Consider the following 72089-nt stretch of genomic DNA (forward strand, 5'->3'; position numbering starts at 1 on the left):
TAAAGTATATTTTAGATACTAATGTATATTAGCAAAGATACTAATGTATATTTTAGATACTAATGCTTTATGGGATATGTCATTTGCAAATATCTTCTCCCATTCCACAGGTTATCTTTTAGTTTAATTGGTTGTTTCCTTTGCTGTGCAGAAGCTTTTTATGTTTATGTAATCCCAAAAGTTTATTTTTGCTTTCATTTCCCTTGCCTTTGGAAGCATATATAGAAAAATGTTGCTATGTCTGATCTCAAAGAAATTATGGTCTGTCCTCTCTTCTTGTATTTTTTATGGCTTCAGGTTTCACATTTATATCTTTAATCTACTTTGAATTTATTTTTGTGTATGGTGTGAAAAAGTGATCCAGTTTCATTATTTTGCATGTAGCTATCCAGTTTGTTTAAGAGACTTTTTCCCGTTGGATATTCTGCCCTGCTTTGACAAACATTAATTCGCCATAGAATTGTATGTTAATTTCTGTTTTTTTCTAGTCTGTTCCTTTAATCAATGTATGTATTTTTGTGCCAGTATCATACTGTTTTGATCACTACAGCTTTGTAATATAAGTTGAAATCTGGCATTGTTTTACCTCCAACTTCGCTATTCTTTTTCAACATTGCTTTGGCTATTTCGGATATTTTGTGGTTATATATGTAAATTGTAGGATTGTTTGTTCTAGTTCTGTGAAAAATGCTGTTGGTGTTTTGATAGAGATTGCATTAAATGTGTAGACTTCTTTGGGTAGTATAGACATTTTTACAATATGTGTTTTTCTTTGAATCCATGTGCATGGAATGCCTTTTCATTTATTTGTGTTGTCTTCTATTTCTTTTATCAGTGTTTTATACTTTTAAGAGTACAGTTGTTTCACATCTTTGGTTATGTTTATTCCCAGATATCTTACTATTTTTGATGTCACTGTAAATGTTATTGTTTTCTTAATTTGTCTTTCTGCTGCTTCATTATTAGTGTATAGAAAAACAAGACATTTCTGTACTTTGTGTAACCTGCAATTTTACTAAATTTATTTATCAGTTCTAGCAGTTTTTTGGTGGAATATTTCACCTTTTCTATATAGAGTATCATGTCATTATGCATAAAGATGCCTTACCGATTTGGATGCCTTTTATTTCTTTTTGTTGTCTAATTGCTTTGGCAAGGGCTTCCAATACTATGTTGAATAAAAATGGTGAGAATGGACATCCTTGTCTTGTTACAGAAATTAGAAGGGGGGATCTCAATTTTTTCCTCATTGAGGCTAATGGTAGCTGTGTTTTTTTTATGTTTTAATTATTTTTGAGAGAGAAAGAGAGCGAGTGAGCGAGAGAGGCAGAGAGAGAGACAGAGACAGAGATAAAGAGACAGAGAGAGAGAGACAGAGAGAGAGAGCACAAGCCAGGGATGGGAAAACAGAGGGGGACAGAGAATCCGAAGTGGTCTCTGTGTTGACAGCAGAGCCTGACATGGAGCTTGAACTCACAAACACCTTGACCATGACCTGAGCTGAAGTCAAACACTTAGCTGACTGAGCCACCCAAGTGCCCCAGCTGTGATATTTTCATATATGACTGTTATGTTGATGTATGTTCCCTCTAAACCTACTTTGTTGAGGGTTGTTTTATCATGAATGGATTTTATACTTTGTCAAAAATTTTGTTCTGCATCTATTAAAATGATCATATTGTTTTTATCCTTTCTCTTATTGATTTGATATATCATGTTATTTGATTTGTGAATATTGAACCACACTTGCATCCTGGGAATAAATCCTACATTGTTGTGATGATTGATTTTTTAAATATGTTGTTGGATTTGATTTGGTAGTATTTTGTTGAGAATTTTTGCATGTGTGTTTATTAGATATATTGACCTGTAGTACACATTTTTTTGTGATATCTTTCTCTGGTTTTGGTGTCATGGTGATTTTGCCTTATAGAATGAATTTACAAGTTTTCTTTCTTCTATTTATTGGAATAGTTTGAGAAGAATATGTATTAACTCTTCTTGAAGTGCTTGGCAGAATTCATCTGTGAAGACTTCTGGATCTGGACTTGCATTTGTTGAGTTATTATTATTATTTTTTTTAGAGAGTCAATCTCCTTACTAGTAATTGATCTGTTCAAATGTTTTATTTCTTCCTGATACAGTTTTGGATTGTTATATCTTTATGGATAATTATCCATTTCTTCTAGGTTGTCTAATTTGTTGACATGTAGTTTTTCATAATATTCTCTTAAAATTCTATATCTGTGGTGTTGGTTGTTATTTCTCCTTTTTTGTTGGTGATTTTCTTAGTTTGAGTCCTCCCCTCCCCTCTTTTTTGGTGAGTCTAGCTAGAGGTTATCAATTTTTTTGGTCTTTTCAAAGAAGCAGCTACTGATTATATTTATCTGTTCTGTTGTTTTCTAGTTTCTACATAATTTACTTCTGTTCTAATCTTTAGTATTTCCTTATTTCTACTGGTTTGGGTTATGCTTTTTCTTCCTTTACTAGCTCCTTTAGTTGTAAGGTTATTTATCTAAGATTTCTCTTGTCTCTTGTTGTAGGCCTGTATTGCTATAATCTTCCCTCTTAGAACTGCATTTGTTGTATCCCAGAGTTTTTGGACCTTTGTGTTTACATTTTCATTTGTCTGCATGCATTTTTTTTTGAATTTCTTCTTTGGCTCCCTGGTTGACCCATTCAACGTTTAGTAGCATGTTATTTAAACTCCAGGTATTTGTGTCCTTTCCAACTTTTTTGTGTGTTTGATTTCTAGTTTCCTAATGCTGTGATCAGAAAAGTTGCATCATATGACTTCAGTATTTTTTTTTTCATTTGTTGAGGCTTGTTTTATGGCCTAATATGTGATCTATTCTAAAGAATGTTCCATTTTCACTTAGAACAAATGTGTAATCTAATGTTTTAGGATGGAATGTTCTGAATATATGTGTTAAATCCATCTTGTCCAGTGTGTCATTCAAAACCACTGTTTCCTTGTTAGTTTCCTTTTGGGAATATATCCATCAGTGTAAGTGGGATATGAAAGTCCCCTACTTTTATTGTATCACTATCAATTAGTTCCATTATGTTTGTTTTTAACTGTTTTATGTATTTGGGTTCCTCCATGTTGGGTGCACAAATACTTACAATTACTATATTGTCTAGTTGGATTATCTTCTTTATTATTATATAGTGTCCTTTTTTGTCTCTTTCTACATTCTTTGAATTAAGGTCTATTTTTCTGATATAAATATTGCTACTCCAACTTTCTTATGACATCCATTTGTTTTTTTTCAACATTTATTTATTTTTGGGACAGAGAGAGACAAAGCATGAACGGGTGAGGGGCAGAGAGAGAGGGAGACACAGAGTCAGAAACAGGCTCCAGGCTCTGAGCCATCAGCCCAGAGCCCGACGTGGGGCTCGAACTCACAGACCGCGAGATCTTGACCTGGCTGAAGTCGGACGCTCAACTGACTGCGCCACCCAGGCGCCCCATCTTTTGACATCCATTTGTATGATAACTGTTTCTCCATCCTCTAACTTTCAATTTCCAGGTGTCTAAGTCTGAAATGTGTATCTCCTATGCAGCATACATATGGGCCTCTTTTTTACAATTCTGTCAACCTATGTCTTTTGATACGAGCATTTAATCAATTTACATTCAAAGTAATTATTGATAAATATGTATCCATCATCATTTTGTTACTTGTTTTGTGATTTTCATAATTTTTCTCTGATTCTTCTTTTTCTCTCTTCCTTGGCTTGCTGGTTTTCTTTAGTGATATACTTGGATTGGTTACTCTTTATGTCTTGCATATCTATTACCGTTTTTTGATTTGTGATTACCATTAGGTTTATATATAACATCTTGTGCATTTGGTGTTCTATATTAAGTGATTGTCACTTAATTTAAAACTCATTACTACTGCTCTCCCAACTATGTTTCAGATATCTGGTATTATATTTTACATCCTTTTATTGTGTGCCTCTATTGATTCATTTTTATAGGTATAATTAATTTTTTTCTTGTGTACTTTCTCTTTTTCTTACTCTTACTTATCAATTTTGTTTTCTGGCCACAGAATCTCACTTAACATTTCTTGTAGTGCTGGTTAAGTAGTCATGAATTTCTTTGGCTAGGGCACCCTTTATCTCTCCTATTCTGAATGATAGCCTTGCTGGATAGAGTATTCTTGGCTACAGATTTTTTTCCTTTCAGCACTTTTAAAACATCATGCCACTCCTTTCTTGCCTGATTTTTTTTTAATTTGATGTTTATTTACTTGTAAGAAAGAGAGAGAGAGAGAGAGAGGCAGAGTGTGAGTGGCAGAGGGAAGAGAGAAAGGGAGACATAGAACCTGAAGCCGGCTCCAGGCTCTGAGGTGTCAGTACAGAGCCTCACATGGGGCTAAACTCACAGACTGTGAAATCATGACCTGGGCTGAAGTTAGATCCCAGCTTTCTGAGTCACCTAGGTACCGCTCACCTGTAAATTTTTACTGAAAAATCAGCTAAAAGCATTATGAGTTTTCCTTTTAATGTAACAATCTCTTTTCTTTTGCAACCTATAAAATTATTTATCACTTTTTTTGACATTTTCATTAGTATGTGTGTTGGTATGGACATGCTTGAGTTGAATATTTTGGGTGTCTCTGTATCTCCTGAATCTAGATCTCTGTTTTCCTTCTCAGGTTTGGGAAATTTTCAGCTATTATTTCTTTAAATGCATTTTTCCCCTTTTCTAGCTTTCCTCCTTCTCAGATCCCTATAATATGAATGTTATTATGCTTCATGGAGTCACTAAGTTTTCTAAGTCTTCTAAGTCTAATCTCACTATGCAGTATTTGTTTGACTGTTACTTGCTCAGCTTGATTGCTTTCCATTACTCTATCCTCCAGGTCACTGATATGTTCTTCTTCTTATAGCCTTCTATTTATTCTATATATTGTGTTTTTATTTTCATTTATTTAGTTCTTTATCTCTGATATACTATTCTATATCTCTTTGTTAAGGGTCTCACTGGTGTCCTTCATCCTTTTCTGAAGTCAAGTGAGTATCTTTATGATCATTACTTTAAATTCTATAGCATGCATATTACTTATTTCTGTTTCACTTAAATATCCTGTGATTTTGTCCTGTTCTTTCATTTGGGATGCATTCCCCTGTCTCCTCATTCTATCTACCTCTCTGTGTCTGTTTCTCTGTGTTAGGAAAGTCAGATACATCTTCTGCTCCTGAAAGTAGTCGTTTTATGAAGAAGAGGTCCTATAATGCCCTGCAGTGCAGTATCTTCTGTTCATCAGAACCTGATACTTCAGAGGAGCCTTCTATGTATGTTGTTTGTGTCCTGTCTTTGTGTCTGAGTACCTTTTTCTTTCAGTCCAGATGTCTACACTATCTCACTTTCTGTTGTGCTCTGTGCTTACTCTCTGTGGTATTAATGAGACCCAGACAGGCTGTCTCTGAGGCAGCGTGATCACAGAAGAACTCAGGAGTGGGGTAGTTGTGTTAGCAAAATTTGTGCTGAGCCACTACTCCAAGGCTGGATCCCTGAAGCATAGTAAGCATGGTGACAGCCACAGGTGTGACATGTGGAGGAGGCTAGAGCTGCCAGATGCATGGTGCCTGTGTGTGCAGCATTAGCCCACATTTGCACTGAGCCCAGGACCAAGGCCAGTAGACTTGGCATGGGCACTTCCTCAGGAAAACTCATGGGTAAGACACATAGCTAGCAGGTAAGGTAGCATGTGTCTGTGAAATGCCGCCTCCTACAAGTAGCCCTGTTTTTTATTTTTTTATTTTTTTAACGTTTATTTATTTTTGAGACAGAGAGAGACAGAGCATGAACGGGGGAGGGTCAGAGAGAGGGAGACACAGAACCCGAAACAGGCTCCAGGCTCCGAGCTGTCAGCACAGAGCCCGACACAGGGCTCGAACTCACGGACCGCGAGATAGTGACCTGAGACGAAGTCGGCTGCTCAACCGACTGAGCCACCCAGGCACCCCAAGTAGCCCTGTTTTTATGCATCAGAAGATGAAAATGGTGTCTGCCTGCTCCTTTATTCCCAGAGAAGACACTAATATGCTCCAAAATCAGAATAAACAGTTCTTCCTCCATTTTCCCAGGCATTGTATAAACTGTTGCTTCTATAGTGCCTCTCCAAAGGCTGTTGTGACTTTAAGGGCAAAGACCACTATCACACTCCAGAATCACCCAGTGTTGAGTCACCTGACTTTTACAGCTCTAAGCTCTATGTCCTGCTGGTTATACAGTCAGGAAATTCAGCTTTTCTGATTTTCAAAGCCAGCCATCATAGGGATTCATTTTACCCATGAGGGCCCTCTGATGTTATCTCCCTCTGAGTCCATAGCTCCCTCCTTGTAGACAGTTCCCCAACACTGTTTCTGACCTTCCTAACCTCTCAAAGGCAGCTTCTCTATATTTTAGTTGTGGAGTTTGTTCTTCTAGTCTTAAGATCACTTTCCAGTTTATTTATTCAGATGTGAGTAATATGTATTTGTAAACACTTGGCAAGGTAAGCTTAGAGTCCTCCCACTCTGCCATCTTCCCAAGCTGCTCTCCTAGAAAACCAGTCTTAAAGTTTATATGGAACCACAAAAGACCCTGAATAGTCAGAGAAATCTTGAGAAAAAACAGAGCTGAGGGTATTACATATTTTGATTTCAAACTACATTACAAAGCTGTAGTAATTGAAACACGTGGTACTGACATTAAAAACAGACACATAGATCAGTGGAACAGAAAGAAGAGCTGAGAAATGATCCCACACAATCATGGTCAACTAATTTTTGGCAAGGGAACCAAGAACAGTTATTGGGAAAAGGATAGTCTTTTCAATAAACAGTGTTCAAAAACTGAATAATCACATGCAGAATAATGAAATTGGACTCCTATCTTACTTTACTCATAAAAATTAACTCAAAATAAACTAAATATTTAAATATAAAACCTGAAATTATTAAAATTCTAGAGGAAAACATAGGGAAAAAGATCCTTGACATTGGTCTTGGTGACAGTGTTTTTAATATGATACCAAAATCAGAAGCAACAAAATAAAACAATTACTATTACTACATCAAACTAAAATCCTTTGTTTTTCACAACAAAAGAAACAGTCAATCCAAGTGAAAAGGCAAACTATGGAATTGGAGAAAATATTTTCAAATTACATATCTCATAAGGGATTAATATCCAAAATATATTTTAAATACTCAGAGAAACTCAATATCAAAAAAAAAGGAATCTAATTTAAAAATGGGAAGAGGAGGGCAACTGGGTGGCTTGATTAAGCAGTGGACTCTGTATTTCAGCTCAAGTCATGGTCACACAGTGTGAAATTGAGCCTCTCCTCAGGCTCTGTGCTGGATGTGGAGCCTCATCTTGAGACTCCCTCCTTCTCCCACTGCCCCTCCCTCACTTGCACTCTCTCTCTGTCTTTCTTTCAAAAAAAAATGGGAAGAGGAACTAAATAGACCTTTTTTTTTCCCCAAAGAAAATGTATATGTCTAACAGGTATATATAAAGGTACCCAACCACACTAACCATCAGATAAATGCAAATCAAAACAATACTGAAGTATTGACTAACATTTAAAAAAAAATGTCTATCATCAAAAAGGCAAGAGATAACAAGTGTTTGTTAGGATGTGGGAAAACAGAATCTGTGTATAGTGATGGTGGGTAATATAAAATTGTACATCTACTGTAAATAACAGTATGGGTGTTTCTCACAAATTTAAAAGTAGAACTACTTTACGATTCAGCAAATCCACTTCTGGGTATATATTCAAAGAAAGTGAAAACAGAATCTTGAAGAGATAATTGCATTCCCAATTTTATGGCAACAGTATTTACAATAACCAAGATATAAAAACAATATCAGTTCCTGTCAATGGGTGAATAAAGAAGATTATATATATTCCTCTATATAGCCAATAGAAAGGAGGAATTCCTGTCATTTGTAACAACATGAGGGCATTATGTTAAGTGAAATAAGTCAGGCAAAGAAAGATGAATACTGTATTATGTTTATATGTGGAATTAAGAAATGTGAACTCATAGAAACAGAGAGTAGAAACGTAGTTACTAGGGGCTTGGAATGAAGAAATGAGATTTTGGTCAAAGGGTACAAACTTCCAGTTATATGACAAAAACGTTTTCGGGATCTACTTTATAGCATGGTGGTTACTGTTAATAATACCATAGTATATACATTAAATTTGCTAAGATAGTAAATCTTAAATGTTCTTACCACTAAATTGCAACAGAAATTATGTGATGTGATATAGATGGTAGCTAACTCTATAGTAGTAATCATATTACAATATGTGAGCATAACATATCAACACATTTTATACCTCAAACTTATACAATATTATATGTCAATTATATCTCAATGAAGATAGAAAAATTGTAAAAAAAATAAGCCACACATAGAGTCATTTATAGTCAAACCGCTAAAAATCAAAGATAAAGAGAAAATTTTTTCAGTCAGAAAAAGAATTAACTCGGCAGAATATGTTAAGTATGGTTACTACTTTTTCATAATAATCAATACAAACTAGAAGACAATAGAATTATATCTTAAAAGTGCTAGGATAGAAAAGCAAGCTTAGGAATTCAATATCCAGCAACATCCTTCAAAAATTAAAGCAAAATAATTTTTAGGTGAACAAAAATCAAAAGCTTGTGTTGCCAACAAAACTACATTATAAAATTTACTAAAGGGAATTCCTTATATTAAACGGAAGTGAATTTATTAATCCCCACCAACTATCTAACCTATTCCCCCTCTCCTACGTCCCCCTGGTAACCATCAGTTTGTTCTCTATGATTAAGTCTGTTCTTGTCATGCAGAGAACCAAGTGATGTATGGAATTGTTTAATCACTATATTGTACACCTGAAACAAATATAACACTATATGTCAACTAATTGGAATTAAAATAAAAACTTTTAAAAAATGGTGATGGCTAGGTGGCTCCGTCGGTTAAGGTCCGACTTCAGCTCAGGTCATGATTTCCTGGTTGGTGGGTTTAAGCATTGCATTGGACTCTGTGCTGACAGCTCAGAGCCTGCAGCCTGTTTCAGATTCTGTGTCACCCTCTCTCTCCGCCCCTACCCCCTCATGCTCTGCCTGTCTCTTTCTCAAAAATAAATAAACATTAAAAAAAAAAACCTTTAAAACAATAAAGGGTAGGTAACTGGTTGGCTCAATCAGTAAAGTGTGACACTCTTGATCTCAGGATTATGAGTTTGAGACTCACATTGGCCATAGAGATTTAAAAAAATAATAATAAAGGAAAGTGATACTTGAAAGAAATTTGAATCTACAAGGAAATTCTATAAGAGGATCACCAGAAATGTCAAATATATTAATAAATTTAAAAGTCTACTTTTATTTCTTAGTTTTTAAAAGGAGAATTTACTGTTTGAGACAAACTGCATACCAAAAGTTTGGAAGGGCAAAATAATTACCCAATTTTAATTTCTTATAGAGGTAAATTGTTACAATATTAATTTGAAGTATTCTGTGATAAGGTTGGATATTGTAACCATTAAAAATAACATAAAAGCAGATAGCAAAACAGAAGACAGAGGAAATAAAACAAAATATGACGGGGGAAAGGAAGAAAGTATGAGAGAGAGAGAGAGAGAGAGACACAGAGAAGAGAGAAGACTGGAGCCTGCCCCAGAGTCTGCCTCAGATTCTGTGTCTCCCTCACTCTCTGTCCCTTCCCCATTCACACTCTATCTCTCTCTCTGAAATAAACATCAAAGAAAGTATGCTATTCAAAAAGTTTCAACGGGCACCTGGGTGGCTCAGTCGGTTGGGCATCCGACTTCAGCTCAGGTCATGATATCACAGTTGGTGGGTTCAAGCCCTGCGTCAGGCTCTGTGCTGGCATCACAGAGCCTGGAGCCTGCTTCCAATTCTGTGTCTCCCTCTCTCTCTCTGCCCCTCCCCTGCTCACACTCTGTCCTTCTCTGTCTCTCAAAAATAAATAAAAATGTGTAAAATTTTTTTAAGGTTTTAAATATTTGGAATTTAAAAACACTTTTTGAAATACCCCGCGATGGAAGAAGAAATCACAAAGGATATTTTAAAAATATCATATTGTAGAAATTTAATTAAGGGAAAATTATAATTTGAATGTTCATATTATGTAAGAAGAAAATTTTAAAGCCCGTGATTTAAGCTTCCAAAGCAGAAGATAATAAATAATAAAAAGTAAACATAAAAAGAAAATTGGAAAAATAAAAACAACAAAGCCTAATGTTCATTCTTAAAATGGCCAATAAAATGGATATACACCTAGTAATGCTGATAAAAAAAAAGAGAGAAAGCAAACTATCAGTATGAGGAAGTAGAGAGGGACATCTCTACAGATTTTGCAGATAATGAAAATATAACAAACATGGCTTAGGCCAATGTATTCCACAAAGTAGACATAATATGGAATCCTTGAAAACATAGTTTGTCAACATGGACAAAAGTAAAAATACAAAATGTAAATAGTTTTATATTTGTTATATAATTTTAAATATGTAATTTAATATCTTCTCCACAATAATCTGACCCAGATGGCTTTACTGATGAATTCTATCAAACATTTATGGAAGAATCAATATAAATCTTACACTTTCAGAAAATGAGAGCTATCATTCCAATTCATTTTGTGATGCCATAATAAATCTGATAATAAAACCTGAAAAGAATAGTATTTTTAAAAAAGTGCAAATTACTTAAAAGTACAAGTATCCCACGTGAACATAGAGAGAAAACAACACTAACAAAAATATTAGCCAATAAATTCTAACAACATATGTAAAAGATAACACTTCATGAGCAAATTGCATTTACTCCAGGAAAACATGTTGATTTAACACTTGAAATCAAAACTTACATTAATAAGGAATTTGAGTCCATTTGGGCTTTAAGGAATCTCTTACCTCACAGATACACAAAAGATAAATCAAAGTCATACATATGTTTCCATATCTACTAAAGCCACAAAATAAGTCCTCACCCATATACTTCTTATCCCCTTTGTAATTCTAGACATCATTGATAGTGACCAAGGCACCCATGTCACTTCAGAGAATACAAAATGCTAGGCTGTTGAACAAGGCATTTAATGGAACTTTCACCTCACTAACATTCTTAAGCCTCAGACTTCATAATGTAACATAATGACTTCTTAAACAAGTTATAATTCAATGGGCTGCAACATGGTACATTCAGTGATCAAACAGAAGGAGTAGATTATAATAAAAAGTCTGATTCCAGGGGCTTCTGGGTGGCTCAGTTGGTTAAGCATCCAACTCCTGATTTCAGCTCAGATCATTATCTCACAGTTTATGGGATCAAGCCCTGCACTGTGTTCCACATTGACAATATGGAGCTTCCTTGGGTCTCTGTCTCTCTCTGTCTCTCTGTCTCTGTCTCTCTCTATCTCTCTCAAAATAAATAAAGTTAAATATTTTTTAAAGTCTGATTCCATTTTTCTAATATTCAACTAATCACAGCTTTAAAAGAGTTAACCACTTTGTTTTCCCCATCTGCCCCACATCTGGGAAAGCAAATTAAAATTTCTGGATGCTCACTCTGTTGGTGCTGATAAAAAGTATATACCTACCACACATGGTAACCCTCAAACCAATCATAACACCTAAAGACCATAAAAATCCCAAGCCAGGTTCTTTGCTCTCTTAAGCCATTTTCAGACCTGATTAAGAGCCAGGCTGCTCTTTCCAGAAAACCTCATTATGTGAATAATAAAACTTTTCATGCCCTGTTGATGTAGTGTGGCATGAACATCTAAACTGAATGTTAGGGACACCTGGGTGGTTCAGTCTGTTAAGTGTCCGACTTAGGCTCAGGTCATGATCTCACGATTCGTGAGTTTGAGCCCCGCCTCGGACTCTGTGCTGACAGCTCAGAACCTGGAGCCTGCTTCAGATTCTGTGTCCCCCTCTCTCTCTGCCCCATCCCTGTTTGTGCTCTCTCTCTGTCTTTCCAAAATGAATAAACATAAAAAAAAATAAACTGAATGTTAGATAGGGGACCCTACTATTTCTGAGGAATGACCACAATAATATAATTAGCCACATTCACAGAATAAAGTAGAATAATCATATACTTATCTCAACAGATGGAAACAACATCAAAGAACTACAAACTAATAATAAAATCTCAGCAAACTTTCTTATTCTAAAGCTTCTAGTAAAATGCTCTTCCTAATGTCATACATAATGGTGAAAATTGAATATTTTTCTTTTAAGCTCTGAAAAAGGCAAGGATAACTGCTGTCACCACTTTTATTCAACATTTTATTAGAAATTCTAGCCAATGAAAGGAGAAAAGAAAATTATAAAAGGCTCAAAGATTGCAAATGAAGAGGTCTCTATTTGCAAATGAAATGAATGATTACATAAAAAAGTCTAAGAAATGTACAAAAGACCTACTAGAAGTAATCAATTAGTTTATCAACGTTAGTGGAGACAAGGTTAATATAGAAATTTTGATTGTATTTTGATAGTAATAAAAATTTAAAAACAATATAAAAGATAATATTTGAAAATTGTATGACTATATACAAAAACATCAAAAGACAATATACCTAGGAATACATGAAACGAATATGTATAAGAACCCAAAGTGAAATATGCCAAATGTTTCTGAAAGAAATTAAAGATCTGTATTTGTGAAGATGTTACCTATGTTTACGAATTTCGGGACTCAATATTGTTAATTGTACTCTAGTTTTTCTATATTTAAGTCAGTACCAATCAAAATCCCAGTAGGATTTTTTTGTATAAATTGAAAAAATGAGTCTAAATTTTACCTACAAACAAATATAGAAAAGTTAATACTATTTTGAAAAGAAGAAAATTTCTCAATTTATATCATTTCACAATTTACATTATTTCATTTTTAGATGTACTATTAAACAATAATAATCAAGAAAGTTTAATAATGTCACAAAGAGAAACAAATACATCAATAAAGAAAGAAAGGTCAGGTATATACTTATGTTAATATAGTCACTTTTATTTTAACAGCTTTATAGACCTAACTCACATAGCATAAAATTCACTAGTGTACAGTCCAGGGTTTCAGTATATTCACAGTGTTGTACAACTATCTTCACAATCTAATTTTTGAATATTTTTATTCATCAAAAAGAAAACCCATATTTATCAGAAGTCATTCCTTAATGCCATCAACATACTGACCGCTGACAACCACTCATCTACTTTCTATCTGCATAGATGGCATATTTTGACATTTCATATACATTTCAAAGTTCATCTATGTTGTGCCACTTATCAGTATGCCATCTCTTTTTACTGCTGAATAATATACCATTCTAGGGATATGCAAGTTTTTATTATTCCATTCTTCAATTGATGGACATTGTTTCCACTTTGGGGCTAATATAAATAAATAATGTTACAATGAACATTCATGTACAACTTTCTATGTGACCACATATTTTCACTTCTCTTAGGTACATAGGTAGCAATAGGTTATGAGATCAGAAGGTAAATGTATGCTTAAACTTTTGAGGAAATTTCCAAAAGTTTTCTACAAGTCCTTCGTTTTAGATTTTACCTTCAGCCCAGCATGAAGGATCTAATTTCTCCACATTCTCACCAACACTTATTATGTGTCTTTTTTAAATTTCATCCATCTTTGAGTTTGTGAAGTAGTACAATATTGTGGTTTTGATTTGCACTTTGATAGGTTTTGAAGAAAAACTTTTTATTGCGTATTGAGCATATGCATATCTTTTTGGAGAAAGTCTATTAATATTTTCGACATTGTAATTGTTATTAATATTTTTATTATTGAGTTGGAAGAGCCAAATATATTCTGGATACTAAAAACTTGTTAGATGTTTTTATTTGAAAATATGTCCTCCAAAAAAAAAAAAAGAAAATATGTCCTCCCATTCTGTGTGTTATCTTTTTTTTTTAATTTTTAAACAAAGCAAAGCTTTTTATTTATTTATTTTTAAATGTTCATGGATTTATTTTTGAGAGAGAGAAAGAGAGAGAACATGAGTGGGGGAGGGGAAGAACGAGAGGGAGAAAGAGAATCTCAAGCAGGCTTTCCACCATTAACACAGAGCCTGATGCAGGACTCAAATTCAGAAACTGTGAGATTATGACCTGAGCTGAAATCAAGAGTCAGGCGCTTAACCCACTTAGCCACCCAGGCACCCATTGTGGGTTATCTTTACACATTCTTGACTATGTAATTTGAAGGACAAAAGTTTTTAATTTAAGATTTTCTATATGCTTATAATTTTGTCACTTGTGCTTTTTTACACATAAAAGTTATATAAAATAAAATTAACTTCAAAAAAAGGTTATTTTTCAGAGAGAGAGAAAACACAAACAGAGGAGAGGCAGACAGAGAGAGAGGGAGACAGAATCCGGAGCAGGCTCCAGGCTCCAAGCTGTCAGCACAGAGCCTGATACCGGGCTGTAACCAAGGAGCCATGAGATTATGACCACAGCCAGAGACAGACGCTTAACTGACTGAACTACCCAGGCGACCCTAAAATTAACTATTTTAAAGACTACAATTCAGTGCCATTTAGTACATTCAGAAAGTTGTGCTATCATCTCTGTCTAGTTCCAAAATCTTTTTCACCCCCAAAATAATCTCCATTTCCATTAAGCAGTCTTTCTTCCTTCCTCACTTTACCCTGGTCTCTGGGAAACATTAAATTGCTTTCTGAATTTATGGGCTTATTTATTCTGGATATTCATATAAATATAATCATACTGTATGAGACATTTTGTGTGTGGCTTCTTTCACTTATAGTGTTTTCAAGATTTATTTATGTTGCAACATATATCAGTATTTTATTTGTGTTATGGTTAATAATATTCCATTATATGGTTATATCATGTATTTTAATCAATTCATCAGTGGCTGGACATTTATGATGTTTCCCCTTTGGGCTATTGTGAGTAGTGTTGCCATAAACATCCACGTACAAGCATTTTTTTTGATACCAATTCTTCTTAATGTTTATTTGAGAGAAAGAGAGAATGAGCAGGGGAGGTGCAGAGACAGAGAGAGAGACAGGAGAGAGAAAGAGAGAGAGAGAGAGAGAGAGAGAGAGAGAGAGAGAGAGATTCCCAAGCAGGTTTTGCACTGTCAGTGTAGAGATGGGGGTGGGGCTCAATCTCACGACCATGAGATCCTGACGTGTGTCAAAATCAAGAGTCAGATGCTTAACTGACTGAGCCACCCAGGCGCCCTGCGTTTGATACCTATTTTTAATGCTTCGGGGTATATATCTAGGAGTGAAATTGTTGTTTCATGTAGTAATGCTACATTTAGCTTTTTGAGTAACTGCCAAAATGTTTTCCACAGTGGATATACCATTCTATGTTTTCATCAGCAATGTACAAATTTTTCAATTTATCCACATCTTCACCCACAGTCATTCTTTTCTTTTTTCAAATACCCCTCCTACTGAATGTGAAGTGGTAACTTATTTAGGCTTGTTTGCATTTTCCTGATAACTAATGACATCAAAAATCTTTTTATATGCTTGTTGGCCTTTTGCTTATTTTTTGGAGAAGTGTCTGTTTAAGTCCTTTGTCCATTTTTAAATTGGATTATTTGTCTACTTTTTTTCAGTTGTAAGAGCTCTAAAAAACAGTTATTTATACAGTCTGGTTAGTAAACCATTATTCAGCATAAGCTTTGTAATTTGTTTACCATAATGAAGGTTTTCACTTTCATGATATCATCCCTTGATGCACAAAAGTTTGTAATTTTGATGATGTTCAATTTATTTATTGTTTCTTTCTGAATCTTTTATTGTCATATCCAAAAACCCATTAAACAAATCTAAGATAATTAATATTTATGTATAAATTACCTTCTAAGAGTTTTATACTTTAGGCTGTTAGAGTTAGGTTGCTAGTGACTTTTGATTTAATTTTTAAATTTTTTTTGAGAGAGACAGATAGAGCATGAGTGGAGGAGGGGCAGAAAGAGAGAGAGGGAGAGAGAGAATCCCAAGAAGGCTCTGTATTGTCAATGTGGAGGCCAATGTTGGGCTCAAACTCATGAACCACAAGATCATGATCTGAGCAGAAACCAAGAGTTGGACGTTCAACTGACTGAGTCACCAAGTGCCCTGAGTTAATTTTTGTATATGATGTCAGGTAGGAGTCCAACTCCATTTTTATATGGATATCAAGTTGTTTCAGCATCATTATTTAAATACCTCTTCTTTTTCCATTGAATAATTTTAGCATCCTTGTCAATAACTGACCATAGAAGTAGGGTTTATTTATGGATTCTCAATTCAATTTTATTGGTCTATATGTCTATGCTTATGCTAGTACCACACTTTTTTGATTAATATGTATTTTAGTAAGTTTTAAATATTTAAACAGAGAATGATGAGTTTCCTTTGTTATTCCTTTTCAAGAAAATTTTGGTTATTCTGGATCCTTTGCAATTTTATATGAATTTTAGAATTAATTTTCCCACTTCTATCTAAAAAAAAACCCTTGGGTATCCCTGATGAAATAGATGCAAAAGTCCTCAGCAAAATACTAGCAAACAAAACTCAATAATATAATTTAAAAACTTCACCATGATTGTGTGAGATTTATTCCTGGAGTTCAAGGGTGGCTCAATATTTGCAAATCAATCAATATGATACACCACATCAAAAAAAGAATGTATAAGAACAATATGATCATATCAATAGATGCAGGAAAAAAGCATTTGATAAAGTACAATATACATTCATGAGAAAAACCTTCATAAAGTATGTTTAGATAGGACATTCCTCAACATAACAAATGACATATATGAAAAACCCACAGCTAATATCATCTTCAGTGGGGAAAATCTGAAAGCTTATCCCCTAAGATCAGAAACAAGACAGGTATGTCCACTCTTGTTTTACTCACAAAGTACTGGACATCCTAGCCATACCAATTAGAATACATAGAATACATAAAGAAATAAAAGGCATCCAAATTGGTAAGAAAGAAGTAAAACTTTCACTATTTGCAGATGATGATACTATATAAAGAAAACTTGAAAAATTCCACCAAAATACTGCTAAAACTGATACATGATTTCAGTAAAGTCACAGGATAAAAAATCAATGTTTAGAAATCTGTTTCATTCCTATATACTAATAATGAAGCAAGATAAAGAGAAATTGAGAAGACAATCCTGTTACAATTGTACCACAAACCATAAGATACCTGGGGATAAAATTAACCAAAGGGTGAAAATCAGTACTTTAAAACTATAAAACACTGATAAAAATCAAGATAGCACAAAGAAGTGGGAAGGCATTCTATGCTCATGGATTAGAAGAACAAATATTGTCAAAATGTCTTTGCTACCCAAAGCTATCTATGCATTTAATGTAATCCCCATAAAAATACCAACAGCATTTTATACAGAACTAAAAGAAACAATTCTAAAATTTGTACGGAACCGGGAAAGATCCCAAATAGCCAAAGAAATCATGAGGAAAATAAGCAAAGTTGGAGGCATCACAATTCTGGTTTTCAAATGATATTACAAAGGAGTAGTCATCAAAACAGTATGGCACTGGCACAAAAATAGGCACATAGATAAATGGAATAGAATAGACAAGAAAGTAATGAACCCACAACTATGTGGTCAATTAATCTTTGACAAAGCAGGAAGGAATATCCAATGGAAAACAGACTGTCTCATCAACAACTGGTGTTGGGAAAATTGGAAAACAACATGTAAAAGCAAGAAACTGTAATAAGGTATACCATATTACACCATACAGAAAAATAAATTTAAAATGGATTAAATACCTAAATATGAGACCTGAAACCATAAATATCCAGAAAAGAACACAGGCAGTAACTGCTTTGACATCAGTCATAACAACTTTTTTCTAGATAGGTGTCCTGAGGCAAGGGAAATGAAAGCAAAAATAATCTGTTATAACTACATACAAATAAAATGCTTCCACACAGCACAGGAAACAATTAACAAAGCTAAAAGGCAACCTACAGAATGGGAAAAGATATTGCAAATGAAATATCTGATATAGGGTTAGTACACAAAATTTATAAAGAACTAATAAAAATCAACACCCCCAAAGTGAATAATCCCATTAAAAATGGGCAGCAGACATGAACAGACATTTTTCCAAATAAAACATCCACATTGCCAACAAACACATGAAAAGATGTTCGCCATCACTTCCCATCAGGGAAATGCAACTCAAAACTACAATGAGATATCACCTAACACCTGTCAGAATGACTAAAATCACAACAAGAAACAACAGGTGTTGGCGAGGACATGGAGAAAGGAGAACCCTCTTGCACTGTTGATGGGAATGCCAACTGGTGCAACCATTGTGGAAAACAGTATGGAGGTTCCTCAGAAAGTTAAAATTATAACTACCCTAGATTCATCAATCACATACCCACAATCTTTGGGTATTTACCCAAAGAATACAAAAACACTAATTCAAAGGTAAACAAGCACCCCTATGTTTATAGCAGTATTATTTACAGTACTCAAGATAGTAATACAACCGAAGTGTCCGCTGATGAATGAATAAAAAAGAAGATGTCATATGTGTATACAATGGAATATTATTCAGTCATAAAACAAGAATGAAAACTTGGAGCACTTGGGTGGCTCAGTTGGTTAAGCATCCAACTCCTGATTTTGGTTCAGGTCAGGATCTCATGGTTTGTGAGATCGAGCCCTACATTGAAGCTGTCAGCACAGAGCTTGCTTGGGATTCTCTCTCTCCCTCTCTCTCTCCCTCCCCTGCTCATGCTGGCACTTTCTCTCTCTCTGCCTCTCTGTCTCTGTCTCTACCTCCAAAAACAAATAAACATTAAAAAATGAAATCTTGTCATTTGCAGTGACATGGTTGGAGCTAGAGAGTATAATGCTAAGTGAATTAAATCAGTCAGAGAAAGAAAAATACTGTATGATTTCAGTCATGTGTGGAATTTAAGGAAAAAAAGCAAATGGGCCAAGGGAAAAAAGAGAGAGAGAGAGAAATCAAGAAATAGACTCTTAACTACAGAGTACAAAGTGATGGTTACCAGAGGGGAGGTGATTAGGAGGATGGGTTAAATAGGTGATGGGGATGAAGTGCACTTATCATGATGAACACTGGGTGATGTATGGAATTGTTAATTGTTAAATCACTATACTGTATACCTGAAACTAATATAATAATGTATGTTAGCATACGTGAACTAAAATAGAAACTTATATTAAAAAAAACAAAAAAACCTTTGTGTTCATTACAGAGTTTGTGTTGAATCTATAGATTGTTTGGTTAATATTGCTACCTTAATATTATCTTCTATCAATGAACATAAAATATCTTTCCAATTTTGTAATTATTAAAAAAATTATTTCAACAATGTGTTGTAGTTTTTAGTGTTCAAAATTTGAACATTGTTAAATATATTCCTATGTATTTTACTATTTTGATTCTAGTGTAAATGGAATTGATTTTTGAATTTTATATTCATCCCTTATGTGTTTGGTGTCATATAAGAAGGCTTTTTTAAAATACAAATTCAGAATTATTTACTTCAATATTTTCTTCTGAGAGTGTTATAGTGTTAGTCCTTACATTTAGATACATTATTCATTTGAGTTAATTTCATGTATAGTATAGTGAAGGAGTTAAATTTCATTCTTCTGCTTGGGAATATCCAGTAGTACAAGTACTATTTGTTGAAAACTTTACTCAATAACCATTCAAACATTTTGTTACCCTAGACAAAAATCAATTGACCATAACATTTGAGGGTTTACTTCTAGACTTTTGATTATATTCCATTGATATGTATATCTAATCTTATTACAATACAAAATTATCTTGATTACTTTGGCTTTGTATTAATTTTGAAATCAGAAAATGTTTACCTTCCTTTTTTGTTTTTCATCTCAAAATTGTTATGGTTGTTCACCATACCTCACATTTCTATATTAATTTTATTTTCAGTTGTTAATATTTGCAAAGAAATCAACTGTGAATTTAATAGGGATTTGACTGAATCTGTAGGTCAGCTTGAAAAATATTGCCACATCAATATTGTCTTCCAATACATGAACATGGGATGTATATTCACTTATTTTATTTATGTCTTCTTTATTTAACAATGTTTTGCAATTTTTAGGGTATATGTTTGTACTTCTTTTGATAAATGTGTTACTAAATGTTTTATTTATTTATTTATTTATTTATTTATTTATTTATTTATGAGAGCACTAATGGGGGACAGGCTGTGAGGAGAAAAGAGAGACTCTTAAGCAGGCTCTATGCTCAGTGTGGAGTCTGATGTGGGGCTTGATCCTCCGACCCTGGGATCATGACCTGAACTGAGATCAAGAGTCTGACACTCAACTGACTGAGCCACTCAGATACCTCATAAATGTTTTAACATTTTAATGCTATTTTAATTTGGTAGTTTTCTTAATTTAATTTTTTATTCTTCATTGATAGTGTGTAGAAACACAATTGTTACTGTATACTGATCTTGTATCTTGCAAATTTGCTGAACTCATGTTATCTCTAGTAGTTTGTGTGTATTTGTGTGTGTGTGTGTGTGTGCACGCGTTTGTGTTTGTATTCCTTATGAGTATCTACATACTAGAACATGATGTTTGCAAATAAAGATAGATTAACTTCTTCCTTTCCAATCTGGATAACTTTTATTTGTTTCTTGCGTAAACTTTTTGGCTAGAGCTTACAGTACAATACTCTATAGAAGTGGCAATAACAGACATTCTTGTGTTGTCCCAAATTTAGGGATAAAGTATATATTCCATGATTTTAGCTATAGATGTTTTCATAGTTTTATCAGAGTGAATAAGTCCTTTATTTCTACTGTGTTGAGTATTTTTGTCATGACGGGATGTTCAATTATGTTAAATTCTTTTGTGTGTCTATTCACACCACCATGTGTTTTTGGTCTTTAATGATATTCATATGATGCAGTACATTGATTTTTATATGTTAAATCACCTCTTGGAATAAATCTCACTTGGTCATGGTGGCTTTTTAAAATATGTTGTTGCATTCGGTTTCCTGGTATTTTGCTTAGGAATTTGCATCTATATGATGAAACACTGGTATATAATATTCTTTTTCTCTTTTGCCTTTTTCCTGATATTGGAGTTACATCAGTCTCAAAGAATGATTTGGGAAATGTTCCCTTTTCTTCTATTTTTTGGAAGATTTTGTGACTTACTGGTGTTAATACTTCTTTCAATATCTGGTATAATTCACCAGTGAATTCATCTGGGCTTGGACTCTGTTATTTGCTGTTTTGGTTTTTTTAATGTTTGTTTACTTTTGACAGAGACACAGAGCACTAATAGGGAGGGGCAGAGAAAAAGGGAGACACAGAATCTGGAGCAGGCTCCATGCCCTGACCTGTCAGCACAGAGCCTGCCACAGGACTCGACCCATGAACCGTAAGATCATGACCTAAGCCAGAGTTGGATTCTTAACAGACTGAGCCACCCAGGAGCCCCACTGTTGTTTTCAAGTATAGCTCACACACAATCTTACATTAGTTTTAGGTGTCTAACAGTGCTTCAACTTCTGTATATGTTATGCTATGCTTACCATAAGTGTAGCTACCATTTGCTACCATACAAGACTATTACAATATCATTGATTGTATTTCCTATGTTGTGCATTTTATCCCCATAACTTATTCATTCCATAACTGGAAGCCTGTAACTCCCACTCTTCTTCACGCATTTTGCCAATCCCCCAGGCCCTCTCTCCTCTGGCAACTATCAGTTTGTTCTCTGTATTTATAGGTCTGATTCTGCATTTTTTAAAATTTTTATTATTATTTTTAAAATTTACGTAAAATTTAGTTAGCATATAGTGCAACAATGATTTCAGGACTAGATTCCTTAGTGCCCATTTCCCATTTAGCCCATCCCCTCTCCCACAACCCCTCCAGTAACCCTAAGTTTGTTCTCCATATTTATGAGTCTCTTCTGTTTTGTCCCCCTCCCTGTTTTTATATTATTTTGTTTCCCTTCCCTTATTTTCATCTGTTTTGTCTCTTAAAGTTCTCATATGAGTTAAGTCATGATTTTTGTATTCTCTGACTGACTAATTTCACTTAGCATACTCCCCTCCAGTTCCATCCACGTAGTTGCAAATGGCAAGACTTCATTCTTTTTAATTGCTGAGTAATACTCTAATATATATATATATATATATATATATATATATATATATATATACCACATATTCTTTATCCATTCATCCATCGATGGACATTTGGGCTCTTTCCATACTTTGGCTATTGTTGATAGTGCTGCTATAAACATTGGGATGCATGTGTCCTTTCAAACAGCACACCTGTATCCCGTGGATAATACCTAGTAGTGCAATTGCTGGGTGGTAGGGTAGTTCTATTTTTAGTTTTTTGAGGAACCTCCATACTGTTTTCCAGAGTGGCTGCACCAGATTGAACTCCCACCAACAATGCAAAAGAGATCCTCTTTCTCCGCATCCTCGCCAAAATCTGTTGTTGCCTGAGTTGTTAATGTTAGCCATCTGACAGATGTAAGGAGGTATCTTATTGTGGTTTTGATTTGTATTTCCCTGATGATGAGTGAAGTTGAGCATGTTTTCATGTGTCGGTTGGCCACTAGGATGTCTTCTTTGGAGAGGTGTCTATTCATGTCTTTTGCCCATTTCTTCACTGGATTATTTGTTTTTTGGGTGTTGAGTTTGATAAGTTCCTTTTAGATTTTGGATACTAACCCTTTATCTGATATGTCGTTTGAAAATATCTTCTCCCATTCTGTCAGTTGCCTTTCAGTTTTCCTGATTGTTTCCTTTGCTGTGCAGAAGCTTTTTACTTTGATGAGATCCCCGTAGTTCATTTTTGGGAGGGGACATCACCACCACTTTTGTTCAGAATTCCCTCACAGAAAAACAATCTATCCTCTTGCATCCCAGGCTTCAGTAAGAAACCTTCCCTCAATCTGTCTGTGCCTGGGCCATCCACATGCCTGGCACCACAATTCTCCTGTGTTTTATCTCTGGTGGCTTGCTGGGATTTGAAACTGCAAATCGTAAAGAATCCAACTTGGCATTGAACTGCTCCCCTCCTCCAGAAGAGAGTCCCACAGTGTTGTGTCTCTTGTCATTTTCTCCATGAAAATCAGTTGCGAGACCAATAATGTGTCTGGAATTTATGGTGAAGCACAGAGAAATGTTGGAACTGGGTATCTTCCTCCTGTGTACTCTTCTGTCCCTTGCTGATGAACCACTGGTCAAAGGTTCATGCCAGGTCTTCGATCCTTGGAGAGGCAATGTTCTCTCTTCCAAATGTACTCCAGGAAAGGGAACATTCTTTCCCAGTGTGGCTCAGGGGATCCCTTCACCACACTTTCTGATGTCTGCTCTGGGGCTCTGCCTTCCTTCCCAGGAGATTTGCTGCCCACGCAGGTTGATATCAGTGAATGGCAGATACTTTTAAAACCTCAAAATATGAGCCCAATGTTTGTAAAATTTTGGGATACTCAGTTACCCTTAATTCTCCAGTCAATCATTTTGAGGGAGTGTTTTTCCTGCATGAACCTGATGAGCTCTTCTCTCTCTCCTCTCTTTGCAAAAAGGTCATCCTCCCTTCTAGGGTACCATGGCTTTTCTCTCCCACAATTCATATCTCTGTACCTTGTACATATCATGTTCTCTCTCTATAATTGAGCAGATTGTTTTTTCTTAATTCTCAGATCAATTTTATAGGTGCTTAAAATGATTTGATATTAATCTATCTGTGTTCGAGGGATGAGGCAAGACCAGGGTCACCCTACTACTTAGCATTTTAACTCTCCACCTATGGATGCATAGATATTTTTAATTGTTCTATCCTCTTATTGGATTAATCTTTGTATCATTATAATATCCTAATTTGTCTCATTACACTCTTTAACATTTATTTTGTTTGATATAAATAGTTCTACCCTGTTTTTTTTTTGCTCCCATTTGTATGCTAAAATATTTTCCACTCCTTCATTTTCAGTCTGTATGCATCTCTAAGCCTGAGGTGAATCTGTTGTAAATGGCATATAAATGGGTCTCTTAATAAAACCTCATTAATTTTTTTTTGCTGTTTAGATTGTATGCTTTCCATTACCTTGTCTTCCAGATCAGTGATACATTCTTCTGCATCCTCCAATCTACAGTTGATTCCCTATAATGTACTTTTTATTTCACTTATTGTACTCTTCAGCTCTGGTTGTTTTTTTTAATACTTTCTGTCTCTTTTTATGAATGTCCTACTGAGTTTTTCCATTCTTTTATTCAGCCCAGTGAGTATATTTACAATTATTACTTTAAATTATTTATCAGGTATATTGCCCATCTCTGTTTCATTTAATACTTTTACTGAAGTTATTTTCTTGTTATTTCTTCTGTAGCATATTCTTCTGTCTCCACCATTTTGCTTGAGTTTCTGTGTTTGTTTCGGTGGATTAGGCAAAATAGTTACTTCTAAACTTGAAAGAATGGTATGAAGGAAGGTATGGTGACCCCTATGTAGACTCTGTGTGTTTGGTGACTTTTGCTGGCTCACTGGAGCTGTGACTGTGCATGCTAGTTACTATTTTAAACAATAGTGTGCCTTTGTCTCTTGCTATTCTCTTGTGACTCTCTCTGTCTTTGATGGTTCAGTAGCTGTTCAATGAGTCCACACTTCTTCAGGAGTACATATTTTATTAATAGGTGTAATTTGGTGTGGTCCATGGAGGAGGTGAATTCAGAGTTCTTATGCTGCCATTTTGAATCAGAATGCCTGCTAATTTTGTTTGTTTGTTTGTTTGTTTGTTTATTTTTGTTAATATTTAAGAACATATTGCCTAAACCATGGTCATAATATTTTACAGCTATGTTTCCTTCAAAGAGTTTTGCCGTTTCAGGTCTTCTGTTTAAGTATTTAATTCACTTTTTTGTGTGTATGATGGAAGATAAAGGTCCTCCACATTTAAAAAATTGTATAAGGACATCCAGTTTTATCAACACCATTTTTGAAAAGATTATATTGTACCCATTTTGTATTTTTTGCACCCTTATCAACGATAGTTGACTGCATATGATTTTTTTTTTCTGTGCACTCTCCTCCGTTGTATTTGTCTATATGTCTGTTTTTATGTCAGGACCATTCTCTTGATTACTGGAGCTTTCAGTGTTAAAATCAGTTTGCGTGAATTTTCAAACTTGGTTCTTCTTTTCAAGATTTTTTTGGCCATTCAGTGTCCTTGCATTTCCATTTTATTATTAGAATTATTTTTCTTCTATTTACATAAAAAAACTGTTGGAATTTTATAAGTTTTTTTTAATATGTAGATTAATTTGTTGAGTATTGTTATTTAATAACCTTAAATCTCCTGATCTAAAAACATGAAATATCTTTCTATTTATTTAGATCTTCTTTAATTTCTTTACACAGTGTTTTGTAGTTTCAGTACACAAGATTTGAACTACGTTCCCTAAATTTGTCTTTATGTATTTTATTTCTTTTGATGTTATTGTAAATATGATTATTTTACAGTTTAATTTCAGATTATTCCTAATGCATAGAAATACAACACATTTTTATATTTATCTGCAAATTTAATGAACTCACTTAGTAACTCTGAAAGATCCCCTTCCCCATGGATTTATTACATTTTTCCATACATAGTCACATGATATTTATGAATAGAGGTAGGTTTATGACTTTATTTCTAATATGGATGCCTTTTTTTATGTGTAATTTCACTAGCTAGAACTACCAGTATGATGTTTAATGTAAGTAGCATGAGTGGGCATTGTATTATTTCTGATTTGAGGGAGAAAGTTTTTATTCTTCACCATTAAGTATGATGCTATTTGTGATTTTTCATTGATGCCCTTTAACAGTTGAGGAAATCCCCTTCAGTTTTGTTTGTGTAATTTTTTTTTAAATCATGAGGAGTGTTAGATTTTGTTAAATACTTTTTCTGTATCTATTGAGAAGATCTGAAGTATTTTTCCCTTAATTCAATTAACATGCCACGTTCCTTTTATTGATTTTCATATATCAAAGCAATCTTTAATTCCTGGGACACATTTCACTTGGTTGTTGTGTGTCATCCTTTTAATATGCTGCTAGATTTGACTTGCTAATGTTTTGTGGAAGATTTCCCATCTATATTCACAAGGAATATTGGTCTGCCAGTTTTCTTTCTTTTGTTGTATCTTTTTCTGGCTTTGATATCATTCTATAATAATAGTGGGAGACTTCACTATCCTACTTCCAATAATAGATATAAGACCCAGACAGAAAGTTAGTAGGGAAATAGAGTATTTAAACAACACTTGAAACCTGCTAAACTTATCAGACTTATAGAGAACATCACACTCAGTGACAGCAGAATACATTATTCTCAATTTCACACAGATCATTCTCTAGGGTAGGCCATGTGATAGCCCACAAAACTAGCTACAACAAGTTTTACAATCAGGAAATAATATGAAGTGCCTTCTCTAACCACAATGGAATGGACGTAGATATCAAAAAGTGGAAAATTTAATGATATGTGAAAATGCACATGTACTGTTAACAAAATCAATTGATTAAAGAAGAAATCACAAAGGACATATGAAAATAGTTAAAAATGGAAAAACATATCAAAACTTATAGGATGCAGTGAAGATAATATTTAGAGGGGAATCTATAACTGCACATATTTAATGATAAAGAAGAAAGAACTCATATCAATTACCCAGATTTACACCCAGAGAGAATAGAAAAAGATGAGTAAACTAAAACCAAAGTTATTAGAAGAAAGAACATGATAAAAATTAGAATAGAAATAAATAAAATAGAGAGTAGAAAACAATAGAGAGAATAAGGGAAACCACAGTTATTTCTTTGAAAACATCAGCAAAATTGACAAAACTTTAGCTAGACTAACAAAAAATAGAGATAAGGTACAAGTAACTACATTTGTAAATTTAAGTGCATACATTACTACCAATATTACAGAAGTAAAAAGTGTCATAAGACTATACCATGAGCAATTATATCAAGAATGAGATAACTCATATGAAATGGACAAATTCCTAAAGCCACACAAATTATCTAAAGAGACTCAAGAAAAAACAAATTCTCAACAGTGCTATAACAAGTTGAAGATACTGAGTCAGTAATCAAAAATCTTCCAATTAAGAAAAGTCCAGCACTAAATGGCTCCACTGGTGAATTCTACCAAACAATAAAAACGATTAACATCAATACTTCTTAAACTCTTCCAAGAAACTGAAGATGATAGAACATTGTTCAAACTCATTCTATGAGGCATGCATTACCATGATACCAAATTCAGATAAAGATACCACAAGTAAAGAAAGTATGGACTAATATCACTTATGAATATAGATACAATAATTTTCAACTAAATAATAGAAAACTGAATTCAACAGTATATGAAAAATAACAGAGCAAAGTGGGATTAATCCCAGACATACAATGGTTCAACATAAGGAAGCAAATCAATGTGATAGAACTTATAGGAAATCAAAGGGAAAAACACATGATTATCTCAGTTGATGCAGAAATGCCATTTATTTTACAAATGTCATAACCTTTCATGATTTAAACATTTGGAATGCTAGGAATAAAGTACACTTCTTCAATACAACAAAGAAAATAATGAAAAACCCACAGGTAACATCATACTCACTGGTGATAAAATGAAAAATTCCCTTCTAATATCTGGAACAATACAGGGCGCTCACTTTTACCACTGTGCTATTCAACATTATACTTTAAGTTATAGCCAGAACAATTAGAAAAGTAAAAGAAATAATAGTTGGAAAGGAAAAAGTAAAACTATCTCTGTTCTCAGAAGACATTTTCCTATATGTGGAAAAATCCGAAATATTTCACAAAAAAATCTACTGGAGCTAATAAAAATTTCAGTAAAGTTGCAGTATGCAGCATCAACAGACAAAAATGAATTATATTTCAAACACCAGCAATGAACAAACCCAAACTAAATTTAAAACAGTCTCACTTACAATAACACCAAAAAGATAAAAATATCTAAAAATGCATTTAACCAAGGAGGTGAAAGCCTGTATATCCTTCAGTTTTGCTGAATTCATTTATTAGTTTCAACAATTTGTTTTAGGAGTTTTTTGGTTTTCTACATACAATTTCATGTCATCAGCAGTCAGAGATCAGTTTAATTATCCTTTCTGATTTGGATGTCTTTTATTTGTTTATCTTGTCTAGTTGTTCTAGTTAGGACTTTCAGTACTACATTGAATAAAAGTGACAAAATGGGCACCCTTGTCTTTTTCCTGATCTTGGAGAAGTTTTCAGTTTTTCCCCATTGAGTAGATTAGTTGGCTTTTCTTACGTGGCCTTTATTATATTGAGGTAAATTCCTCTTAAATCAAGTTTATTGAACACTTTATCATGGAATAATTTTTAGTTTTGTCAAATACTTTAATGCATCTATTGAGATGATCATATAATTTTTATCCTTTATTCTGTTAATATGTTGCATCACATTAATTGTGTATGTTGAACCATCCTTGCCATCCAGGGATCAATACCTTTGTCATGGTGTATAATCCTCTTAGTGTAATGTTAAACTCAGTTTGATAACGTATTCTTATAGATTTTTACATATATTTTTATCAGGGATTTTTTTTTCTTTTCTTGTGGTATCTTTGGCTTTGTTATCAGGGTGAGGCTGTCTTCATAAAATGAGTTTGAAAGTGGTTCCTCTTCTACTTTTTTGGAAGAATTTCAGGATGCTTGGTGTTACTTTTTGTTTAAATGTTTGGTAGAATTGACCATAGCCATTTGGCATGGAATTTTCTTTTTTGGGAGGTTATTTATCATTGGCTTAATATTCTTATTTATGATTTATCTGTTCAAGTTTTCTATTTCTTCATGATTCAGTCTTGGTAGGTTTTGTGTTTCTAGGAATTTATTCATCTCTTTTAGGTTATTCGATTTGGGAGTTATATAATTGTTTATAATAATCTGTTATGATATTTTTTTATTTCTGTGCATCAGTTGTGATGTCTCCTACTGGTATTTTATTCTTGTCTATTTCTCTTTTTTGGTCAGTGTTTTCTTTATATATTTAGGTCCTCTGATACTGAGTATATATATATACACACACACACACACAGAGAGAGAGAGAGAGAGAGAGAGAGAGAGAGAGAGAAGTATCTTCCTGATGAATTTATCCTTTCATGATTATATAATGGTCTACACTATTTTTGTGACATTTTTTGACTTGAATTTTATTTTGTCTGATATTTATATAGCCACTGCTGCTCTCTTTTGCTTACCACTTGAATAGAATATCTTTTTACATCAGTTCACTTTCAGTGTATATTTGTCCTTAAATCTAAAGTACGTTTTTTTGCAAGTATATAGTTAGGTCTAATTTTTTATGCATTCAGCCCCCTCATGTTTTTTGAATACGGGGAAGTCAATTTTGCCATTTTGTTTATCATTTTCTGTCTTCATTTTGCTATTTCTCATTTACTTTCATTCTTTCTTCCTTTTCATTTCATTGACTCTTTGGTAGTGATATACTTTGGTATGCTTTAATGATAAGCTGGTATTATTTTGGTAGTAATATACTTTCATTTCATTGATTATTAGGTAGTTATGTAGTTTCTCTTTTTTGTGTGTGTCTTCCATAAGTATTTTCATTGTGGTTACATTGAAAGTTATATAAAATATCTTTTTTTTAAGTTAAGACAGTCTATTTTATTTTTTTTTAATTTTTAAGTTTATTTATTTATTTTGGGAAGGAGAGTGAGAGAGAGAGGCAGAGAGAGAATGGAGATAATCCCAACCAGGTTTCAGGCTTTCAGCACAGAGCCTAATGTGGGGCTCAAACTTGCAAACCATGAGATCATTACCTGAGCCGAAACCAAGAGTTGGATGGCTAACTGACAGAGACCCAGGTGCCTCTACAACAGTGTATTTTAAACTGATAACAATTTAACTTTAATCACACACAAAAACTCAACTGATTTGCTTCTCCCTCCACAGTTTATGTTAGTGATTTCCCATTTTACATCTTTGTGTATGTGTGTACCATCACTAAGTTTTTGTAGTTATACTTATTCCTAATAATTTTTAACTTTTATACTTAAGTTAAAAGTAATTAACACACACTATTATTGTATTATAGAATTTTTATCTGTCTATATGTTTATCTTTACACTTTATAAGTGAGTTTTTTATTTTCATATGCTTTAATGTTGCTGTTTATCATTTTTTCATTTTAAATTGAAGAGTAAATTTTGGAATATTTTTATAAGTCTAGTCTAGTAGAAATCAATTCTATCTGCTTCTGTTTGTCTGAAAAGTTCTTTAACTCTCCTTCAATTTTTAGGATTATTCTGTCATACATAATATTCTTGATTGGCAGTTTTGTTCTTTCAGCACTGAATGTATCACACCATTACCTTTTAGCCTTCAAATTTTCTGCTGAGAAATCCACTGAGTCTTACAGTGTCTCTCTTGTATATAATGAGTTGCTTTCATTTTGCTGATTTGTAAATTATCTTCCTTTATTTGAAATTGACAATTAGATTATCATGAATCTTGGTTCAGACTTCTTTTGATTCATTCTACTGGAGACTTTTGTACTTTACAATTCTGGATGTCCATTTACCTCCTCAGATTTGTAAAGATTTATTTTTATTTGCTCTTAGTTGTCCCTAAATATCCAAACTATGCTATTCCCCTCAGCACTCTGGGAGGCATGAGATAGAAACTGGACATTCAGGCAACATCCTGAAAAAACAGGAGTGTTCTATTTATACTCCTCTCTCCCTCTCTCTCTCTCTCTCTCTCTCCAATAAGGAGATCATTGACCAATGAAGTATCTCTAAATCCTGTGCTGTTAACTTGGGGGAGGCTCTGATATAAGTAAAGTGAAAACATATTAGACATAATAGAAAAATGCTTTTAATGCCAAAGTCAACGAAATTAGTGTCTACGATTTCTTGTAAAGATTTTGAGGTTCGAGGTTTCACATTTTAGTCTTTACTTTTATTTATTTATTTATTTATTTATTTATTTTTGTTTTTTAAAATTTACACACAAATTAGTTAGCATAAAGTGAAACAATGATTTCAGGAGTATATTCCTTAATTCCCCTTACCCATTTAGCCCATCCCACCTCCCACAACCCCTCCAGCAATTCTGTTTGTCCCCATATTTATGAGTTTCATGTTTTGTCCCCTCCCTGGTTTTATATTATTTTTGTTTCCCTTCCCTTATGTTCATCTGTTTTGTCTCTTAAAGTCCTCATATGATTGAAGACATATGATTTTTGTCTTTCTCTGACTAATTTCACTTAGCATAATACCCTCCAGTTCCATCAACATAGTTGCAAATGGCAAGATTTCATTATTTTGATGCTGAGTAATACTCCATTATATATATACACACACACACACACACACACATATATATATATATATATATATATATATATATATATATCACATCTTCTTTATCTTCTTTATCCATTCATCCATCGATGGACATTTGGGCTCTTTCCATACTTTGGCTATTGTTGGTAGTGCTGCTATAAACATGGAGGTGCAGGTGTCCCTTCGAAACAGCACACCTGTATCCTGTGGATAAATGCCTAGTAGTGCAATTGCTGGGTCATAGGGTAGTTCTATTTTTATTTTTTTGAGGAACCTCCATACTGTTTTTCAGAGTGGCTGCACCAGCTTCCATTCCAACAACTCAAAAGAGATCCTCTTTCTCTGCATCCTCGCCAACATCCATTGTTGCCTGAGTTGTCAATGTTAGCCATTCTGACAGGTGTGAGGTGGTATCTCATTGTGGTTTTGATTTGTATTTCCCTGATGATGAGTGATGTGGAGCATTTTTTCATGTGTCGGTTGGCCATCTGGATGTCTTCCTTGGAGAATTGTCTATTCATGTCTTTTGCCTATTTTTCACTGGATTATTTGTTTTTTGCATATTGAGTTTGTTAAGTTCTTTATAGATTTTGGATACTAACACTTTATCTAATATGTAGTTTGCAAGTATCTTCTCCCATTCTGTCGGTTGCCTTTTAGTCTTGCTGATTGTTTCCTTCACTGTGCAGAAGGTTTTTGTTTTGATGAGATCCCAGTAGTTCTTTTTTCCTTTTGTTTCTCTTGCCTCTGGAGACCTGTTGAGAAAGAAGGTGCTGCAGCTAAGATCAAAGAGGTTTTTGCCTGATTTCTCCTCGAGGATTTTTATGGCTTCCTGTCTTACATTGAGGTCTTTCATCCATTTTGAGTTTACTTTTGTGTATGGTGTAAGAAAGTGGGCCAGGTTCATTCTTCTGCATGTCGCTGTCCAGTTTTCCCAGCGCCACTTGCTGAAGAGACTGTCTATGCCACTGGGTATTCTTTCCTGCTTTGTCAAAGATTAGTTGGCCATACGTTTGGGGGTCCATTTCTGGGTTCTCTATTCTGTTCCACTGATCTGAGTGTCTGTTCTTGTTCCAGTACCATACTGTCTTGAGGATTACAGCTTTGTAATATTGCTTGAGGACTGGGATTGTGATGTCTCCTGCTTTGGTTTTCTTTTTCAAGACTGCTTTGGCTATTATGGATCTCTTCTGATTCCATACAAATTTTAGGATTATTTGTTCTAGCTCTGTGAAGAAGGCTGGTGTTATTTTGATAGGGACTGCATTGAATATGTAGATTGCTTTGGAGAGTATCGACATTTTAGCAATATTTGTTCTTCCTATCCAGGAGCATGAAATATTTTTTACATTTTTTTGTGTCTTCTTCAATTTCTTTCATAAGCTTTCTGTAGTTTTCAGTGTATAGATTTTTCACCTCTTTGGTCAGATTTATTCCTAGGTATTTTATGTTTTTTTGTGCAACTGTAAATGGAATAGATTCCTTGATTTCTCTTTGTGTTGCTTCATTGTTGGTGTATAGGAATGCAACTGATTTCTGTGCATTGATTTTATACCCTGAAAGTTTGCTGAATTCATGAATCAATTCTTGCATTTTTTTGGTGGAATCTTTTGGGTTTTCCATGTAGAGTATCATGGCATCTGCGAAGAGTGAAAGTTTGACCTCCTCCTGGCTGATTTGGATGCTTTTTATTTCTTAGCCTGATTGCAAAGGCTAAGGCTTCCAATACTATGTTGAATAACAGTGGCTAGAATGGGCATTCCTGTCTTGTTCCTGAGCTTAGGGGAAAAGCTGTCTGTCTTTCCCCACTGAGGATGGTATTAGCGTCGGGTCATTCATATATGGCTTTTATGATCTCGAGGTATGCTGCTTCTATCCCTACTTTCTTGAAGGTTTTTATCAAGAAAGGATGCTGTGTTTTGTCAAATGCTTCCTCTGCATCTATTGAGAGGATCATATGGTTCTTGTCCTTTCTTTTATTGATGTGATGAATCACGTTAATTGTTTTGCAGATATTGAACCAGCTGCTCTGCATCCCAGGTATAAGTACCGCTTGGTCATGGTGAATAATTTTTTTTTAATGTATTGTTGGTTCAGGTTGGCTAATATCTTATTGAGGATTTTTTTCATCCATGTTCATCAGGGAAATTGGTCTATAGTTCTCCTTTTAGTGGGGTCTCTGTCTGGTTTTGGAATAAAGGTAATTCTGGTCTTTATTTTAAATTCATTTTCATGTATGCTGTAAGAGAGTGGTCAGTTTTGTTCTTTTGCATGGAGATGTTCAGTTTTCCCAGCAGCATCTGTTGAAGTAACTTTTTCCCACTGTATACTTTTGCCTCCTTTGTCATAAAATAATTAACCATGTAATCATGGGTTTATTTCTGGACTGTTTTGATTCATGAGACTATTTAAGTGCCAATGCCATATATTTTTTATATAGTTCTATATTTAACATTTGAAGCATCACCATACTGTTTTCCAGAGGGCTGCACCAGTTTGCATTCCCACCAACAGTGCAGGAAGGTTCCTGTTCCTCCACATCCTTGCCAACACCTGTTGTTTCTTGTTTGTGTCTTTGGTTTATTTTTGTTGTTGTTGTTTTTTGTTTTTTGTTTGTTTGTTTGGTTGGTTGGTTGGTTTAGAGAGCGGGTGCAAGTGAGCGAAGGGCAGAGAGAGAGACAGAGAAAGAGAGAGAGAGAGAGAGAGAGAGAGAGAGAGAGAGAGAGAGAGAAGCGGTACTCACCTGAAATGGAGGTCCTGCTCGAGGTCATGATTGAGCCAAAGTCAGATGTTTAATGACTGAGCCACTCAGGAGCCCTCTTGTATTGTTGATTATAGCCATTCTGATGGGTGTGAGGTGATATCTCATAGTAGTTTTGATTTACATTTCCCTGATAATCAGTTATGTTGAGCATCTTTTTCTCTGTCTTCTGGACATTTGGGTGTCTTCTTTGGAAAAATGTCTATAGGTGTCTTCTGGACATTTTTTGATTTGATTATTTGTTTTTTGGAGTCCAGTTTATAAGCTCTTTATATATTTTGGATATTAGCATTTTATCAGATAGGTAGTTTGCAAATATCTTTTCCCATTCTCAGGGTTGACTTTCAGTTTTTTTGATTGTTGCTTTCACTGTGCAGAAGCTATTTATCTTGATAAAGTCTCAATAGTTTATTTTTTGCTTTTCTTTCCATTTCCTCTGGAGACCTATCTAGTAAGAAGTTGCTATGGTTGATGTCAAAGTGGCTCCTGCCTGTGTTCTCCTATAGGATTTTAATGGTGTCCTGTCTCACATTTAGTTCTTTAATCTCTTTTGAATTTATTTTTGTATATAGTGTAAGAAAGTGGTCCCCTTTCATTTACTTGCATGTTGCTATGCAGTTTTCACAAGAACATTTGTTAAAGAGACTGTCTTTTTACTATTGGAATTTTTTTCTGGTTTATTAACGATTAGTTTGCTATATATTTGTGGGTTCACTTCTGGGTTTTCTATTCTGTTCTGTTGATCTATGCATCTATTTTTGTGCTGGTACAATGCTGTTTTGATTCCTACAGCTTTGTAATATAACTTGAACTCCACAAATGTGATGTCTCTGGCTTTTCTTTTCTTCATCAAGATTGCTTTGGCAGGGCACCTGCGTGGTTCAGTCAGATAAGCATCCAACATCAGCTCAGGTCACTATCTTGCAGTTAGTGAATTTGAGCCCCACATCAGGCTCTGTGCTGACAGCTCAGAGCCTGGAGCCTGCTTCAGATTCTGTTTGTCTGTCTCTCTCTCTGCCCCTCCCCCACTCTCATTCTGTCTCTTTCTCTCTTAGAAATAAATAAACATTAAAATAATTTTTTAATTAAAAAAAGATTGCTTTCACTTTGGCTATTTTTTTTGTGGTCCCATAAGTATTTTAAGATTGTTCTACCTCAGTGAAAAATGTTTGTGTTTTCATAGGGATTGCATGGAAATTGTAGATTGCTTTGGGTAATATAGACATTTTAACAATATTTTTTTTCTGACCCAAGAGGTTGGAATGTCTTTCCATTTTTTTGTGTCCTCTTCAATTACTTTCATCAGTGTCTTATACTTCTCACAGTATAGGTCTTTTGCCCCTTAGGTAAGGTTTATTCATAGGTATCTTGTTGTTTTGGGTGCAATTGTAAATGGTATTGATTCCATAATTTCTGTTTCTGGTGCTTCATGATTGGTGTATAAAATGCAACACATTTCTGTATGTTGATTTTTTTATCCTGCAAATGTACTGAATTAGTGTATCAGTTCTAGAAATGTTTTGGTGGATTCTTTCAGGTTTTCTATATAGGGCATTATGTCATTTGTAAACAGTGAAGCTTGTACTTCTTTCTTGTCAATTTGGATGTCTTTTATTTCCTTTTGTTTTCTAATTGCCAAGGCTAGGACTTCCAGTTCTATGTTAAATAACAGTGGTGAGACTGGAGATCCTATCTTGTTCCTGACAGTTGAGGAGAATCTCTCAGTTTTTCCCCATTGGGGATGATACTAGATGTGGGGTTTTAAAATATGGCCTTTTTTATGCTGAGGTATATTCCCTCCAAACCTAGTTTTTGAGAGTTTTTATCATGAATGGATATTGCGCTTTGTCAAGTGCCTTTTATGCATCTATTGAAAGGACCATATGGTTCTTGTACTTTTAAAAACTATTTTAGTGTATCTCATTGATTAATTTGTCAATATTGAACCACCCTGCAGCCCAGGGATAAATCAGATTTGATTGTGATGAACGATTCTTTTAATGTACTGTTGGATTCAATTTGCTAGTATTTTATTAATAATTTTTGCATCCATGCTCATCAAGGATATTGCCCTTTAATTCTCTTCTTTAGTGGAGTCTTTATCTGGTTTTGATATATTAGTGTAATGCTAACCTCATAGAATTAATTTGGAAGTTTTACTTCCATTTCCAATTTTTGGAATAGTTTGAGAAGAATAGATATCAACTATTCTTTTCTTTTTTAATGTTTAATTATTTTTGAGAGAGAGAGAGACAGAGCATGAGTGGGGGAAGAGCAGAGAGAGAGGGAGACACAGAATCGGAAACAGGCTCCAGGCTCTGAGCTGTCAGCATGGAGCCCCACGCAGGGCTCTAACCCACAAACCGTGAGATCGTGACCTGAGCCAAAGCCGGACGCTCAACCGACTGAGCCACCCAGGCGCCCCGATATCAACTATTCTTAAAATGTTGGTTTGAATTTGCCTGTATAGCCATCTGACAGATGACTTTGTTGGAAGATTTTTTACTACTGATTTAATTTCTTTGCTATTTTTCAGTCTGTTCAAGTTTTCTATTTTTTCCTGTTTAAGATTTTTTAGTTTGGGGCGCCTGGGTGGCGCAGTCGGTTAAGCGTCCGACTTCAGCCAGGTCACGATCTCGCGGTCCGTGAGTTCGAGCCCCGCGTCGGGCTCTGGGCTGATGGCTCGGAGCCTGGAGCCTGTTTCCGATTCTGTGTCTCCCTCTCTCTCTGCCCCTCCCCCGTTCATGCTCTGTCTCTCTCTGTCCCAAAAATAATAAAATAAAAACGTTGAAAAAAAAAAGATTTTTTAGTTTTTATGATTTTAGGAATTTATCCATTTATTCTAGGTTGTCCGTTTGTTGGTATATAGTTTTTCATAATATTATTTTATAATTTTGTATCTCTGTGATATTGATTGTTATTTCTCCTCTTTCTTTTGTGATTTTATTTTGGTATTTTATTTTTCTTTTTGAAAAATAAGGTAGAGGACTTTCAACTCTATTAATTTTTTCCAAGAACTGGCTCTTGTTTCATTGATCTGTTCTACTGTTATTTTACTTCCTATATCACTTAATTCTTTGTTATTTCTTTCCTCTACTGTCTTTAGGCTTCATTTGTTTTCCTTTCTCTAGCTCCTTTAGATGTAAGGTTAGGTTGCTTATTTGAGATTTTTCTTGCATCTTAAGTTAGGCCTGTATTGCTATATATTTCCTTCTTAGGACTGCTTTTGCTATATCTCAATGGTTTTGTACCATTATGCTTTCATTTTCAATTGTTTCCATGTATTTTTTAAATTTCCTTTTTCATTTCCTGGTTGACCCATTCATTATTTGCTAGTATGTTCTTTAACCTCCATGTATTTGTGGGCATGTCACATTATTTCTTCTGATTGACTTCAAGTTTCATATCTTTGTGGACAGAAAAGATGAATAATAAGATGAAAATATATTTTTTATTTGTTGAGGCCTGATTTGTGACATAGTATGTGAGTTATTCTGGATATCACCCCATGTGCACTTGGAAGGAATCTGTATTCTGCTCTTTTAGGGTGGGAAGTTCTGAATATATCTGTCCATCTGGTCCAGTGTGGCATTCAAAGTCATCATTTCCTTTTTATTTTCTGTTTGATGATCTGTGCATTGATGTAAGTGGGGCATTAAAGTCACTAACCAGTATTATATTATGTCCAGTTAGTTCCTTTATTTTTCTTGTTAATTGTTTCATATATTTGGATGCTCCAATTTTGGACACATAAATACAATGTCATATCTTCATCATGGATTGTTCCATTTATTATGATATATTATACTTCCTCTTCTCTTGTTAGAATCTGTTTTAGAGTCCAGTTTGTCAGGTATAAGTATTGCTACTCCAGCTTTCTTTTGATGTCCATTGCATGATAAATGTTTATACACCACCTTACTTTCAATCTTCAGGTGTATCAGGTCTAAAATGACTCTCTTGTAGGCAGCATATTGATATGTCTTATTGTTTTATACATTCTGACAATCTACATCTTCTTATTGGAGTGTTCCATTTACATTCAGAGTAATGATGGATATATCTGTATTTAGTGACATTTTATTACTGTTTTTGTAACTGTTTTTGAAGAATTTCTCTTATTTTGTTGTTGTTTTTGTGAGTTTTGTTCTCTCTTTTGCACTCAGAGTGCCCTTTATTTTTTCTTGCAGGTATATTTCCGTGGTCACAAAATCCTTCAGTTTTTGTTTGCCTTGGAAATATTTATCTCCCCTTCTAGTATGAATGATAGCCTTGCTGGGTAGAGTATTCTTGTCTGCAGATTTTTACCTTACAGAACATTGAATATATCATGTAACTCCTTTCTGATTTGCAAAGTTTCTTTTGAGAAATCGCCAGCTCACCTTATGGGTCTTCCCTTGTACATTAAGGACTTCTTTTGTCTTGCTGCTCTTAAGATTTTTTGTCACTATATATTTCTTTGTTAATATACATTTATAATGTCTTGGTGTTGGCTAGACTTCTTTCTTTCTTCTTCTTCTTCTTCTTCTTCTTCTTCTTCTTCTTCTTCTTCTTTTTGTGAGAGTTCTCTGACTCCTGGATCTGAATGTCTGTTTCCTTCTCCAGATTAGGGATATTTTCAGCTACTATGTCCTCAAAGAAATTTTGTCTCCCCATTTCTCCATCTTCTTCTGGGACGCCTAGAGTAAAAATATTATTACATTTATTGGAGTCACTGGATTTCCTTTGTATATTCTTGTCTTCCACAATTCTTTAATTTGTTCAGGTACATTATGTTCTACTATTTTATCTTCTAGGTCACTAATTTATTTGTCTGCTTCTTCTAGCCTGCTGTTCATTGCATCAAGCCTGTTTTCAATCTCATTTTTTGTATTCTTCACCTTCGACTGATTTTTTAAAACCCTTTTGGCTCTGTGCTAAACATCTCCCTAATGTCTTCCATTCTTTTCTCAAGCTCATTGAGTGTTCTTATGATTGGTGCTTTAAATTTTCCATCAATCATTTTACTTATATCTATTTAACTTAGATCTCTGGCCATAGTGTTATCTTATTCTTTTATTTGGGATAAATTCCTCTGTCTTGGCATTTTATCTAAGTCTCCACCTTCTTCTCTGTGTTAGGAAAGACAGTTACCTGCAAAAGAATAAAACTGAATCACTCTCTTATACCATACACAGAAATACTTTTAAAATGGATGAAAGACCTAAATGTGAGACACGAAACCATTAAAATTCTAGAGAAAAATACAGGCAGGGACTTCTTTGATATCAGCCTTGACATAAGCTTTTAGATATGTATCCTGAGGCAAGGAAAACAAAAGCAAAAATAAACTGTTGGGACTTCATCAAAATAAAAAACCTTTTGCACATCGAAGGAAATAATAAACAAAACTAAAAGACAACCTTTGGAATTGGAGAAGATAGTTAATTATAAAATATCTGATAAACTTAGTATCAAAAATCTATAAAGAAATTAACTCCCCCCCAATAAATAATCCAAATTAAAATGGGCAGAAGATATCAATAGACATTTTTTTTCAAAAAGATATACAGATGGCCAACAGATACATGAAAAGAGTTCAATATCACTCATCACCAGGGAAATACAAATCAAAGCTACACTATAGTATCACCTTTAAGACTAGTTAAAACAAAAAAAACCCACAAGAAACAACAGATTTTGCAAGGATATTGTAAAAGGGGAACCCTCTTACACTGTTGGTGGTAATATAAATTGGTGCTGTCACTCTGCAAACAGTATGGAAGTTCCTCAAAAAAATTAAAATAAAACTACTTAACATCCAGAATTTTCACTACAAATATTTACCCAAAAAATAGGAAATTCTAATTCAAAATGATAATGCACCCTGATGTTTATGGTAGAATTATCTACAATAACCAAATTATGGCAACAGCTCAAATGGTCATTGACTGATAAATGGACAATGAAGAATATATATATATATATATATATATATATATATACATATGTGTGTGTGTGTATAATATTAATCAGCCATAAAAATGTAAATCATGCCATTTCAACAATGTGGATAGAACTAGAGAGTATTATGTTAAGCAAAGTACGCTAAGCAAAGCTCTGAGCTGTCAACAGATTCTACTTTATATTCTGTGTCTCCCTTTTTCTGCCCTTCCCTGGATTGTGCTCTGTCTCTATCTCTCAAAAATAAATAAACATTAAAAATTTTTAAGTTAAAAAAAACTATAGAGAACAAATTAGTGGTTACTGGAGGGGTGGTGGGTGGGGAAATGGGTTAAATAGATGATGAACACCAGGTCTTTTATGCAAGTGTTAAATCACTAAATTGTACACCTGAAACGAATACACTATATATTAACTGGAATTTAAATGAAAACTAAGACAAAAAGTTAAAGAAAAGAAGAGCCGGTGAGGTTTCCTGATCATAACAGTGGCTTTATGAAGAAGAGGTCATGTAGTGTCCAGGGCCTAAGGCTTTAAAAAGTGTCTCTGGTGTGTGCTGCATGCACTTGGCTGTTGTGTTTTGGCTGCTGTATCCTTCAGGCCAGTCATCTACAAAGGCTCTCTTTGCCTGCAGTAGGTAGTGTTTGGTCCTTGGCCAGAATGTAGTGAATTTCAACTAGGTGTGCTCTCGTCTGCTTGTAAAATGAGACCTGATACTACTTCCACTAGTACTGATGCCCTGCAGAGCTCTCTGGTTGGGAGACATTGTGTGGGCAGGGTTTTCTGCTGGGCTTCTGGGGGTGGGGCCCACTGTGTTTGGACTGAATGATGCAAGCTTGACTGAGAAGTACAGTCCTACCAGAGCCCAGGGGTATGGTGCTTTGTGTAAACAAGTAGTAGGCAGGTAGTGTAGGCATGCCACTGCTTTTTGTAGGTGGAGCTGTATTTGTGCTGAGTGGTGTGGGGGGAAAATGGTGCTGGCAATCTCCATTGTCCCTGGAGAGGTATCTCTGTGAATGCTGCTTCTAAGGGATGCACTACAAAAAGAGTGTGTGCCCCAGACATTCTTTAAATCACTGTTTCCACACTGTCTGCCACCAGGTTTTTTGCCTGACTTCCATATAGAAGCATGGCAGTGCCCTCAGGGCTTTATCCCAGCCAAGCCAGGTGATTTTTAAAACTGTCTCTAAGCCCCACTTGTTGCAGGAACTCAGGAAAATCAGCCTCTTTCAGTTTCTCAACAATGGCTTTGGGAAAATGTTCTTCTTGTGTGTTCCCCTGCATGCTCTACTCTGTCTTGCCCTTCTCCATGACTGCAACTCTTTCACCACCACAGTACCTGTGATCTACTTCTCCCCTAAACCACATATCTACACTTCCTACCCTTCCAATGTTCCCTTCTCTCCCTTTAGTTGTGGAGTTTGTTTTGCCAGTTGATTTTTGGTGCATTTAGGATGATGTGATAGTTATCTAGTTGTGTTTCTGTGAGGAGACTAGCCCAAGGTCCTCCTGCTCCACTGCCATCTTCTCTGTTTTCTCTTCTTAATGTGATGTATCACATTGATTGATTTGCAAATATTAAGCCACTCCTTCATTCTTGGAATAAATCCCGCTTGATTGTGATGAATGATTTTTTAATGTCTTATTAGATTTGTGTTTTTAATATTTTGTGAAGGATTTTTGCATCTGTGTTCATCAGAGGTATTGGCCTATAGTTTTCTTTTTTGTAGTTTCTATTAGGTTTTAGTATCAGGGTAGTGCTGGCCTCATAGAATTAATTTGGAACTTTCCCTTCCTCTTCTGTTTTCTTGAAATCTTTAAGGAGGAGAATGATTAACTCTTTTTTATAGGTTTGGTAGAATTAACATGTGATACTCTCTGGTCCTGGACTTAATTTGTTGGTAATTTTTTTGATTGCTCAATCAATTTAATTGGTAGTAATCAGTCTGTTTAAATTTTCTATTTCCCATTGATTCCGTTTTGGTAGGTTATATGATTCTAGAAATTTATCCATTATTTCTAGTTTGTCTAATTCTGGGAGATATAATTTTTCATATTATCTTATAATCCTTTTTATTTCTGTGGTGGTGGTTGTTATTTCTCCCCTTTCACTTCTGATTTTAGTTATTTATGTTCTCTCTCTCCACTCTTTGGATGAGTCTGACTAAAACTTTATCAATTTTGTTAATCTTTTCAAAGAAACATCTCCTGATTTTAATGATCTGTTTCATTATTTTTAGTCTCTATTTAATTGTGTTCCAATCTTTTTTTTCCTTCCTTTTAGTGGATTTTTGCTTTCTTTGTTCTTCTCTTGCTAGTTTTTTTTTTGTTTTTTGTTTTTTGTTTTTTTTTTTTTTTTTGGTTAGGTGATATCATTGGTTGTTTGAGATTTTTCTTTTTCTTTCTTTCTTTCTTTCTTTCTTTCTTTCTTTCTTTCTTTCTTTCTTTCTTTTTTTTTTGTAGTTGTCCTGTATTGTTATAATTATCCCTCTTAGAACAGCTTTGTTACATTCCAAAAATTGTGGATCATTGTGTTTCTATTTTTATTTTTCTCCATGTATTTTCAGATTTTTTTTGATTTCTTGGTTGGTCCATTCACTGTTCAGTAGCATATTTATTAGGCTCTTTGTATTTGCGTTCTTCCATAATTATTCTTGTGGTTAATTTCTGGTTTCATAGCATCGTAGTTAGAAAGGTTGCATGATATCCTTTCAACATTTTTGAATTTATTGGATACTCTCTCTTTGTAGCCAAATATGTGATCTATTTTGGAGAATATTTTCGGTGCCCTTGAAAATAATTTGTATTCTGTTGTTTTTGATTGAATATTCTGTATATATCTGTTATGTCCGATGCGTCATTCAAAGCCATTTTTTCCTGATTGATTTTTCTGTTTAGATGATCTGTCCATTGATTTAACTGGGGTGTTAAACTCCCCTACTATTATCCTATTACTGTTTGTTTCATTTTTTATGTTTATTATTATATTTTTTGTGTATTTGGATGCTTTCATGTTGGGGGCCTAAATATTTACAACTATTATATTTTCTTGTTGGATCATTCCCTTTATGATTATGTAGTGTCCTTTGATTCTTGTTATAGTCATTGTTTTAATGTCTATTTTGTGTGATATAAGTATTGCTACCCCAGCTTTCTTTATGCTTCCATTTGCATGATAGATGTTTTTCTATAACTTCACTTTAAATCTGCGTGTGTCTTTAGGTCTGAAGTAAGTCTTTCTTAGGCAGCATATAGATGGTTCCTTATTTTTCAGCGGGGAGGGTTCTTGCTTTTTTTTATATACATTCTGTCACCCCATATATTTTGATTGGAAATTTAGTCTATTTAATCCATTTATATTCAAAGTTATTATTCATAGGTATGTATTCATTACCATTTTATTCTTGTTTTGTGGTTGTGTGCATAGTTCTTCTCTTTCTCTTTTTTGTTTTGATCTTTATTGTGTTCTGATAGCTTTCTTAGTGATATGTTTGGATTTCTTTCTCTTTATTTTTTGTACATCTATTACCTGTTTTTGATTTGTGGTTACCAAATAGGTTTATGTTTAATATTCCACGCTTATAGCAGTCTGTATTAGGTTGATGGTCACTTGGGTTTGAACTGGTTATAAAAGCACTGAATTTTTACTTCCACCTCCACAGTTTATACATATGATGTGCTGTAAATCATTTTATTATGTGTATCCCTTGAGTAATTTTTATAGATATAATTGATTTTATTGTGTTTGTATTTTAATCTATGTTCTAGTTTCATAAGTGATTAATTTACTACCTCATTATATTTGTATGCAATGGTGATTTTTTTAATTTCTAATTTTCTTAGTTCTAAATATGGCCTTTTCTTTCCACTCAAATTTTTCCCTTTAACTTTTTTTTTGTTGTTGTTAAGATGGTTCAGGTTTGATGAATTCCTTTAACTTTTGTTTATCTGGGAAACTCTATCTCTCTTTCTACTGTGATTGATAGTCTTGCTGGGTAATCTTGTTTGCAGATTTTTTTTTCTTTCATCTCTTTGTGTATATTGTGCCACTTCTTTCTGGTCTGCACCATTTCTGCTGAAAAATCAACTGATAGCCTTATGGGATTTCCCTCGTATGTAACAGTTTTCTTTCTCTTGCTGCTTTTAAAATTCTCTCTTTATCACTACTTTGCCATTTTAATTATGTATCTTGGTGTGGACCTCCTTGGGTTGATTTTGCTGAGGACTTCTGTATCTCCTGGATCTGGATGTTTGCTTCTTACCCCAGATTCAAAGACTTTTCAGCTATTATTTCTTCAATTAAAATTTATGTACCCTTTACTCTTTCTTCTCCTGTTGGGATCCATGCAATGGGAATGTTATTATATTTATGTTGTCATTGAGCTCCTATAAACTCTTCTTTTTTCCCCTTTCTTTCTTTCTGTTTGTTGGTGATGGTGGTGGTCAGCTTGGTTGCTTTCTATTCTTCCCTCTTTCAGCTCACTGATTTGTTTTTCTGCATTCTATAGTTTACTATTTACTCCCTCTATTGTATTTTTTATCTCAGTTATTGATTACTTCATCCCTAATTTGTTGATTTTTTATATTTTATATCTCTTTTTTGAAGATCTCACTGAGATCCTCCACTCTGTTCTTGAAGGTAGTAAGTGTCTTTATGACCATTACTTTGAATTCTCACATATATTGATTACTTTCATTTAATTTAGCTTTGTTGTTGTTATTTTGCTCTGTTTTTAAGGACATATTCCTTTGTATTTTTATTTTGTCTAAGTCTCTGTGTTTGTTTTTGTGTATTAGGAAAGTCAGATGCATCTCCTGCCATGAATGTACTGACCTTATGAAGGAGTCTTTTAGTATTCTGTGGCATGATGTCCTGTCTTTACCAGAACTTGGTGCCTCAGGATTGTCTTCTATGTGTGCTCTGTGCACACTACAATTGTGGTTGATTAATGTTTGCCTTCAGTCCAGTCAGATGCAATGGTACTCTCATTCTGTTGTGGGCAGGATTTGGTTCCTGTGTTGTTATTGGACCAGTCTAGGGCCACCTTGGGCTCATAGTTTTTTCTGACCAGATGTCTGCCCTCAGCTCATTTTCTAGAACTGTGGTTGCACTGAATTTCAGGGTACTGTTCCTATTTTGTCTCCCTGAGGAACTTTTGGTGGTGGGTGGGGACTGCAGTCAGACCAGATGTCTGCTTCCAGTCTCTTTCTGGGTTTTAGTCACCCCCAAACTTGCTGGATCTTGTTAGGCATTTTTTGGTGGGCAAAGCTGAATTTCAGATCAGGTGTCTGTTCTGAGCTCACTGCTGGGACTGCAGTTGAATTGGTGTGTGGTTATCTTTTTATTCCCCAAGGTGACAGTCACTTTGGAGTGTTCCTTGTAATTTTTGGCATTGTTTGCAGAATGAGAAACATCAGGATTCACTTTAGAAGACTCCTGCCATATGAAGCAGTTTGGATGGGGTGAGACCACAGGAGAGCACAGGGGCAGGGAAGAGAAATTCCACTCAGCAGCTTTTTTGTTCTTGGAAAATTTCCTAAAGATCCCTGCCCCTCCAGCAATATTATGAGTATAATAAATAAATCTCCTTGTATACCCCAGTTACTTTTTAAATTATTTCATCTATGCTGTATCTTGTGGGTTGCTTGTTATACTGTCTCTTTAATCAAGTGACTGTTTCCTGTCACCCTCTGGATTTCTGAAAGCAAGGCTGACTGATTTTTAAAGTACCTGGTGTTAATCCCACTGATTGTAAAAACTTGCAATGTGAAGTCTCTCTGGTTTTCAAAGCAAACATTATATGGACTTGCCTACTTTGTGCAGGTCCTCCATCTCTGGGATAACTCATGTGGGTCTGTTCTGCTCCTTTTCCATGCTTCTGGTGCCCCTCCAATTTGTGGTTAGTCTTGCAGGTTAGTCTATTTCCTGACTGCATCTGTACTCTATCATTTTTTATGTGGTCTCTTCTGTAGGATTAACTGTGGAAAACTTGTTCTACCAGTCTTTGGTTCATTTTCTGGGTTAGTTACACTGATGTGGCTATAATCTAGGTATATCCATGAAAGGAAGTGAGCTGATTATTCTCTTACTCAGCCATCTTCCAAGGCTTCTCAAAACTTTGTGTTTTTTTTACTGCCTCTTCTACATTTTATGTATGTAGTGCCATATTTTTTGTGATGTCATATTTTAAACATTTTACTCATAATTTTCTTGAATCTAATTATCACAATTTATTTTACACTTAAAATAGTCTCTTTAACCTTTTTTTTAATGCTGGTTTAGTGGTGATAAACATATTTATTTTTTCCTTGGGAAATTCTATCTCTCATTCAATTTGTAATGATAATTTTGCAGGGAAAGTGTTCTTGATTGCAGGTTGTTTTTCCTTTTAGCACTTTGAGTATATTATGCCAGTCCCTTCTGGATGCAAGGTTTCTGCTAAAAAAATCTGCTAATAACTTTATAAGGTTTCCTTGGTACATAAACTTTTGCTTGTCTCTTTCTGCCATTAAAATTCTCTTTATCTCCTTTTTGTAATTTTATTTTAGAGAGAGAGGGAGAAGAGCAGAGGCAGGGAGAGAGAAAGATAATCTTAAGCCAGCTACATGCTCAGTGTGGAACACGACATGGGCAGCAGACTGGTTAGGGTTCCTGTACTATGCACTTGTCTGTTCTTTCAAAGCAAAGGGGAAGCATAAAGTGTCTGTCAGTCCCTCCCACCCAGAGTTCCAGTACCTCACCTTTGGAATGCTTCCATGGCTAGCTCCTATATATGTTAGGTGTTCTTTGAAAACAAGGCTTTTTTTCTGTGCCCCAGAGCATCTTGGACTGGTGTGAGCTAGGGGACCTGGTACTCACTGTGGCAGCAGGCCAGTCAGAGTGCCCAAGGTGACATTAATAGGTAGAAATTAAGTAATTGAGAAACACCTTTTGAGCATCTACTTCATATTAGGAGGTGAATTAATTCACAACTATCTATTTATAACCTAAACTGATTATGATATATGGTATGAAGTTTGCAAAAGAAAGAAACCTATTCCCTGAGGAAATTTTTATCTTAATGGTGACATAAGAATTAACTAGTGAGCAAGACCTGGTTAAACTGATTATAACACATGTGATAAAAATTTTAAATACTTCTCTTCCACTGGACCATATATTTAATTGTTTAAGCTTCACTTTTCTAGAGCTTAATTCTTTTTGTAAGAGTCATATTTAGTGGGCATAAAAAAAAACAAAGTATTGAGCAAATATAAAATATGCTTATGCTAAAATCTTGCTTCCTTGATTTTGTCTATTTTAGTGATCTGGAATGATCTTACATAATGAAGTAGTTATTTGTCTGCCATGTAACATTTTTCCCAGTTGGCATCAATGGTTAGAATACTAAACTGCTAACAAGATTGCCACTGCTGCTCTGTATGGCAGTATTTGAAGAGAAGCGAGAAAATATAAGGAAAAAGAGAGACAAATGAAGAATGTGGAAGTACAAGGATATGAAGAAAGGTATTACTTAAGGATAAAGATAGAGTGTGTTCTTTGAAGTCATGGTTATAAGGGAAAATGCAGAACCATGCAACGCAAATTCATCTATCAAACCTTATTTTAAATGTGAGGTGGTTTTTCAAACTATGAGAATTAGAAGGAGGATCAGTTGAAGCTTTAAAAGTAGATAATTGGGAGGAGATTCCAGTGCAAGATGGCAATGTAGGAAAACCCTGAACTCGCCTCCTCCACAAAACACACCAAGGCACAGATATTTATAGTACAATTCTTCCTGAAGAACTTAGGGCCAGCTGAACAGCTTCTGCACAACAATAGATGGAGAAAATGGCTAAGCGAGAAAGATGGAGACATGGTAATAAAGGGAATCCCCACTCCTAATGCTATGAACTGCAGTGGGCAGGGATAGTACTGAAGAACCAGGAACCCATTCCTCTGTGCTTGGGCACAGAAAAAAGATGAAAGTAGAGACCAGAGCGGGTACAGACACCATAACCAACTTGCCGCTTCATCAAACCTTTTGTCCCATAGCTCACACCAGCCATGGTCACATTTGGGGCACAGAAATTTAAAACAAAAAGCCTAAGTTTAAAAAAGCAACTAACACATAAAAGAGCTAACCCTAGAACTCCTGAAAATGGTGGGGTGAGCTTCTGGAATGCTCTGCAGATGGAAGAGGTTGTCTGATGCAATTTATGCTCCCCCTTCCACCTTAATAGCATGGATGGGAGAAAACCTTGGGCCCTCTAACTGGCCTGCTGCCACAGTGAGCACATTAACTCCCCACTTACATCAACGGACAGACCATCTAAACAGAAAATAATGAAGGGAATGATGGCTTTGAATGACACACTCAGCAGATGGACTTAACAGATATTTTCAGAGCAATCCATCCTAAAAGATCAGAGTACACATTCTTTTCAAGTCCTCATAATACATTTTCCATAACATATCACATATTGGGTCACAAATGAGGCCTAAACAAACAAACAAAAAGATTGAAGCCATACCATGTACCTTCTATGACTACAAGGTTATGAAACTAGAAGTCAATGACAAGAAAAAAAATTGCAAAGACTTCAAATACATGGAGGTTAAACAACATGCTACTAAGCAATAACCCATTAACAAATATTAAAAAAAGACATTAAAAAATTACATAGAAACAAATGAAAATGAAGACACATGGCCCAAAACTTTTGGTATGCTGCAATATTGGCCTTAGGAGCAATACAAGCCTACCTCACAGGGCAAAAAAAAAATACCAAATAAACAACTTAACCTTACACCTAAAGGAGCTAGAAAAAGAACAACAGATAAAGCCCCAATCCAGAGGAAGAAATGAAATAATAAATATTAAAGCAGAAATATATGATATAGAACTAAGAAATAATAGAACAGATCAGTAAAACCAGGAAGCTAGTTTTTTTTTAACGAAATTGATAGATCTTTGGCCAGACTTATCAAAAAGGAAAGGGAATGGACCCAAATAAATAAAATCACAAAGTAGTGAGGTGAAATAACAATAAACACAGCAGAGATTAAAACAATTATAAGCGGTTAAGCGTCTGACTTCGACTCAGGTCACGATCTCGCAGTCCGTGAGTTCGAGCCCCGCGTTGGGCTCTGTGCTGACAGCTTGGAGCCTGGAGCCTGCTTCAGATTCTGTGTCTCCCTCTCTCTCTGCCCCTCCCCCATTCATGCTCTGTCTCTCTGTCTCAAAAATAAATAAACATTAAAAAAATTTTGAAAAAAAAGAAAAAAAACAATTATAAGATATTATTAAAAATCTATATATCAACAAATTGGACAATCTGGAAGAAATGAATAAACTTCTAGAAGCATATAAACAGCAAATATTGAAACATGAGGAAATAGAAAACTTGAACAGACCAATAACAAGCAAAGAAATTAAATCATTAGTCAAAACCCCTCAGGAATAAAAATTCCAAAGCCAGGTGGCTTCACAGGGGAATTCTACTAAACATTTCAAGAAGAGTTAATACCTAGTCATATCAAACTATTCCAAAAAAATATACATGGAGGAAAACCCCCCAAATTCATTCTATGAGGCTAGCATTACCCTGATTCCAAAACCAGAAACATACTCCACTTAAAAAAGAGAACTACAGCCAATATCCCTGATGAACATGGATGGAAAAATTCTCAAAAATATACTAGCAAATTGAACCCAGCAGCACTTTAAAAGAATAATTCTCCATGATTAATTGGGATGTATGCCTAGGACACAAGTGTGGTTCAATATTCACAAATAAAACAACATGATACACCACATTAATAAAAGAAAAGATAAGAACCATATGATCCTCTCAATAGATGCAGACGAGCATTTCACAAAGTACAATATCCATTCATGATAAAATCCCTACACTAGGTAGTTATAGAGGGAAAATACCTCAACATCACAACAGCAACAACAACAACACAGGTAATATCATCTTCAATGTGGAAAAGCTGAGCTGAGCTTTTCCACTATGGTCAGGAAAAATAAAGGGATATCAACTTACACCAATGTTATCTAACATAGTACTGGAAGTTCTAGCCTTAACAATCAGACAACAAAAAGAAATATAAGGTATCCAATTGGCAAGGAAGAAGTTAAACTTTCACTACTTGCAGATAATATGATACTGTATGTAGAAAACCCAAAAGACTTCACCAAACAATTTCTAGAACTGATACACAAATTAAATAAAGTCATAGGATACAGGATCAATGTACAGAAATCTGTTGTAGTCTATACACCACCAATAATGAAGCAACAGAAAGATAAATCAAGGAATTGCACCAAATTGCACCAAAAAGTGTAAAATATGTAGGAATTAACCTAAGGAAAGAGGTAAAGAGTCTATATTCTGAACTACAAACACTTGTGAAAGAAAATGAAGCTGACACAAATTAATGGGAAAACATTCCATGCTCATTGATTGGAATAAAATTATTGTTAAAATGTTAATACTAACAAAAACAACCTATACATTTAATGCAATCCCTTTCTAAATACCAACAGATTTTTTTTCACAGGACTAGAAAACATTATCCTCAAATTTGTATGGAAGCACAAAAGACCTCCAATATCCAAAGCAATTGTGAAAAAAAGAAAAGCAAATATGGAGGCATCACAATTCCAGACTTCAAGATATATTAAAAGTTGTAGTTATCAAGACAGTGTGATACTGGCACAAAAAACAGACACATAGATCAATGGAACAGAGTAGAAAATTCAGAAGTGGACCCACAAGTACATGATCAGCTAATCTTCAATAAAGCAGAAAGAATATCAAATGGAAAAGTGTCTCTTAAAAATGTCAGTGGGAAAACTAGAAAGCAACGTGGAAAAGAGTAAACCTGGACCACTTTCTTACACCACACACAAAATAAATTAAAAATGGATGAAAGAGCTAAATGAGGGATAGGAAATCATAAAGATGCTAGAGAAGGACACAGGTAGTAACCTCTTTGACAATGGCTGTAGCAACTTCTTACCAGTTATGTTTCCTGTGGCAAAGAAAACAACAGCAAAAGTAAACTATTGGGACTTCATCAAAATAAAAACCTTCAGGACAGTGAAGGAAACAAGAAAACTAAAAGGCAACCTGTGAAATGGGAGAAGATACTTGAAATGACATATCTGATAAAGGGTTAGTATCCAAAATATATAAAGAACTTATAAAATTTAACAACCCAAAACAAATAATCCAGTTAAAAAATGGGATGGGGCAACTGGGTGGCTCAGTTGGTTAAGTGTCTGACTTTGGCTCAGGTCATAATTGCACAGTTCGTGAATTTGAGCCTCACGTCGGCAGCTGAACTCTCAGAGCCTGGAGCCTGTTTCAGATTCTGTGTCTCCCTCTCTCTCTGACCATCCCTTGCTCGCTCTCTGTCTCCCTTTCAAAAATAAATAAACATTTAAAAAAATGGGCAGAAGTAGTGCCTGGGTGGCTCAGTTGGTTATGCATCTGAGTCTTGGTTTGGGCTCAGGTCACAATCTAAAAATTCTTGGGTCTGAGCCCCACATTGGGCTTCACCGTGACAGCTCAGGGTATGCTTAGGGTATTCTCTCTCACACACACACAAATAAATGAACTTTTTAAAAACTGGGAAGAAGACACGAATAGACATTTTTTCCAAAGAAGGCATCAGGTTGACAAACAGATCCATGAAAAAATGCTCAACATCACTCATCAGCAAGGAAATACAAATCAAAATCACGATGAGATATCAACTCACAACTGTCAGTATGTCTAAAGTTAACTATTAAGGAAAGAACAGATGTTGGCAAGGATACAGAGAAAAAGGAACCCTCTTACACTGTTGGTGGGAATAAACTCATACAGAAACTCTGGAAAACATTATGGAGATTTCTGAAAAAGTTAAAAATCAAACTACCTTATGATCAGGTAATTGCACTATGAGGCATATGCCCAAAGGATACAAAAATACTGATTTGAAGGGATACATGTACCCCAATGTTTTTAGCAGCATTATCAACAATAACAAAATTATGGAACAATCACAAATGTCCATGGACAAATGGATAAAGGTGGTGAAGTGTATATACATACAAAGGAATATTACACAAAGGAGATGAAGTGTATATACATACAAGGAAATATTACACAGCCATAAAAAAGAATAAAATCTTGCTATTTTAAAAAATGCATATTAAAGTAGAAAGTGAAAGCAGACAGAGAAAACAAATAGCATATGGTTTCACTCATGTGTAGTTTAGAAACAAAACAGATGAGCATGGGAACAAGGAATGAGGCAAACCATTAAACATACTCTTAACTGTTAAGAAGGAACTAAGGGTCACTGGAGGGGTGGTGGCTGGGGGTATGTGTTAAATGGTGATGGATGTTAAGGTGGACACTTGTAATGAGAACTGGGTGTTGTATGCAAGTGATGAATCATTAAATTTTATACCTGAAAGTAATATTATAATGAATGTTAACTAAGTGGAATTTAAAAACTTGACTAAATAAATAAATAAATAGGAAAATCTGAAATACTACTCCAAAAATCTGCTACATTCAATAAATGAGTTCAGTAAAGTTTCATGATACAAAATTAACATATAGAAATCTGTTGTATTTGTATACACCAAAAATGAAGCAAGAGAAAGAGAAAAATGAAGCAAGAGAAAGAGAAATGGAGGAATCAATCCCCTTTGCAATTGCACCAAAAACAATAAGATACCTGGGAGTAGACCTAACCAAGGAGGTTAAGGGCCCATACTCTGAAACTATGAAACACTGATGAAATAAATTAAAGAAGATCTAGAAAATGTAACAATATTCCATGCTAATGGTTTGGAAGAACAAATATTTTTAAAATGTCTATACTACCCAAATCAATCTACACTTTTAATACAATCCCTATAAATATGCCAACAGCTTTTTTTTTTTTCACAGAGCTGGAACATTTTTAAATTTGAATGGAACCACAAAAGACCCCAAATAGTGAAAGAAAACTTGAAAAAGGAAAATGAAAGTTGGAGACATCACAATTCCAGGCTTCAAGTTGTATTATAAAGCAGTAGTGATCAAAACAGTATTGTACTGGCACAAAAGTAGACACATAGAGTGATAGAACAATATAAAACCTAGAAATAAATAAACTCAGTGCTATATGTCAGTTAATATTCAGCAAAGCAGGAAATAATATACAATGTGGAAAGACAGTCTCATCAGCATATGGTGTTGGGAAACCTGGACACCAACAGGTAAAAGAATGAAAGGGGACCAATGTCTTAACACCTTATACAAAAATAAATGCAAAATGGATAAAAGACCTGAATGTTAGACCTGAACGATAAAAATTCTCGAGGAGAACACATACAGTAACTGCTTTGACATGAGCTGTAGCAACTTCTTTCCTCATAGTTCTTTAGAGGCAAGATTTTAAAAAAGCAAAAATAAAATATTGGGACTTAATCAAAATAAAAAAAATATTCACAGTAAATGAAACAATAAAAAACTAAGGTAGCCTATGCAATGGGAGAAGATATTTACAAATGACATATATGATAAAAGGTCTGTATCCAAAATATTTGAACAACTTATAAAATTCAACGTCCTAGAAACAAATAATCTAATTTAAAATGTATAGAAGATATGAATAGACATTTTTCCAAAAAAGACATCCAGATGGTCAATAGACACATGAAAATATGCTCAACATCACTCATCATCAGGGAAATGTAAATCAAAACTACAGTGAGATATTACCTCATACCTGTCAAAATGTCTAAAATAAAAACATAAGAAACAAGAAGTGCTGGAAAAGATATAAAGAAATAGGTGTCTTTGTGTATTGTTAGTGGAAAAGCAACCTGGTGAATCCACTCTGGAAAACTCTATGGCTGTTCCTCATAAAGTTGAAAATAGTACTACCCTGTTGTCCATTAATCACAGTAATGGGCATTTACCCCCAAAATAGAGAAATACTAATTCAAAGGTATGCATGCACCCCTGTGTGTATTTTAGCATTGTTTACAATAACCACATTATGAAAGCAGCATAAGTGTACATTGATCGATGTACAGATAAAGAGTATGTGATACACACACACACACACACACACACACGGAATGAAATACTTTACAACAACATGGATAGAGCTAGAAATTATAATATTAAGTGAAACCAGTCAGTCAGAGAAAGACAAGTGCCATATGATTTCACTCATACGTGGAATTTAAGAAACAAAACAAAGGAGCAAGGTGTTAAAAAAGAAAGGTAGAGAGAAAACAATGAACAGACTCTTCATTATAGAGGACAAACATATTTACCAGAATGGAGGTAGGTGGGAGGCTGGGTGAAATAGGTGATGGAGCTTAAAGAGTACACTTTAAATACTCATCATGAACACTGAGTAAATCATAGTAATATTGAATCCTTATATTGTACACCTGAAACTAATACAATACTGTATGTTAACTATACTGGATTTTAAATATATTATGTCATTAAAATATTCCTTCAAGGGGCGCTTGGGTGGCTCAGGTCATGATTTCGCGGTCCGTGAGTTCGAGCCCCACGTCAGGCTCTGTGCTAACAGCTCAGAGCCTGGAGCCTGTTTCGGATTCTGTGTCTCCCTCTCTCTAACCCTCCCCCATTCATGCTCTGTCTCTCTCTGTCACAAAAATAAATAAACGTTGAAAAAATAAATAAAATAAAATTTTCCTTCAAAAGCAAGGAATCAATAAACATTTCCAAATGTGGGCTCATTCTCCTTACTTTTGGTCATATGTGTTTTCTTTTCATTTCTGGGCATCAATTGCCCCTGCTCTTTTAGGTGGCAAGGAGAGTGGGATGGCATTTAATCTAGTAAAAAATATTACCTCAGTCCCCATGTTGGTCACTGAAAGTTTCTGTTACATAGAAAAAAATATTTGGATAAATAGACAACATCTAATTTCTATGTGAATAAAAGAATCCTAAATTACCTACAATCATTATTCAAAAAGGAAAAATTAATTGTAAATAACTAGAAGTCAATTGAAGCAGTCCTCTGCCAGGTAGTGCAAATATTTTATAGTTTTGTTTCAGTTAACTGCCTCATTAATGATTTATAGATGTGCATACATCTATGGGAACCATAGAATTACCTAATACACTCAGAGAATAATTGTATATACAAAAACTATGTTGCTCAAGGGAAAATCCCTAAAATTACCTATTGCCTTAACTTCAAGCATTAAAATTCAAAGCATTTAGAAATATACTGTGATGTTTTATCATGTTTTTGACTTATAATGTTGCCAATTAAAAAAAATAAATATGGTTTTCCATCATATTAAAATATTTACATACTTCTCCAGTTCACAGCATGCAAAAATATCAAGGCTTTCAAAGTAAGCAGTTTATTATTTAGAAGAACAATTAATAAAACATTTCTTTTTTGTGCATCTATGTATGAAGGATGAAAATTTTTACAATACAACAATTTATAAACCAAAACCACAATTATTATTATTATTATTATTATTATTAGATGCAGGCAATTTTAAGATAAAAGTCATAGAACAACAATTTCCCACCATATTATTTGTAGTCATTTAAGTTAATATTTTTATTACATCCAAGTATTTTTCTACTTTCAAATTTTGCCAGATCTGTTTTAAAATTGTTTGTTCCAATCCTCATCCATTTTTTTCTTTGGTACATTTCCTGTGTTTTAACTGCCTAAGTGATATTATACTTCAACAGTGACTTTTTTACTTTTTTTGTTTGTTTTTACATTTGATAGGCATGTGTATAATTTTGGAATCAAGATTCTTAGTACTAACTTTTTAAATATAAATAATGTGTGCTCATAATTTTAAAGAGCTGTATCTACCCCAGTGAAAATTTAATGTAAATTGATTTCTGGTTTTCCAGTTATGTACAGATTAGAAATTGATGAAAAACAATGTGGAAGATAAGTTTTAAAGCTATACATTTTTGGTTCCTAACATATTGCCTACAAATACGTATCTTATAGATTAATTAGACAGAAGTACAAGTTGTTATTAACTATACGAGTCATGCCAGATGCAATTAGACCTCACTCTCTTCCTGTCAATAGCTCTACTAAGTCAGGTTTTAGGTGCCGTTGAAATAATTGTAACTCATACACAGTACTTTCCCATTGAAAAAAATGATGATATGTATACATAACTGCTAGGAAAACAAAGTGTAATAATGCATAACTTCAGCTGAGTATCATAAACTTAAAATAGGGTTTTATATTGTCCCATTAGGACTCAATTTTTATTTAGACCTTTGGCATAAAACCAAATCAATATGTTTTCTGTTTCACAGAAAATCCATGACTCTTATTAAAACCAAATATATATTTAGAAAATGAGGAGGCTGGATAAGTTGATCAATACATCTTTTTCATCTCTAATTTATATGATTAAGTGGTAGATATTTTCCATTTGTTAACATTAATGCCATATTAAGTCATATCTAAAGATCAAAATGATATCACATGAAGAAATTTTAATATTTTTTATATTAGTAATATAATGGATAAGACTAAATAAAATAATAATTAAAAATAAACATAAATTATTTCAAGGAAGCATTATGGATTTTGGTTTGTGGCTTTACATAAGAATTCTGACATTATTTGCACACACAAAACATGTTCAATGTGAAAAAAATATCTTTTTCATATAATTTTGTGTGATCTAGATTCCCACTATTTTTATGGGAGCCAAATTTCATGTTTTCACAGTCAATGGGCCTTTATAATTTTCAATAGTTCAGAAGGTATTATTTACAATGAGACATTCTTAAAATCACTCAGCCATGGGACATAAAGTCATTTTTTCATGTTCTAAAAATTCTAGACTTGGACCACATTAAAGCAAATTTTTATATTTTCAGTTTTCAATGGAAAGGAAAAAAACTTCCTGAGAGAATATTCTTCCTCTAATCTTCAGATTTTAGTTAAAAGAACAATTAATAAAAATAGCACATATTAATAAGAATAAACAGCAAAAAATGTAAGAAAAAGATAAGTAATATGAAAAAGCTAGCAAACTCTTAACAAGGAGAGAGGTACAGGCAAATGTAATTAGCTTCAAAAAGTGGCAGGCAAGAAAAAAAAAGATGTAATAATGTGGCAGGGCCCATCTTAGAAAGGGATATAGCAAGACCTACTCCATCCTTACATGTTAGTAACTATAATGGTGATTCCACAAAAACCTGAGTGTTTATATTAATTTTACCAAATGTGTAAAAGCAGACTAGTTGGATATCGTTACTCTGAAACTCTTAAGAGAGAAAAATGCTGGTGATATACTTGTAAAATACAGGAAGTTATGAGACTGAATTTTCTGACAGAAGTGAACATTCTAAAGATAAACGAAGAATTAGTGGAGTAAGTATTAATTTAAAATATACATTGAAAGAACGAAATACACTTCACAATTGAGTAGTACATCTTGGTACAGCAGATATAACAAATATTGGGAAAGGAAAGCCAAGATCAAAATTGTCCTTTCCCTCTCCATAGATGTAGACTACAGAAAAAAATGGATGGAAAAAAATAGCCACCCTTGAATAACTCCTTATTGGAAACTTAACTCTCAAAAGGATTGACAAGGAGTTTCAGTCACCCGTATTATATGAGAGCTTAAAAAAAAAAAAAGGTCTAGACAAAGTCACAGGAATTCCATAGTGTGGAAAAGCTAAAAAAAAAAAAGTTGACATGGAAATTATGGCAACGTGTTACAGTAAAAGAAAAATATATTGATACACCTTTTAATACAAAGGACAGAGAAAGAAACTATACTAGATATACTAGAAGAAAGTATAACCCAAGGAACACAAAGAAAGTCACTACAAATGTTTGGTACCTAAGAACAACTTAGATTAAATAAAATGAAGTGGCTGATGAGAGAAAAAACAATATTATTGACTTAAGATAATAAATCAAGGATCAAAACATATTTATATAATTAATAAATAAACTAGAAAGAGCAAAGAACAGATATGGATAAAAAGCAAATTAATAACATGGAGGGAAGCTTTGAGATAATTTTAGTTAACATAGTTGTGAAAAACCAAAGAATAAGAAAAAATATACATAGAGAAAACAAAGACATAGCTTATTTTTGTTTTTGTTTCCCTTGCCTCAGTAGACAAATCTAGTAAGAAGTTACTACTGTCAATGTCAAAGAGGTTACTGTCTGTGTTCTCCTCTAGGATTTTTACGGTTTCCTGTCTCACGTTTAGGTTTTTCATCCATTTGAATTTTATTTCTGTGTATGGTGTAAGAAAGTGGTCCAGTTTCATTCTTTTGCATGTTGCTGTCCAGTTTTCACAATACCATTGGCTGATGAGATTTGTTTTTTTCCATTGGATATTATTTCCTGTTTTGTCAAAGATTAGTTGACTATAGAGTTGTGGGTTCATTTCTGAGTTTTCTATTCTGTTCTATTATTCTATGTGTCTATTTTTGTGTCAGTACCGTAGTATTTGGATAAGTACTGATTTGTAATTTTGTGTGTGTGTGTGTGTGTGTGTACACAATATAATTTGTAATATAATTTATTTTGGCTATATGGGGTCTTTCGTGGTTCCATACAAATTTTAGTATTGCTTCTTCAAGCCCTGTGAAAAATGCTGTTGGTATTTTGATATGGATTGCATTAAATGTGTAGATTGCTTTGGGTAATACAGATATTTTAAAAATATTTGTTTTTCCAAACCATGAGCATACGATGTTTTTTCCATTTCTTTGTGTCATCTTCAATTTTGTTTTCCATTAGTGTTCTTATTGTTTTAAGAGTACAGATCTTTTACCTCTGTGGGTAAGTTTATTCCTAGGTATCTTATGGTTTTTGGTACAATTGCGAATGGGATCGATTCCTTGATTTCTCTTTCTGCTTATTCATTACTGATGTATAGAAATGCAACCAATTTCTCTACTGTGATTTAATATCCTGTGATTTGTTGAATTTGTGTATCAGTTCTATCAATTTTTAGTGGAGTGTTTGGGGTTTTATACACAGAGTATCATGCCATCTACAAATAGTGAAAGTTTGACTTCTTCTTTGCATACTTGGATGTCTTTTATTTCTTTCTGTTTTCTGATTGCTGAGGCTAGGTCTTCCAGTTCTATGTTAAATAAAAATGGTGAGACTTGACATCCCTGTCTTGTTCCTGACCATAGAGGAAGAGACTTGACATCTGTCTTGTGCCTGACCATAGAGGAAAAGCTCTCAGATTTTCCCCATTGAGGATGATATTATCTGTCAGTCTTTCATATGTTGAGGTATGTTCTCTCTATCCCTACTTAGTTGAGGGTTTTGATCAAGAATGGATGCTGTATTTTGTTAAATGTTTTTTATGAATTATTGAGAGGATCTTATGGTTCTTATCCTTTCTTTTATTAATGTGGAGTATAACATTGGTTGATTTATGAATATTGAACCAGCCCTACAGCCCAGGAATAAAACCCAGTTGATCATGGTGAAAGATTCTTTTAATGTGCTGTTGGATTCGATTTGCTAGTATCTTGTTGAGAATTTTTGCATCTATGTCCATCATGGATATTGGCCTGTACTTCTCCATTTTAGTAAGGAATTTGTCTGGTTTCAAAATTAAGATAATTCTGGTTTTGAAAAATAAGTTTGGAAGTTTTCCTTCTATTTCTATTTTCGGAACAATTTCAGAAGAATAAGTATTATCTCTTATTTACATGTCTGGTAGAATTACCCTGGAAAACCAACTTGCCCTGGAATTTTATTTGTTGGGAGACATTTTTTAAGTTCATATATTTATTTTGAGAGAGAGGGGGTGAGAAGGGGAGGGACAGAGAGAAAGGGAAGAAGTAAAATTGTAGGCAGACTCCACACAGACATGGGCCTCAAACTGACCACCTGATTGATCTAAAATCAAGAGTTGGATGCTCAACCAACTAAGCAACCCAGGCAGTCCTGTTAGGAGATTTTTGATTACTGACCCAATTTCTTTGCTGTTTATGGCTGTGTTCAAAATTTTTAATTCTTCATGGTTCAGTTTTGTTAGATTATATGTTTCTAGGAATTTATCCACTTTTTCCAGGTTGCCTAATTTGTTGACATATAATTTCTCATAATATCCTCTAATAATTATTTATATTTCTGTGGTGTTGGTTGTGATCTCTCCTCTTTCATTTGTGATTTTATTTATTTGGGTTTTTCTTCTTTTTGATACTTTGGCTAGGAGTTTATCAATTTCATAAATTCTTTCAGAGAATAAACTCTTAGTTTTGTTGAGCTTTTCTGCTTGTTTTTGTTTCTATGTCATTTATTTCTACTCTCACCTTCGTTATTTTTCTTCTGCTAATGGCCTTAGGCATTTTTTTTCTTTTTGGTATATCTTTCCTAACTCCTGTAGGTGTAAAGCTAAAGTTAAGTTTTGTATTTCATACTCTTCTTGCTTCATGAGTTAGGTCTGTATTGCTATATATTTGTCTTTTAGGACTGGTTTATCTGCACCCCAAAGGTTATGGACTGTCAAGTTTTTATTTTCATTTGCTTTCATATGATTTTATTTTCTATTTAATTTCTTGGACCACCTATTCATTATTTAGGAGGATGTGTTTAACCATGCATTTTTTTGGTCTTTCCAAATTTTGTCTTATGTTTCACTTCCAGTTTCATAGTGTCATGGTCTGAACATATGTATGCTATGATCTCAATATTTTTGTATTTGTTGTGGCCTGATTTGTGACCCAGTATATGATCTATTTTAGCAATGTTCCATGTGCACTTGAAAAGAATGTATACTGATAGTTTAGGATGAAATATTCTGAATATATGTGTCAGGTCCATCTGGTCCAGTGTGTCATTCAAAGCCACTCTTTCCTTGTTTAATTTCTGCTTATTTGTCCATTGCTGTAAGTAGGGTGTTAATTTCCACTATTATTACTTACTTATTATCAATGTGTTTCCTTATGTTTCTTATAGTTTTATTTATACATTTGGCTGTTCCAAGTAGGGGGCATACATTATTTACAATTGTTATTCTTGTTTGATAGTCCCCTTTTTCATATTATCAATGTTCTTCTTCATCTCTTGTTATAGTCTTTGGTTTAAAATCTAGTTTTTCTGGGGTGCCTGGGTGGCTCAGTCAGTTGAGCGTCCGACTTTGGCTCAGATCTTGATCTCGCTCTTCATGAGTTCAAGCCTCACATCAGGCTCTGTGCTGACAGCTCAGAGCCTGGAGCCTGCTTACGATTCTGTGTCTCCCTCTCTCTCTGCCCCTCCACCACTCACACTTAATCTCTCTCTCTCTCTCAAAAATAAATATTTTTAAAAAATTAAATTTAATTTTTCTGATATAAATATAGATCCTCTGGATATCGTTTTGCATTCATTACATGATAAATGTTTTTCCACGTCTTCACTTTTAATCTGGAGGTGTCAAATAAAAAAATGTGTCTGTTGTAGGTAGCATATAGATGAGTCTTGTCTCTTTTTATCCTTTTTGATACCCTATATCCTTTCATTGGAGCATTTAGTACATTTACATTCAGATTTATTATTGAAAGAAATGACTTTAGTGCCATTTTATTACCTTTAAAGTCAGTGATAATGGAGATGTTCTCTGTTAATTTCTAGTCTTTAAAAATTTTTGTCTTTCTTTTTTTAATAGGAAATTTATTGTCAAATTGGTTTCCATACAACACCCAGTGCTCATCCCAACAGGTGCCCTCCTCAATACCCATCACCCACCTTCCCCTGCCTCCCACTCCCCATCAACTGTCAGTTTGTCCTCAGTTTTTAAGAGTCTGTTATGTCTTGGTTCCCTCCCTAATTTTTTTCCTTCCCCTCCCCCATGGCCTTCTGTTAAGTTTCTCAGGATCCATGTAAGAGTGAAAACATGGTATCTGTCTTTCTCTGTATGACTTTCATATTCAAAGAGTCCCCTTTAATATTTCTGGCAGGGTTAGTTTACTGGTCACAAACTCCTTTAGTTTTTGTCTAGGAAACACTTTATCTCTCCTTCTATTCTGAATGACAGCCTTCGTAGATAAAGGCTTCTTGGCTGCATATGTTTCCCATTCAGCAAGTTGAATATAGCATGTCACTCACTTCTGGTCTACCAAGTTTCTGTGAATAGGTCTGATGCTAACCTTATTTGTCTTCCCTTGTAGGTTAATTTTTTTCCCTTGATGCTTCCAGGATTCTTTCCTTATCTCCGTATTTTGCAAACTTTACTATGATATATTTTGGTGTTGGCTGGCTTTTGTTGATTTTGATTGGAGTTCTCTGTGCCTCCTGAATTTGGATGTCCCATTCCTTCCCCAGTTTAGTGAAGTTTTCAGTTGTAATTTTCTCAAATAATCCTCTGCCCCATTTTCCCTCTTTTATTCTTCTGGGACTCCTATGTCATGAATATTAATATGCTTTATGGAATTGTTGATTTCTGTAAGTCTACATTTGTGATCCAATGTTTTTTGACATCTTCTTTTCCGCTTCATTATTTTTCATATTTTTATCTTCTGTATTACTTATTTGTTCCTCTGCTTCTTCTCATCCTGTGGTCATTACAATAAGTTGGCTTTGCATCTCAATTTTTGCATTTTAAAATTTTGGGCTACCTGGTTTTTAGGTCTTTTGTTTCTGCCATAAGGGTCTTTCTGGTTTCTCATATGCTTTAATCAAACCCAGCTAGTATCCCCTACCTGCATTCCCCAGAGAAAGGAGTTAACATCCACTGCTGTTCAGGAAGTCCTCACAGCAATGTAAACAATCCTGATTTTGTCCCAGGTTTCCATCAGATCCCTGCCTTCACCCTGTCTGTGTCCAAGCCATCTTCCCACAGGGCAGCACAGTACTCCTGTTATTTTATCTCAGGTGTGAGGTTGGATTTAATAATTCCTAATTTTAGGGATCCAGTACAGCATGAACCCATGATGATCCTCAGGGGGAGGGTCTTTCTGTGCTGTGACTGCTACTGGTTTGTTCCAGAAAAGCAGTTGCAGGACCACACAGATGCTGTGATTTTATGATAAAGCATGGCAAAAAGCCGGCATCCAGGTTAGCTGTCCTCATCAGGTATCACTGCTAATAAATGGGAAGCTCAATGATGCCTGTGGGCTATTTTGTCCTGGGAGAGGCAGTACCACTTCTTGCAAATGCACCCCAGGAAGGGGAACTGTCTCTTCCAGCCTGACCTAGGGGATCCTAAGACATGCTGACCTCTCCTGGACTTCTGCCCTTCTCCAGAAGAGCAATGCTACATCCACTAGGCTTGACCCTGGTTATAGTGGGAATTTTAAAACTTCAAACTTTCATCTCCACTGCTTGTAAAAAATTGTAAAAAATAGCCCTTCTTATATTCCCAGTCAGTGGTTTTGAGGAAGTGTTTTCCTGTGCAATCCCCTACATGCTGCTTAATTGATCTGTCTCTCTGTCTCCTCTCTCCATGATCAGAACTCCCTGGCTCTTTTCTCCCCCAAATGAAGTCACATCTCCTACCTTACACAATGTGACCTTTTTTCTCCCTTTAGTTGTGCAGTTTGTTCTTTCAGTTCTCAGATCGATTTCGTGGGTTTACAGAATTATTTGATAATTATGTAGTTGTGTTCAAGAGCTGAGGCAAGCATAAGGTCCTGCTCCTACTCTGCCATCTTAACTCCCTGGGAAAATCTATTAATAAGTAATTTAAAGAGAAAGAATGGCGGGGGCACCTTAATGTCTCAGTAAGTTAAATGTTCAACTCTTTTTGGCTCAGGTCATGAGATTGAGCCTGATATTGGGTTCCATGTTGACCATGGAGCCTACTTAAGATTAAGCCTACCTCCCTCTACCCCTACCCTCCACTTGTGTGCTCTCTCTCTCAAAAACAAATAAAATGAAGAAAAAAGCATGGCAGAAAAAAAATCTTAAAAATGTTCAGTGTTATTAATAATTAAGTAAATGCACATTTTACTTTTCTTATTTTCTAACATTTATTAATTTTTGAGAGAGAGACAGAGTGTGAGAAGGGGAGGGGGCAGAGAGAGAGGAAGACATAGAATCTGAAGCAGGCTTCAGGCTCCGAGTAGTCAGTGCAGGGCCCAACGTGAAGGTTGAGCTCACAAATTATGAGACCATGACTTGAGCCAAGTTAAACACTAAGCCAACTGAGCCACCCAGGCTCCCCGTGAATGTAAGTATTTATTTTTATTTACTATTTTTTTAATTTTTTTAAAATTTACATCCAAATTAACATATAGTGCAACAATGATTTCAGGAGTAGATTCCTTAGTGCCCCTTACCCATTTTGCCCATCCACCTCCCACACCCTTCCCATAATCCTCAGTTTGTTCTCCATATTTATGAGTTTCTTTTGTTTTTTCACCCTCCCTGTTTTATATAAGTTTTGTTTCCCTTCCCTTATGTTCATCTGTTCTATCTCTTAAAGTCTTCATATGATTTTTGTCTTTCTCTGACTGACTAATTTCACTTAGCATAATCCCCTCCAGTTCCATCCACATAGTTGCAAATGGCAAGATTTCATTCTTTTTGATTGCCGAGTAATACTGCATTGTACATGTATATACCACATCTTCTTTATCCGTTCATCCATCGATGGACATTTGGGCTCCTTGCAAACTTTGGCTATTGTTGATAGTGCTGCTATAAACATGGGGGTGCATGTGCCCCTTTGAAACAGCACACCTGTATCCCGTGAATAAGTGCCTAGTATTGTAATTTCTGGGTCCAGGGGTAGTTCTATGTTTAGTTTTTTGAGTAACCTCCATACTGTTTGGCAGAGTGGCAGCACCAGGTTTCATTGCCACCAACAACACAAAAGAGATCCTCTTTCTCTGCATCCTCCCCAAAATCTGTTGTTGCCTGAGTTGTTAATGTTAGCCATTCTGACAGGTGTAAGGTGTTATCTCATTGTGGTTTTGATTTGTATTTCCCTGATGATGAGTGATGTGGAGCATTTTTCACGTGTCAGTTGGCCATCTGGATGTCTTCTTTGGAGAAGTGTCTATTCATGTCTTTTGCCCATGTCCTCACTGGATTATTTGTTTTTTGGGTGTTGAGTTTGATAAATTCTTCATAGATTTTGGGTACTAATGCTTTATCTGATATGCCATTTGCAAATATCTACTCCCATTCTGTTGGTTGCCTTTTAGTTTCCTGATTGTATCCTTCGCTGTGCAGAAGCTTTTTTATTTTGGTGAGGTCCCAGTAGTTCATTTTTGCTTTTGTTTCCCTTGCCTCCGGACACGTGTTGACTAAGAAGTTGCTGCAGCCAAGGTCAAAAAGGTTTTTGCCTGCTTTGTCCTCGAAGATTTTGATGGCTTCCTGTCTTACATTGAGGTCTTTCATCCATTTTGAGTATATTTTTGTGTATGGTGCAAGAAAATGGTCCAGGTTGATTCTTCTGCATGTCGCTGTCCAGTTTTCCCAGCACCACTTGCTGAAGAGACTGTTTTGATTCCATTGGATATTCTTTCCTGCTTTGTCAAAGATTAGTTGGCCATACATTTGTGGGTCCATTTCTGGGTTCTCTATTCTGTTCCATTGATCTGAGTGTCTGTTTTTGTGCCAGTACCATACTGTCTTGAGGATCACAGCTTTGTAGTATAGTGTTAAGTATGGGATTGTGATGTCTCCTGCATTGGGTTTCTTTTTCAAGATCGCTTTGGCTATTTGGGGTATTTTCTGTTTCCATATAAATTGTAGGATTATTTGTTATAGTTTTGTGAAGAATATTGGTGTTATTTTGATAGGAATTGCATTGAATATGTAGATTGATTTGGGGAATATCGACATTTTCACAATATTTGTTCTTCCTATCTAGGAGAATAGAATATTTTTCCATTTTTTTGTGTCTTCTTCAATTTCTTTCATAAGCTTTCTAGTTTTCAGTGTATAGATTTTTCACCTCTTTTCTTAGATTTATTCCTAGGTATTTTATGGGTTTTGTGCAATGGTAAATGGGATCTATTCCTTGATTTCTCTTTCTGTCACTTCATTGTTTGTGTATAAGAATGCAACCAATTGTTGAGCGTTGATTTTATATCCTGCAACTTTGCTGAATTCATGAATCAATTCTAGCAGTTTTTTGGTGGAACCTTTTGAGTTTTCCATATAGAGTATCATGGCATTTGCGAAGAGTGAAAGTTTGACTTCCTCCTGGCCGACTTGGTTGCTTTTTATTTCTTTGTGTTGTCTGATTGCAAAGGCTAAGACTTCCAATACTATGTTGAATAACAGTGGTGAGAGTGGACATCCCTGCTGCATTCCTGACCTCAGGGGGAAAGCTCTCACTTTTCCCCACTGAGGATGATATTACCATTGGGTCATTCATATATGGCTTTTATGATCTCGAGGTATGCTCCTTCTATCCCCCCTTTATTGAGGGTTTTTATCAAGAAATGTTCCTGTATTTTGTCAAATGCTTTTTCTGCATCTATTGAGAAGATCATATGGTTCTTGGCTTTTCTTTTCTTGATGTGATGAATCACGTGAATTGTTTTGTGGATATTGAACCAGCCCTGCATCCCAGGTATAAATCCCACTCGGTCATGTTGAATAATGTTTTTAATGTATTGTTGGAGCCGGTTGGCTGGAAGCTTTTTGCATCCATGTTTATCAGGGAAATTGGTCTATAGTTCTGCTTTTTAATGGGGTGTCTGTCTGGTTTTGGAATCAAGGTAATGCTGGATTCATAGAAAGAGTTTGGAAGTTTTCCTTCCATTTTTATTTTTTGGAACAGCTTCAAGAGAATAGATGTTAACACTTCCTTAAATGTTTGGTAGAATTTCCCTGGAAAGCCATCTGACCCTGGACTCTCGTTTTTTGGGAGATTTTTGATTATTAGTTCCATTTCCTTACTGGTTATGGGTCTGTTCAAATTTTCTATTTCTTCCTGTTTCAGTTTTGGTAGTGTATATGTTTCTAGGAATTTGTCCATTTCTTCCATATTGCCCATTTTATTGGCATATAATTGTTCATAATATTCTCTTGTTATTGTTTGTGTTACTGCTGTGTTGGTTGTGACCTCTCCTCTTTCATTCTTTTTTTTTCTGAAATTTATTGACAAATTGTGCCCTCCTCAATACCCATCACCCACCCTCTCCTCCCTCCCACCCCCCATCAACCCTCAGTTTGTTCTCAGTTTTTAACAGTCTCTTATGCTTTGGCTCTCTCCCATTCTAACCTCTTTTTTTTTCCTTCCCCTCCCCAATGGGTTCCTGTTAAGTTTCTCAGGATCCACATAAGAGTGAAACCATATGGTATCTGTCTTTCTCTGTATGGCTTATTTCACTTAGCATCACACTCTCCAGTTCCATCCACGTTGCTACAAAAGGCCATATTTCATTTTTTCTCATTGCCACGTAATATTCCATTGTGTATATAAACCACAATTTCTTTATCCATTCATCAGTTGATGGACATTTAGGCTCTTTCCATAATTTGGCTACTGTTGAGAGTGCTGCTATGAACATTGGGGTACAAGTGGCCCTATGCATCAGTGCTCCTGTATCCCTTGGATAAATTCCTAGCAGTGCTATTGCTGGGTCATAGGGTAGGTCTATTTTTAATTTTCTGAGGAACCTCCACACTGCTTTCCAGAGCGGCTGCACCAATTTGCATTCCCACCAACAGTGCAAGAGGGTTCCCGTTTCTCCACATCCTCTCCAGCATCTATAGTCTCCTGATTTGTTCATTTTGGCCACTCTGACTGGCGTGAGGTGATACCTGAGTGTGGTTTTGATTTGTATTTCCCTGATAAGGAGCGACGCTGAACATCTTTTCATGTGCCTGTTGGCCATCCGGATGTCTTCTTTAGAGAAGTGTCTATTCATGTTTCCTGCCCATTTCTTCACTGGGTTCTTTGTTTTTTGGGTGTGGAGTTTGGTGAGCTCTTTATAGATTTTGGATACTAGCCCTTTGTCCGATATGTCATTTGCGAATATCTTTTCCCATTCCGTTGGTTGCCTTTGAGTTTTCTTGGTTGTTTCCTTTGCTGTGCAGAAGCTTTTTATCTTCATAAGGTCCCAGTAATTCACTTTTGCTTTTAATTCCCTTGCCTTTGGGGATGTGTCGAGTAAGAGATTGCTACGGCTGAGGTCAGAGAGGTCTTTTCCTGCTTTCTCCTCTAAGGTTTTGATGGTTTCCTGTCTCCCATTCAGGTCCTTTATCCATTTTGAGTTTATTTTTGTGAATGGTGTGAGAAAGTGGTCTAGTTTCAACCTTCTGCATGTTGCTGTCCAGTTCTCCCAGCACCATTTGTTAAAGAGGCTGTCTTTTTTCCATTGAATGTTCCTTCCTGCTTTGTCAAAGATGAGTTGGCCATACGTTTGTGGGTCTAGTTCTGGGGTTTCTATTCTATTCCATTGGTCTATGTGTCTGTTTTGGTGCCAATACCATGCTATCTTGATGATGACAGCTTTGTAGTAGAGGCTAAAGTCTGGGATTGTGATGCCTCCTGCTTTGGTCTTCTTCTTCAAAATTCCTTTGGCTATTTGGGGCCTTTTGTGGTTCCATATGAATTTTAGGATTGCTTGTTCTAGTTTCGAGAAGAATGCTTGTGCAATTTTGATTGGGATTGCATTGAATGTGTAGATAGCTTTGGGTAGTATTGACATTTTGACAATATTTATTTTTCCAATCCATGAGCAGGGAATGTCTTTCCATTTCTTTAAATCTTCTTCAATTTCCTTCATAAGCTTTCTATAGTTTTCAGCATACAGATCCTTTACATCTTTGGTTAGATTTATTCCTAGGTATTTTATGCTTCTTGGTGCCATTGTGAATGGGATCAGTTTCTTTATTTGTCTTTCTGTTGCTTCATTGTTAGTGTATAAGAATGCAACTGATTTCTGTACATTGATTTTGTATCCTGCAACTTTGCTGAATTCCTGTATCAGTTCTAGCAGACTTTTGGTGGAGTCTATCGGATTTTCCATGTATAATATCATGTCATCTGCAAAAAGCGAAAGCTTGACTTCATCTTTGCCAATTTGGATGCCTTTGATTTCCTTTTGTTGTCTGATTGCTGATGCTAGAACTTCCAGCACTATGTTAAACAGCAGCGGTGAGAGTGGGCATCCTTGTCGTGTTCCTGATCTCAGGGAAAAAGCTTTCAGTTTTTCCCCGTTGAGGATGATGTTAGCTGTGGGCTTTTCATAAATGGCTTTTATGATCTTGAAGTATGTTCCTTCTATCCCGACTTTCTCAAGGGTTTTTATTAAGAAAGGTGCTGGATTTTGTCGAAGGCCTTTTCTGCATCGATTGACAGGATCATATGGTTCTTCTCTCTTTTTTTGTTAATGTGATGTATCACGTTGATTGATTTGCGAATGTTGAACCAGCCCTGCATCCCAGGAATGAATCCCACTTGATCATGGTGAATAATTCTTTTTATATGCCATTGAATTCGATTTGCTAGTATCTTATTGAGAATTTTTGCATCCATATTCATCAGGGATATTGGCCTGTAGTTCTCTTTTTTTACTGGCTCTCTGTCTGGTTTAGGAATCAAAGTAATACTGGCTTCCTAGAATGAGTCTGGAAGTTTTCCTTCCCTTTCTATTTCTTGGAATAGCTTGAGAAGGATAGGTATTATCTCTGCTTTAAACGTCTGGTAGAACTCCCCTGGGAAGCCGTCTGGTCCTGGACTCTTATTTGTTGGGAGATTTTTGATGAATGATTCAATTTCTTCGCTGGTTATGGGTCTGTTCAAGCTTTCTATTTCCTCCTGATTGAGTTTTGGAAGAGTGTGGGTGTTCAGGAATTTGTCCATTTCTTCCAGGTTGTCCAATTTGTTGGCATATAAGTTTTCATAGTATTCCCTGATAATTGTTTGTATCTCTGAGGGATTGGTTGTAATAATTCCATTTTCATTCATGATTTTATCTATTTGGGTCATCTCCCTTTTCTTTTTGAGAAGCCTGGCTAGAGGTTTGTCAATTTTGTTTATTTTTTCAAAAAACCAACCCTTGGTTTCGTTGATCTGCTCTACAGTTTTTTTAGTTTCTATATTGTTTATTTCTGCTCTGATCTTTATTATTTCTCTTCTTCTGCTGGGCTGAGGCTGCCTTTGCTGTTCTGCTTATAGTTCCTTTAGGTGTGCTGTTAGATTTTGTATTTGGGATTTTTCTTGTTTCTTGAGATAGGCCTGGATTGCAATGTATTTTCCTCTCAGGACTGCCTTTGCTGCGTCCCAAAGCATTTGGATTGTTGTATTTTCATTTTTGTTTGTTTCCATATATTTTTTAATTTCTTCTCTAATTGCCTGGTTGACCCACTAATTCGTTAGTAGGGTGTTCTTTAACCTCCATGCTTTTGGAGGTTTTCCAGACTTTTTTCTGTGGTTGATTTCGAGCTTCATAGCATCGTGGTCTGAAAGTAAGCATGGTATAATTTCAATTCTTGTAAACTTATGAAGGGCTGTTTTGTGACCCAGTATATGATCTATCTTGGAGAATGTTCCATGTGCACTCGAGAAGAAAGTATATTCTGTTGCTTTGGGATGCAGAGTTCTAAATATATCTGTCAAGTCCATCTGATCCAATGTCTCATTCAGGGCCCTTGTTTCTTTATTGACCGTGTGTCTAGATGATCTATCCATTTCTGTAAGTGGTGTATTAAAGTCCCCTGCAATTACCACATTCCTATCAATAAGGTTGCTTATGTTTATGAGTAATTGTTTTATATATTTGGGGGCTCCTGTATTCGGTGCATAGACATTTATATTTGTTAGCTCTTCCTGATGGATAGACCCTGTAACTATTATATAATGTCCTTCTTCATCTCTTGTTACAGCCTTTAATTTCAAGTCTAGTGTGTCTGATATAAGTATGGCTACTCCAGCTTTCTTTTGGCTTCCAGTCGCATGATAAATAGGTCTCCATCCCCTCACTCTCAATCTAAAGGTGTCCTCAGGTCTAAAATGAGTCTCTTGTAGACAGCAAATAGATGGGTCTTGTTTTTTTATCCATTCTGATACCCTATGTCTTTTGGTTGGCGCATTTAATCCATTTACATTCAGTGTTATTATAGAAAGATACGGGTTTAGAGTCATTGTGATGTCTGTATGTTTTATGCTTATAGTGATGTCTCTGGGACTTTGTCTCACAGGGTCCCCCTTAGGATCTCTTGTAGGGCTGGTTTAGTGGTGACCAATTCCTTCAGTTTTTGTTTGGGAAGACCTTAATTTCTCCTTCTATTCTAAATGACAGACTTGCTGGATAAAGGATTCTTGGCTGCATATTTTTTCTGTCTAGCACCCTGAAAATCTCGTGCCAATTCTTTCTGGCCTGCCAAGTTTCAAAAGAGAGATCAGTCACGAGTCTTATAAGTCTCCCTTTATATGTGAGGGCACGTTTACCCCTTGCTGCTTTCAGAATTTTCTCTTTATCCTTGTATTTTGCCAGTTTCACTATGATATGTCGTGCAGAAGATCGATTCAAGTTACGTCTGAAGGGAGTTCTCTGTGCCTCTTGGATTTCAATGCCTTTTTCCTTCCCCAGTTCAGGGAAGTTCTCAGCTATGATTTCTTCAAGTACCCCTTCAGCACCTTTCCCTCTCTCTTCCTCCTCTGGGATACCAATTATGCGTATATTATTTCTTTTTAGTGTATCACTTAGTTCTCTAATTTTCCCCTCATACTCCTGGATTTTTTTATCTCTCTTTTTCTCAGCTTCCTCATTTTCCATAACTTTATCTTCTAGTTCACCTATTCTCTCCTCTGCCTCTTCAAGCCGAGCTGTGGTGGTTTCCATTTTGTTATGCATTTCGTTTACAGCGTTTTTCAGCTCCTCGTGACTGTTCCTTAGTCCCTTGATCTCTGTAGCAAGAGATTCTCTGCTGTCCTGTATACTGTTTTCAAGCCCAGCGATTA

Source organism: Prionailurus bengalensis, chromosome X, assembly GCF_016509475.1.
Source record: "Prionailurus bengalensis isolate Pbe53 chromosome X, Fcat_Pben_1.1_paternal_pri, whole genome shotgun sequence".
NCBI classification, from domain to species: domain Eukaryota; kingdom Metazoa; phylum Chordata; class Mammalia; order Carnivora; family Felidae; genus Prionailurus; species Prionailurus bengalensis.